The sequence below is a fragment of the Marmota monax genome, unplaced genomic scaffold (assembly GCF_021218885.2).
Source record: "Marmota monax isolate L192 unplaced genomic scaffold, Marmota_monax_Labrador192_F-V1.1 WCK01_AAM20220418_F8-fsc00205, whole genome shotgun sequence".
In the NCBI taxonomy this organism is placed as follows: Eukaryota; Metazoa; Chordata; class Mammalia; order Rodentia; family Sciuridae; genus Marmota; species Marmota monax.
Window position 1 is genome coordinate 1,281,272 of NW_026692417.1, and position 60,948 is coordinate 1,342,219.

Genomic DNA, 60,948 nt, shown 5'->3' on the forward strand with positions numbered 1-60,948 from the left:
TCCATGGAAGCCGCTAATCTCCATCTTCCCTCCGCCCTCCCCAGGGGACTGTACTGCCGCCCCCACTGAAAGCAATTTGTCATGCCCTGAATTAAGTGATTCCAACAAGGGTTTAATTTCAGTTTAATGGCTCTGTTTTTATGTGTAATTAAATACCATTGCATAGCAAAAATATGTTGTTTGCACTTTAGAGACCGTGTAAGGGCCCGGGGAGCCAGTCCCACGGAGTTTCTCCTCCCAGGCTCCACCGGCCCCTCCCCCAGTCTGGCTGGAATTGTCCAGGTCCAGGGGAAGGGGGTGGGGGACCTGAGGAAAGGACAGGGGAGGGGAGGAGAGAGGTGGTCTTGGTGGCGCCAGCTCACTCAATAGAGCATGTTTCTAATTATCTGCAGCACACACCCCCCCCTCTTGTTTCTGACCTCAGCCCTCCCCAACCCCTGGGGCCTCAGACACAGAGAGGACAGGTCACTCCAATAGTGAGGATCTAATGAGACCCTTGATTGGCCAGGGTGATATCTGTCCACCCCCAGGGGTATGACAAAGCCACCGGCTCCGCTGACCCTCCTCTGCTTACCTCCTTCTCCCTCTTGAATCCCTTCCTTCCTGTCGTCCTTCCCTCACAACCACAGACTGCCCCCTTTTCCCCCTCTTCCGTGAGGACCCAGAAGGCAGCTGCTGCAGCCTCCCAGCTCCATCCAGCCACTTCTGGGTCAGAGGTGACACTGCCACAGGGGCCTGGAATGCAGGGGGAGTTTCTGTGGCTGGAAATGTTTCAGGGTCATTAACCACATAGCCATATACCCTCCGGAAAGGGGGGGCTGAGCAGACACCCCAAATCCTACATGCCTCATGACATTCCTGGAGCAGCTTGGTGGCAAAATCTGGCTCTCAGAGCCAAGGGGTTGGGACAATGGGCTTTTCCTGCAAGGAGCCGAAGGGGTGGCAGCCGCTGAACCTCAGAACATTGATGGGGAACAGGCTGAAGGCTTGGCCATCCCTCCGGGGATTATGCTGCCCGAATCCAGGAGAGTCAGTTCAACGCTCCGTGTTTCCTCCCTTCCCCCACCTGCCTTCTTGCCAGCGGGGGGGAAAACCCAGCCCCCAGCCCATCAGGGCTTGATCTCCCCTAATGAGCTGGGAAATGGAAACCAAATGCTTGCTGTAGATCGGCACCAGTGGGCTGGGGGACCCGGGACGGCACAGCGTGCCCATCCCCCTGCTCCAAGGCAGGAGAAAGGGTCATTTCCTGGGGAGGCACGCAGGACCTCAGTTCTCAGGTTCTTCCAGGTGTAGTGGGGTGGCCCCCACCAGGACGTAAGAACTTGGTCCTTACCACCTCCCTCCAGTGCTGCCAGAGGTGTGGACACTCCCTGTGGAACTCAAGGGACCATTCAAGGTTATCCAAAAGCAGAAAGCAGGGTGGAAGGCCCTACATGCAAATATAGATCTGCTTTTATTGTTTTCTTTTTTTTTCTTTCTTTCTTTGTGGTACTGGGGGTGAGCCCACTCTGCCACCTTTTTATTTTTTGAGACAGGACTCACCAAATTGCTCAGGCTAGCCTCAAACTTGCAATCCTTCTGCCTCAGCCTCCCATGTTGCTGGGATCATAAGCGCCATCGCACCCAACTTTATTTTCTTTTGACACTAGCACCTAGCCCCAGGGTCATGGGACCAGCTCTCAGAGGGGAGTGGTGGAATGTGGAACCCCCTCAACAGTATACATGCTCTGTTCTCCAGTGTTAGACAAGTCCCTTAAAACCTTCAATGGGGGCACCCAATGAGTGAGGGTCCACTCACTCATAGCCTAGAAGGAAGTGACAGGCTCTGTAAATGTCTCGTTCTCTCTTCTCACCTCACACAGACTCGCTCAGATTCACACTGCCCACACAAACACCACACAAATGTGTCTCATCTACACCCACAGGTAAAAGCCCCTACTCCCAGGCCTCACCAGGCTACCTTCACACACGCACCCCCCACACAAATCCCATGACTATGTATCTGTCACACGGACACACCCCAGGCCACACACAGTGCTACCTCCACAGACTCTGCTTAAAAATCAGCTCTGTGTGTGTGTGTGTGTGTGTGTGTGTGGTACTGGGGACTGAAACCCAGGCCCAGTGTATGCTATGCTGGAGCCTGCTTTTCTTGGAGACCCGTGCAAGGAAAAAAAAAAAAAAAAAAACTCCCACAACCTGCCAAGGGTTCAAGCACTGGGAAGGGGGTTGGAAAGATACATTTCAGGGAAAGAGATCCTTCTACTCAGGACCTAAAACTTAATCTTAGGGCTGTACCACCTCCTAGCCCAACATGCCTTGGCCCAGGCCTCAGAAGGAGGGGGCTCTGGGAAGGGTGGCCAGAGGCCCGGGGAGCTACTCTCAACACCACTTTGTTCTTTATCTCCTTCTGCTGGCAGCAGCCTGGCGCCTGGGAGACCAGATGGCTGCAGGCGGCTGCAGGCTGCGCCGCTGAGGCAGAGCTAGACTTGCTAGAAAGCTGGAGACAGCAACCCTGGGCTCAGGATGCTGGTAGCACAGGTGCTAAGGAAGTCAGGGACCAGTGTAGTCACAAGCCTGGGAGCACCCCAGAATGGGGGAGGAGAGGGACAGGACACACTCTTTTCCCCAGCAGGCAGCACTCAGGACACAGGGTCTCCAGGCTCCCTGTGGCCTCCTGGGAAGGGGCCCCCATGTGAGAGATCAGCCTAACTCTACACAAAAAGAGGTGTGGGAGCAGGAGGGGTATTGCAAGATGGCCAGGAATCCACGTGGCCACAAGTTCTGAAGCAGGGGCTAGCACTGAGAGCCCACAGCCAGGTCAAGGATGTCTCCATTCCCAGCTCCTCAGAATCAATCTCAAAACAATCCCCCAGTAAAGAGCTGTGGAATGTGCTGCAGAGTTCTCGCCCCTTTCCCAAGGCAGGGAGTGCCCCCTGCCCCCGAGTAAATTAATAAATCAACTCCAGATGCAAACCCAATCTGCCCCATGCCCTAGGAAATGCCCCAGCTCCACATACCAGCTAATCCAGAAGGCAGCTCTGTCCCAATAGGGCTGTCTTTGGCCACACCCTCCCTTCAGAAGCCAGTCCGCCCACCAGGAATCTGAGAGCCCAGACAGGCCTCTTCAGGGAGGACTGTCCTCTCAAGTGTTCTGCCATGCAGGAAGGAATGGGGACCCCACAGTGCCCACCTCTCTCCACCCCTGGTCCATCCACGTCTCTGATAGTAAATAAATCAACCAAACACAATTATCTGGACATTTTTTTGGTTTTGTTAAAAAAAAAAAGTGGGGGTGGGGCAGGAGGGAGGAGAAAGACAGACACCCCAGCTGACCAGCGGGTCCCTAAGTCTCCAGTCAAGCTAGAAAATGCTCAGAGGGACTTGTGGGAGGTGTAGGGGAAAGAGATGTCAGGAGGAAGGCAGAGCCACTGGAAAGACAGGGTCACCCTGGTGATTTCATAGCTGTGACCACAAACAGGATAGGAAACAAGACCCCAGGCAAGCCCTTCATCCCCCAACAGGTACATTATCCATCAGGCACGCTCAACCCAACCTTGCAATCTTTTTTCCCACCTGACTGCTCAAAGGCATAGCCTGACCGGAACCCTCTGTCCTCCATGCCTTCCTCTGTCCCCTCTCCCTCCCTCAAAACAGGGTCTCAGGTGCCAAGCAATCAAGCAGATAGCACAACACCCAGGCCCAAAAGCAGGTTTGTCTCCCAGGTCCTTTCACCCACAATGGGGAGTGGGGGGTGGGGAAGAAGAGCAGGGGAGCCCGGCAAGCCTAAGCCTTGGGTGTGGATCTAGGTCTCATGGTCCTTGAGCTGGCTCCCACCCTGTGACTAGATAAGGGAAGAGACAATATGCACGTCTCTCTTTCTCTCTGACTCTAGGAAAGAGGTTTCTCTTCTCCCACAGGCCTACTGCTCACTTTACGGGAATGGCTCATATGCCGCAATTAGAGGAAGTCAGAACAAGGGCACCCAGGGCTGGAAACTACAGCTGGCACATAATATGTGGTCAATAAATGTTTTTAGATGACTGAATGAATGAATGAATCCAGGACTGATCTGGAAACACAACAGGGCTCCCCATTGCCACTCTCAGACCTCTTGGGCTATCTAAGCTCAAAGAGGACACTCCAGGCTCTGGCTTACCCCAAGGGCACACTCGTGCCCATAAACATACACACGCACACACACGCACACACGCCAAGGGAAACTTCTGGGTCAAAGGCAAAGCTTGGACCCAGACCCAGACTCCACTCCAGGTCAACTCTGCAGCCCCCAAGCATGGGGGTAGTAGGGGGCACCGAGCCCCCTGCCTGCTAGCAGGTGTCACTCTCGGAAGCTGTCAGCCAGTTGGTGGCAGTCCAGCTCCCCTTTGGGCTCCAGGCCTCCTGGAAGCTTCACGCCTGTCTTCCGGTCCACACACCAGCACTTGCCGCGCTGCCCATCCAGAGCTGGGTGACACTGCCAAGACAAGGGCATGAGGGGTCAGATGATTCCAGGCAGCCTGCCCCTATTCCAGTCCAGCCCCCAAGTCGGACAGTTGCCACTCCAAGATGGCATCAGAAGGTGAAAGCTCTTTCTAAGTACAGGTTCTGTGAGCTCACTGGGAGAACTTGGTCAAGAAGGAAGGGTCCAGCCAGGCACAGTGGCACATGCCCGTAATCCCGGTGGCTCAGCAGGAGGATCACAAGTCCAAGGCCAGCCTCAACAACTTATCGAGGCTCTAAGAGGCTCTAAGCAATTTAGTGAGACCCTGTCTCAAAATAAAAAACAAAAAGGACTGGGGATGTGGCTCAGTGGTTAAGCACCCCTGGGTTCAATCCCTAATACTACCAAAAAAAAAAAAAAAAGACACTGGTGGAGATAAACGTACAGTCCAGAGTCAGAATTAGAGTTCAAATGAAGGTTGATTCAGAATTGGCCTGGGATAAAGGGTCAAGAGTCACAACTTTCACTGCAATAAAAATTGGAGGAAGGAAAAAGACATAAAATTGTACAACACAAAAAGTGAAGGCTGATGTAAACTCTGAACTTCAGTTAACAATAATACATCAACATTGGCTCACCAACTGCATCAAATGGACCACACTAATGTAAGATGTTAATAATAGGCAAGACTGGGGTGAGGAGGAGGCAAGATATGGGAACTCTACTTTCTACTCAATTTTTTTGTAACCCTAAAACTGCTAAAAATAACAACAAAAAAATGACAAGGGAGTCCTCTTCCTAGGACTAGTTGTGCACTATGGTTGTGCACACCTATAGTTGCAGGGTATTGGGAGGCTGAGGCAGGAAGATTGCAAGTTCAAGGCCAGCCTCAATAACATAGCAAGGCCTTAAGTAACTTAGCAAGACCCTGTCTTAAAAATTTAAAAAGGGGAGTAGGCAGGGATGTAGTTTATTAGTTGTATTAGGTTTTTGTTTTTTAATTGTGGAGGAACTTACAGAACAAGGACAACGATAGAATTTGTGTTGGGGTGAAGGCTGGAGATGGGCCAGGCCCTGGTTCTGGGAAGCTCCCTCTAGTCCACCACTCACTACGTACTACGTAAGGCCCTTCTCATGCCATGCTGGGATTTACAGACCCAGAAGCAGCCTTTGCCCTCCTAGCAAGGCCTCTGCTGGTCACATTGCAACCCAGGTTGTAGACGTGTCCACAGCATGTGGGAGGGCATGTGTGCCCACAGCTCACACACACAAAGGCATGTGTGTCTATGTCCACGAATGCTGGAGGAGACCCAGGTCAGGGCTGCCTGGCCACCCCCAGCACAAGACCCCCCAGCGCTCTGTCCAGATGTGCTACCCTGTTGATGGGCTGGAGAAGGGCAACCCTGAGGGACATCCTAGCCTCCAGAGAGCCGTCAGAGACCCCACACTGCAAGGGTAGGAGGGAACATGGAGGCTGCTGCCTTTACAACTTCTCTCTTGCCCCTCCCTCCTCTGCCAACCAAAATGCCTGTAGGGGGTTGCTAACCTTGGCTCCACCTCCATCCTTGCTGCACCAGCTGGTTCTGCCACTCAGCTGGGTGGGCTGGGAGTCCTCCCTGACTCCTTATGACTTGGACCCTTCTGGGCCCAGGTGAAACATCAGACATTAGTGACAAGGGAGACCTCTTCCTAGGACTAGAGCAGGGTGAGGGCTGGAGCAGAGGTTGGCAGGACATCTACCCGATAGACAGATAATCCAGAGATGACAGAAGCATCCCCGGAAGTGGGGAGAATCTGTGCTGTGAACTCAGTGCAATGATTTCAGGCCAACCAGGACCCTTTTACACCTCTCTGGGTCTCGGTCTCTTCATCTGGGTTGGGAAGAGCGAACTGAGGCTCCAGGGTTGGGATAGGGCTTCAGGAAGGCTGAGGGATTGGGTTTGGGTTGAGGAGGACCCCCTTCGAAGATTTCCACCCAGGACCATCCTGCAGAGAGTCCAAGGACGCCCCTGGAACTCAGGCAGGGCTGAGCCAGGAAACCAAGACCCACCTGCTTGGGGTGGAAGTTGCCATTGCGGTCGCAGTTGGGGATGGGGATGATGAAGAGGTCCTCGTGGGTGCGACTCTGTGAGGCAGCCAGGCGCTCCAGGGCCCGGTGCAGCTCGCTCTGGCAGGAGCCCTGGGGCTGGGGAGGTGAGGAGAGAAGAGTGAGAGCTCTGGAACTCAGAACTAAACAGGGGGGGAAGGTCTGGAATGCCTGGAAGCTGGGAGGGACCTGAAGAGGTGGAGGCAAGGTCTCAGGCTCAGGGGACATTAGTGGGGGGAAGAGAGGGACACTGAGGAGAGGGTCTCAAGCCAGAGTTTCTGTAAAGGAGGAGTGTGAATTGAGGGAGGGACCTGGTGTGGAAAGGAGCTGTGGAGACCTATGGGGGTCAGAACAGGGGGATGTCTACGCAGGAAGGATAGACAAAAAATCACAGAATTAAAAACTTGTGGCCTGGTGCGGGGGCTAATCCCAGCGGTTCGGGAGGCGGAGGCAGGAGGATCCAGACCTCAAAGCCAGCCTCAGCAAAAGTGAGGTGCTAAGCAACTCAGTGAGACCCTGTCTCTAAATAAAATACAAAATAGGGCTCAGTGGTTGAGTGTCCCTGAGTTCAATACCCTGCACCCAAAAACTAAATAAATAAATAACTTGTAAGGCCTAGTTCAGGCCCATCAGTACCATGTATCATAAAGGACATTAGCCAGACCCTGGAGCAGGGTCCCAAGGACCCCTGCTTTGGCCGGCATTCCCCTTTAATTACTGAAGTCTGGGGTGGGGAATCCAAAAGAAGGTCCAAGAAGCACCAGGGGGGTTGGAACCCTGCTTCTTACCAATCAGAACAAGGAAGTATACCAGTATTGAACTATCACTTCAGCTTCAGCTACACCAATGTTTATAACTGAGGAGCAGGAAGGAAATGCAAAGAAAGGAATAAGGATTCTCTCTGGGTCCGGATGCACACTTGAAGTGCATCTTGCACACAGTAGATATCAATGCCTGCTGGGTGAACAGAGTCCAGATCTGGTGGTGATGGTGGTGGTGTCCATGCACATACGTATCTGTGGGGCAGAGGTCCTCACCACAGGCCGGACTTCCTCCCGAGGTGTCCCGATGACTTTCATCTTGCCCCCACTGGTGCTCCGGTCCCGCATTTTGGCGAAGTGCTTCTGCAGGCACCTGCGGTCATGAGCGCTGCAAGGGCTGAAGCTGTTGTTAGGATGGTCACCTTCATCTTTGTCTGCAGTCAAGGCAAGAAGGGCAGAAGTCAGCACCAGAACAGAACAGGGCTTGCCAGGTGCGGTGGCGCACACCTGTAATCCCAGCGGCTCAGAATGCTGAGACAAGAGGATCACAAGTTCAAAGCCAGCCTCAGCAACCCAGTGAGACACTTAGCAACTCAGGGAGACCCTGTCTCTAAATAAAATACAAAATAGGGCTGGGGATGTGGCTCAGTGGTTGAGTGCCCCCGAGTTCAATCTCCAGTACATCCCCCCGAAAAAAAGAAGAGAACAGGGCTTCACACCAGCCCCACCTCCCACCTGCTTTCTCCCCTCCACAGAGTTCATCAGCCTGGTGCTGGAGAAAAGCAGGGAGCCTGGGAGACAGGAAGAAATGAAAGCAGCCCCCCAGCCCACCCCACTCCCCCGGACCTCCTCAGGAGAATATTCCTCTTGAAGTCCTTGACTTGTCCCTCACCCCACCCAGTCCAGTCCATAGATGAGTCACCAGCTGCAGCTGCCCAGATGGCAGGAGGGTCCCCTGGGCCCTGCAGGGAGGTCTGAGGCAAGCAGGGGGCCCCCTACCGGATCTTGTCTCCCTCATTCAGCTCCTCCCAACATCCCCCTCTCAGTCAACTGGCTCTTCCTGTCTCCATTCTTGCTCTTTCCAAATGTCTGGCAGGGCCTATGAGGGATCCTGAGGGCCATAATCAGACTTTCCATGAGTGAGAAGAAATGTGACCCCAAAGGCTTTCCCCACTGTCTGCATGCGAAAGTGAGTGTGGGGGTGGGGGTGTGTATGAGTGACAACCTGTGTGGCCCCAGGGACAAGAGGACAGCTGCACATGTTCCTCCAGCCCTCCATCTCTAACTGTCCCATCCCTAGACCTTAGGTGTCATGTCACTCAGAGCCAAGGCAGTGGACATCTGGATCAGGAGATCCCTCCATTGGATCTCCTGAAGGCACCATCTGAGCTCCAGATAAACCCTATCCAGAAGTGCCCCCATGATAATGTGCTCCAGGCGACCAAAACTGGAATGCAGGGCAGAGCTGGAGAAGGAGGCTGGGACTGGAAGGCCTTTCTGCACATCAGATCCACCTCTGAAATGCTCGGGCTTGGCAGCTCGCTCAAGGCCTGAGTGCAGAGCCCCTGCCAGCATTCCAGATGTTGGCAGCCAGTCAGGAGGTTACATCTGGTTTGCGTCAGGATTTTTTTCCTGAGGAGTTAGCAGGTTCCTCCATGCATGGCAGCAGTCCCAGAGCTGCCTCAGGGTCAAATGGTATTTTTCTGCCTAGCCAACACTGGTGGGGTGGGGTGGGGGGGTGCTTCTCTTTTTCTTCTAGTTTGGGGGAAGAGGAGGGAAGCACATAGATAAAGGGAAACCTGAGGAGGAAGACTTTAGACCACCAGAAAGTCTTTGTGAAGGTTATTCATAAAATTGAGTCACCAAGAATGGAAGATTGTGTCACGAGTGGAGAGCTGGCTTAGAAAGAGGAGTCAAAAGGAAGGAGGGAATGGAGCAGATACATACAAGCCACCCTTCTGCCCGAGTGACATCCCCAGAAAGATGCGAAAGGGGGCTCCAGTTCCACATCCAGCTCCTGAGAGCCAGCCAAAGAGAAGACACTGCAGCAAGACCTGTCACAAGGTTTCAGGGGTACAGAATAGAGCTGGGGAGTGGAGAGAAAGAGGGAATAGAAGTCATAAAATTAGCACCCCATCTCAGAGGGACAGAAGCCGAGCTGAGGTGCCAGCAAAAACCTCATCATTCCACCTGTGAAAGGCTGGAGTGGATCGCTGGTACTTAGCCACAGCCCGGGACACTGACTCTAGGGACACCTTTCCAACCCAGAAGGCCTTCATTCTTCCTGAGTGTGGAGTGTGCCTTCTTTTTACAACCATGAAGGAAAGCATGACTTTGCACGGGGACTCTTGTCCCTCTTAGTAAGTGGACAGAATGTTCCTAGCCTCAGGGAGTTCAAGGAGTACGTTTTCTGAAGAAAGGGGCTGTCTCAGAAAACAGAGAGCTCCTCACCCTGGAGATGCCTCGCCTTGGTGTGGGGGAGCCTTAGGAAGCCGGAGGGAGAGGGAGCAGAGGCTTGATCCTCTGTGCTTTCCAGCACGGAGCTTCTGTGAGTGGAAGCTCACAAAGGATTACATCTCAAGGAATCATCCATGGATATTTGGAATGGTCACCTCTAAAGAGAACAATTGGGTAGCCCTCTGAAACTGAGGGCTGCATGGGGTAGAAGGTAAGCCTGGAAACATAGCTTATGCTCTTGTGTTGGAATGACCCCCAAGTAATACAGAGAGGATTTTCTCGGCAAGGCTGAGGCAGAGGGCTGCTGGCCTACCCACTGTTGGTCGCCCCTTGGCCCAGCCACTGATCCCTAGATCACATCTAAGTTTAGAGTAGAACCCACCAGATTGGGAGAATAGCGCCTTACTGACTGACCTGGGGACACAGGTCCACAGAGTAAGTCCATATCTGCCCCCACACTCAGACAGGCTAGACCTCAATAATCACAAACATACAAACAATCACGTGTCCAGACACACTCATCCACGCATGCACAAGCACAAGCACTCAGGCACTCTGACCCTGCCCTGGTCAGAGACATAGACCCAAGGCAGGGCATGATGACTTCCCAGTCTCTCTGTAACATAAATTTGTTGACTTTCCACTTAATCTGTAACTTTTCCTTGCCCAGTCTTGCTTAACTGGCAGACTGAGGAACCACCCCAGGAATCCACCCCTAGGCACGGGTTTAGGGGATAAGGGTTATAGCACTGGGTCTCTGAAAACATTAACCTTCCAGTGTTCACCCTGATAGTGCCCTCTGCAGAAGTCCCAAGGCCCCCAGGTTCTTCTCTGAACAGAAGCTGGAGTCAGACCCTTCCCGAAAGCTTGTTTGGGAGGTGGAACTTCCAAGGTCAGGGAGGTCTTCTCCTCCAGCCCCAGCTTGGAGGCAGCTGGAGGTAAACCAACTGCCTTGCGGTGCCAGGGAAGCCTTGGTCTGCGCTCCACAGCCCAGGGGCAGAAGAGGGGGCACAGCTTTGTTATCAATGGCTGCAAAGTTCCTGCTGCCTGAATTCACCCCCATGATTTCTCCCCAGTTCCAGTCCCATCCCCAAGCTGTGAACTGGATGGACCCCACCATCTAGACATAGAAGTTTCGGCCTTGCCCTTGAGGGTCACCCACCTGCCCTGCAAGAATTCTATTCCTTCTTCTCCTGGACTCTGGCTAGAGAAGGCAAGACTGCATGTGTGGGGTGCCAGGCCCTTTCTTTAAGGTCTGGCCCAAGAGTGTCCCCTCACCATTGTACCAAGCCACCAGCCTCAGTAAGGCATGTAGCCTGGTGTATCCCTATACAACAGGAAAAGGGCCTAAAGGCAACTGACCCCTCTCAGCTCCTCTGAATGTCCCCTACCTTGGTTCCTCTGCCCTAGAGGCCCCCACAGTCCCAGCACCAGCTGCTCTTCATCTCCATCTTCATCATTACTCCAATTTACTGAGCTCTTACTCCATGCCAGGCCCCCCGATGCTATTACCCACTACCATTCCCACTTTGCAGATGGGGACACTGAAGTCACATGGGTGGAGGGAAGGAGTAAAGCGTGTCTCTGCTGCCCCTATGTCTTTAAATGGAAAGATTTCTGATGGCCAAGGCACCAATAATTTGGGCTTTGCCAATACTAAAGAAAAAATGCTAAGCAGCCATGCTCCTCCTTTCCCCTCCCCCAAGGCACAGAATTTCTGGGAAGGCCCTGTTTCCATGACATGACTGGATTCCCAGTACTGAAGTAGGGAGGACAATATTTGCTGCGTTGACTAAAAATTAACCCAGTCTGCCTGTTCTCTAACCCTGTCCCAGAGAGACCCAGAGCCCAGTTTAGGAACTCCCTGTCCTAGGCCTGATCTCCCCACCAAACACTCCCCCAGCTTCTATGAGTGGAGGGATCAGTACCACGATGCTGACTTGTGGGCTTCTGAAGCACATGCCCACCCCCACCTCTGTTAATCCACAATCTGGCTATCTGAGAAAGGGGGGCAGGGATGGCTGGAGATGGAAGGAGAGGCTTGCCCCTGCGGCTAACAGGAGGCACCCAAACCATCACAGGCCAGGGACAGGAGCCTGCCAACTGACCACATTCCCTGACCACCTGCCGAAGAAGCTCAGCCCCAAGAGATGACCTGACATCTCTACCAAGCTATTCCAGTCCAGAGGGCTCAAGTCTGGGAGCCTAGGAGGAACAGTGGTCTGTTAATAGTGTAAAGCTAAAGAGGATAGTGGGTTTAGGGTCTAAGCCTTGCTCATTTTATCTCACCAGAACCCCTGCAGAGATGCTGCACAATCCTAGGGGGTACGCTTCCCATGGTGCAATGTGGCCAAGGCCAAGGCACAAGAAGGAGTACTTCTATGATGATGGGATGAGAGGGCATGGGCAGAGCTTCTTGTTATGTACCTAGTTTCCCCAGGGTCCTTCTGATTCTTTTTCCCTCTCTATGTATTTGCATGTACAACATGGTAGAGGACAAGGCCAGGAAAGAAGCGGGAATACATCAGAGACCTGGGCTCTGTTTTCCAAATGGGATCTAAAGCCACTCCATTCTTAGACATCTCTCGAGGCTGGTTTGCATTATGTTCACATGTCAATCACAAACTGTCCATGCCATGCCCTCCCCGATCCCCTGAAGAATCAGATTTTCCTCCTCTAGGATTCTCCTACCCAGTCAGAGAAGAAGACCCTCAGAGGGCTCTTCTGCTTTATGTTCAAGTTGATGAGAGAAAAGGAGCCACCAGCCATCCTTATCTGCTGCCAGATACCCACTGGCTGGTGGAGGATGGAAATTCAAAGGGAAGTGGCCCTGCTGTACTCAGGGAACCCAGGGGCTCAGCCCTCACTCCTACTCTCACTGCCACTGGCATCTCTGCCTCCAAATCAGTGACTTACTCCCCCAGGACTTCCCACCCCAGGAGTGCTGGGTGTCAGTCTGGCATTTCCCCTAGAAGGTTTTCTGCTGACCCATCTCTCCCTGCCCAGAGGCAGGAAGGGCAGAAAGGCTGGAGGCCCAGACCCCTGGGGTCCACCTCCTTCCTGTTTTCCCTGCATCCTGCTCTCCTCCAGCTAACAAGCTACAGAGGATTGAGGAAGTGAAGCGGTCTGGGACCCAGGGCAGGAAGCTTGGGGCCAGAGTCTCAGCATCCGGACTGCAACAATGGAAGCCTCAAGCACCAGGAAAAGGGACAGGCGCAGAGAGGCACAGGGAGAGCAAAACAATCAGAGAGGGAAGGAGAACCAGAGGCAGAGAGGCGGAAAAGCAGAGATCAGAAAGACAAGAGGCAGACATGGTAAGGGACACAGAGACAGAGAGGCAAAAGTCAGAGAAGCAGGAAAACTGAACAATATGGAGAAAGGGAAAGAAACTGATAATGCACAGAAGACATTGTGAAAAGAGAACTTAAGAAGGTTATGGTGAGGGGCTGGGGCTGTAGCTCAGTGGTAGAGCACTCGCCTGGCATGTGGGAGGCACTGGGTTCAATCCTCAGCACCACATGAAAATAAAATAAAGGTATTGTGTCCATCTACAAATAAAAATATATTTAAAAAATGAATGCTATAGTGAGGGGTGGGGGAGGAGTTCCTGGGGAGCAGTATTGGACAATTCTGTTATTATATTGTGTGCATGTACCAATATGTATCAACAAATCCCACCATTATGTACAACTATAATGCACCAATAAGAAATGAGGAAAGAGAAAAAAAAAAGATTGTAATGGCGAAACTAGAAGCTGAGAGGCACGGCAGGAAACAACAAAAGAACAAGAGAAGGAAGGAAAAAGACTGAGAAGGATTCTAAGGAGAAACTGGAAATGGCCAACCGAGAAATGGACAAAGAGAAAGTGTAAGAATGAGGTTGGGGCAGTGGGTCTTCTCAGAGTCTTCTGTCTTCTCTCTTTCTCTCTCACTCCCCCTTTCCTCTATTCCCTATCCCATGCCCCTAAGGTTTCTGCAATTCTGGGCTGGGAGCCAAAACTTCTCTTCTGCCACCTCAGATGGCACCTGCCAGGAGAAAAGAGTAGAGATCCTGCATACCAGGGCAGGGAGGGTTGCCAGGGTCTGGCAGAAAGACCCCTGTCTTTCCACTCAATAAGCAAGAGAAAGGAGATCAGGGTTTTGGAAAAGGGCAAGTCTGATGCCCCTCACCTTCAAAGTCCCTATGATTTGTACAACCCACCCCACTATTGGATGACGAAGTCCATGTCCTGGTTCCTCAGACTGAGGGAGGGGTGATGTTACCTGTGGCAAGAGTGAGGGGTGGCCTCTGGATCAGGAACAGAAAGCTGCCCCCAACCCCCATAGACACCCCATTCCATCCCCCAGTTTTCTGAACCTAGACGGCTGACTTGACTGGACGAGATCACTTGATTTTCCACTCTTGCATCAGCAGCCAGGCCTATCGTGGAGACCCTTGTTCCCAAATAGGCACTCCCTGCGGACTGGGGATATAACTCAGTGATAGAATGCATGCACAAAGCCCTGGGTTCAATCCCCAGCCCCCCACCACACACACACACACACACACACATTAAATTAAATTAAAGAAAAAAACAAATAGGCACCCCTGGGATGTTTGAGATGGAGGGATGAGACAAAGTTCCCCTTGATGGTGGCAACTGCAGCTAGGAATTCAGGAGCAGTTTCCTTGGCTGATCCTGTCCCATGCCAGTCGGGCCCGGCCACGTACCTGCTTGCGCCTCAATTCACAGGGGATTTTCAAGGGCCTTCCAAGCCAGCCATGAATTGGAAATAAGTTACTGAGAAAGAGTGCACTGGGAAGGGTGTGGGAGGGTAGGGATCTTACCAGAGGGCTGAAGGCTTTCCTGGATGGCCTCGATCTCCGCCAGCTCCATGCACACGCCTTGCCCGTGCATCAGCGTGTGCAGGGGCTTCTCTACCCCACGGGGTGGGTAGCAGCGCAGGCCCGAGCCGCAGCGGGGAGTATACACCCCACAGGGCATCCCTAAGCCCAGGGCGCAAGTGGCGCAACAGCCGCAGCCGGGCTCCCGCACCAGCTCCTCACAGCCCACGGGGGGGCGGCAGCGCGCCAGCTTCTCCTCGGAGCAGGGCGGGCAGTGGATGGCTTCGTCGCCCAGGCTCGGCCCGGGCCCTGGGGCCAGCAGCAGGGCGGCCACGAGGCAGAGGGGCAGCATGACCGCGCGAGGACCTGGAGCGGGCGCTGGGCGCAGGCGGGGAGCGCGGGCACGCTGGCGGGAAGCGTGGGTACCGGCGGCAGCGCCCGGCGCGCCTGGAGGACCCCACCCGGAGAGCGCGGAGAGCGCGGGGAAACGGGGCGGCCCGGCTGGCGGGCAATGACAGAGCCGAGGGAAGTTAGCAAGCGCGCCGGAGCGGAGCGAGCCTGGCAGCCGAGGCGCTGCGCCGCATCCTCGGCCGGCCCAGGCAGAAGGCGGGCGGCTGGGGGCAGGGGGCTGAGCGGCTGCCCGGGACCAGCTCCCCGGACTTTATACCGGCTCCTGGCCACACCCCCAGCGCCTTCCCCGAGGTGGGGGAGCCCGGCGGGCGAGGGGGGCAGGGAGAGGCGGCCGTCAGGGGGAGGGGGCGCTGTCCTGAGTCGCCGCCGCTGCAACATCTGAAAGTCCTTTGCACCGTAGAAGGAAGCAGCTCAGTTTGGAAGAGGTGGCAAGCGCCCAGTGCGCCTCTGAACTGGAGTTGGGGAGGGGAGGCAGGAAGAGGGGAAACGAAGGTGCTGCTGTTTGGCTCCCTTCCCGATTTCAGAGGATACCTCCCTAACCTTAAGAGAAACTGGCCTCCTAGCCGACTCCGGGGTCGGCTTATTCAGTCTCCCTGACCAGAGTCCTTTCCACCCTTCCCCAGTACTTCCAGTCTCCACCACTGGACTAGTGAGGTGAGGCAAGGCGCAAGGCATATGGGCAACAGGGGTCATGGAAAGGCCTGGTGACCTTAAGACGCTAATAGGCTCTCTTCCCACTTGCCCCCTGGGAACCTTCCCCCTTCAGTCTCCCCAGGGTTCACTTGGGCCCTGGTCCACCCTGCCTCCCCAGGATGGAATCAACCCAAATCACTGCAGAGAAGTGCCAAGCCTCTTCCTCCTTCCTGGATGTTTGCCTCTACTGCCCACATGGGCTCTGGAGAGAGATTGGCCTGGGAGATCACCACTTGCAAAGTACAAGCTGTGCATTGAACAACTCCAGAGGGCACCATTCCTTGTAGTCATTGTTTATTTGTATAGCTGTTGTGACGGTTTCCCAGCAGATGGCAGTCAAGGTTTTGAGGAAGAGGTGCCCTTTTATAATTCACTTAGTGCCACTCTTTGGGCTAGTGTCAGGGCTGGCTCACCCTTCCTTGAAATCTTATTGGTGCCAGTATTTCCCACCCTTGCCCCAATGCTAGGATTGGGAGGAGATCTAGAATAGCATTTGAAGCAGAAACTCACCTATTTCCTAGCTTCCTTCTCTGGTGCCCTAATACTCACCCTTCCTCCCTCACAAAGGCTCCTGCTAGCCTGGAGTTGACTTTAGGGGAAGGGGGCCTGTCCAGGCGTCATTAGTGGCCCACTGTCAATTATTTTTAGCTTGGCCTAGAAACCTGCAAGACTGCCAAGCTGAAGTACAAAGAACCCCCTTTCTGCTGCTTCTCCCAGAGCAAGGGTCTTTCCACCTCACAGGGGTTGGACCACCTACTTTCTGCAATTGCAGACAACTGGGGTGATTGGAGAAGAGAGGGCTTGGGAATGGACCTGTAGGACAAATCAAAAAGTTGCAAACTGACGGCACCTACTGGCAGCCATGGAGACTGCAGAAGGGCTGGGGAGTCACAGCCAGGAACAAGAGTCTAGGATTTTCTCTGTCCCATCACATAGAGAATGTGGGGTCCCTTCTACCTTGTCTGCCTTGGAGAAGGGCATATAGAGCCAGGTTCCTCAAGTTCCTGGGGGAAACCCAAACTGTACCTGATTCAGAAAACTTCCCCTCTGCCCCATCCCCCTCCATTATCACTGGACCCAGTTCTGCCACAATTTAATGGATGGATTTGGAGTTTGACTGTCCCTTTCTGTAAAAATTAGGTAAGTCATCTCCACCCCTCTCACCCCTTAAAACTCTTGTGAAAATAAAATGGACCAAGAAAGATTATTCTGATCCCAATGCTAGACTTGTCCCCTAGATGAACCCAGGAAGGGTAAAGGTCCTGAGACCGGAGGCAAGATGAGAAGAGGCTGGACGGAGCCAAGAGGCATGCCAAGGATAGAGCATGAGTGCCCACAAGGGTGAAAAACCTGGACAGGTATCCAGGTGAGACTGATGCCCACACCTCAGACGCAACACCTCCCCGGCCCCCAGTCCATCCTTCAGCATCTTCCTCACCTCACCCCACCATCACTGGGGTGGGGTCATTCGAAAGAGGCAGGAGAATAACAGGAGGAGGCCTTCCAAGCACTTCCCACCATTCATGCAACCCACAATTACTGAGTACCTATTATGAGTGACTTTGTGCTCTGTCTTGGCACAAGACTACTCTGTGCCTAAAGGAGCTCATTGCCTAGTGACAGAAGACAGGTGTGTAAATAAAATAAGTCTAAGAAGTGTACACATGTCTGGAGAGATGATTACATAGGGAACTGTGGGCACCCACAGGCATAAGTGGTCAATTTTACACTCAGAGTATGGAAAGCCTTTGCTGAGGAGGTGACCCTGGGGCCACAACTTTCATGCTAGAGGAAAAATTATGGGTGTCAGCATGGCCAGACTGCACTGGGTTCTAATCCCAGCTTTGTCACTAGGAACACGCTAGAGAGTTACTTAAGCTCCTGAGCTTCAGGCCTTGTCTAGAAAAATGGAACTTTGCAGCAAGAGAAAGAGAAAGAACTGTTCAAAGCACCCAGCACATAGTAGACCCCAAATGTTTTTTACCTCCATCTCTTCCTATTGGAAACTAACTTCCCTAGTGGCTGGAGATCCCTGGTGACAGGACTTTTATCTCCCCACACCCCCCAACAAAGGAAACTCTCAGAAAATCAGGTTTAGTGTCCCCATCTAAGCCTGTGGTATCTGAGAGAGGCAGTATATAAAGGGACTTGGCATCAGGGAACCTGGGTTCAGTTGCAGCATAGCCACTTGGCTGTGTGATCTTAGATCTCCCTCTTAATATCTTGAGGGGTTATTTTCTTTTTTCCCCAGTACTGGGGATCAAACCCATGCTTGGCAAATGCCCTCCAATTGAGTTAAATCCCTAGCCCTTTTTATTTTATTTTGAGACAGGGTTCTTGCTAAGTTACCCAGGCTGGCCTTGAACTTGCAAACCTCCTGCTTTAGCCTCCAGAGTCACTAGGATCACAGGTATTGTCCACATAAAGGGTTATTTTCCTCCTTTGTTAAAAGAAAAATGAGGGCTGGTGAGGGGGTGCGTTTAGCTCAGTGGTCTAGTGTGTATGAGGCTCTGGGTTTTCTTCCCAGCCACTCAGAAGGCTGAAGCAGGAGGCTCACAGGTTTGAGGCCCTCCTGGGCAACCTGGTGATAACCTGTTCCACATTAAATATTTTTATAAAGTAGGGCTAGGGCTGGGGATGAAGCTCATGGGTAGAGTGCTGATCTAGCATGTGCAAGAATTTGGGTACAATCCTTAGTACCATACACACACAGAAAAAGAAAATATTTAGGCTTACTCTCACAGGATGGTTGAGAGGGAAAATGAGGCAAGGGCTCTGGAACTCAAGGAGCTGGGTACAGGTACAGGTGCTGGTTATTGGTTTCTTCTACCCAACTGCTGCCTCCTTAGGGACTGGGAGCTCTGACTAGGACCTTCTGAAAGGTAAAACCCAGCCCTCCTTCCCAGCTCAGGGCTAATACAGAAAATCAAGCAGCACCACCACCAACACACCACTCACAGACACATAGACGGTGGTGGCAGCAGCCTTGCCTCTCCCTGGCTCCTGAGGGCCGGGAAGATGCTAGCTACTTCTAATTCACAGATGAAGGAATACCGCCCCCCCACCCCCGCAAGGGCTCCAGGCCTCTTCTACACCTCACACCCTCATTGGCTTGTTGCTCAGAGTGTTGGTACAACTTCAAAAACCTCTGAGAAGCATACATTGGGCTCTTAGAAAATAGGAAGAAAAAGAGCTTACCTATGGGGACATACAGTTCTGCCTTCCAGGAACCCCTAATCTGATGGGCTTGCCTTAGGGAGCATCCTATCTGATGGAGTGTACAAAATAAACACAATAATGATAGTTAGCAATCAACACGCACAGACCTTGTGTGCTTCCCAAACTCATGACAAAGGTGCTATCATCATCCTTTTTTTAAGATGGGGAAACTAAGGCACAGAGAGGTATATAACTTACTCAAAGTCACACAGAAAGTAAGGTGGAAGAACAGGGATGTGAACCCAGGAAGTCTTGCTCCAGAGACTGCACAATTAACCCCTAGGCTCACTGCCTTCCGAAACACCAATGAGGACAGAAGATTATGACATAGAGTGCATGTGGTGTGGGGATCAGGCACCGATGGCATTGGTATGGGACTAGGCCCCAGTCCTCTTGGTAACTTTGGCTTCCCAGCCCCCTCCTGACTACCTGGACTGTCTGTTATGTCTACACTGAGTAGGGGGTTCAGCTCCCCTCTATGTGATTTGACATTCAGGTCCCAGGTAGGGCATCTCCATGGTTACTCCAGGTGTAGATCTGAGCAATAGTCTATCAGTACACTCACCTTCCTGCCCTACTTCCTGCCAGTAGAGCCAGAATCTCCACAGAGACCTCAAGGCACAGAGGGAGGTCTGGCTCCAGAGCATGGCACCCGGTTCCTTCCCACAGGACTTGTGGCTTCAGCAGTGAATAGCAAGGGAGGGGAGAGCAGAGTCCACTTCAGTTGCGTTGGCCAGAATCTGGCTTCATATCTCCAGGCCAGCCGGCTCTGCTACTTGCCAGCTTTGTGACTACTTCCCCTTCCCCAGCTTCAGTTCCACCATCTGTACAAAAGAGGGAGGGGAATTTGCTGAATTGTGAAGCCCCTTCCAGCTCTGAAAGTCTAGGAAACTGAACCTCTGAGGTCCTTTTGCATGTTTCAAGGTCCCACTCTGGCAGGGCTCCCAACCCTCCAGAGTATGCAGTCTCTCCAGGCCTATTGGCACCAACAGCACCCCTTTCTCATTGTCTGAGGCCTGCATAAGAGACTAGCCAAATGAATGATGTTGGGCTTAATGAGAGCTCTGATACCACCCAGAGAGATGATGAGGGTCACTCAAGAGCACACAGCTAAGCTGGGCGCAGTAGTGCACGCCTGTAGTCCCAGTGGCTCCGGAGGCTGAGGCAGGAGGATCATGAGTTCAAACCCAACCTCAGCAAAAGTGAGGCACTCAGCAACTCAGTGAGACCCTGTCTCTAAATAAAATATAAAAAAGGGCTGGGGATGTGGCTCAGTGGTTGAGTGTCCCTGAGTTCAATCTCTGGTACCCCACCTCAAAAAAAGAGCACAGAGCCAACAACCCTAGCACCTCCTCTGGGCCATCCTGCCTCTGCTGCTAGAGCCATCACCAGTGAGCCACAGGCTCAGAACTTAAGCAAGAAGAAAGTACAACTTGGGTGAATCTATGCAGGACACCTGCAAAAGTGGAGACAGAAAATCTGGGCAGACAGAGCCAGATGTTAGGATAGGAAAAACTCTTGCCCTGCCTCTCCTGAGACCTGTCATGTCAAAGAGAAGTGTGCCTTCTTACCAATATACCTCTTTTCCCTACATTCGCTGAAGGGCTTTCTGGCCTGACTTGCTGCTCTCCCAGCTCTGGGGAACAAAGTGCCACCTAACTTTAATGAGACCTCTGAACCCATAGAGACCCTTGAAAAGTCTCTAGGCTTAAAAAAAAAAAGTCTCTAGGCTTAAAGAGATCCCACAGAGGGGTCTTCAGAATCATTAAATCCCAGAGAAAGGGCTTGGTTATACAGAGAGATCCCCAATACCTGGATATATACAGCTGCATGCCTCCCTGTCCCCACCAGCACTAGAGGTTTGCACATAGCCCAGTCATGCTTTCTAATTACTCCCAGACTCTCTTCTGGCCCCACCACTCCACACCCAGAGCCCCCTCACCAGCCTTTATGCTTCATCCTTCCCACTCCTACCCACTTCACCCTAACCTCCTCCTCTTTTCCCTACCCAAGAGAACATCATGGCCTGAGGGACCTCCCAGGGTGTGTGACCAGACATTCATCCTAACACCACCAGGAAAAGTAGAAAGGCCCCCCAAAAAGGTGAGGGGATGGGAGGAGAAGAAGGCAAGAAGGAGTAACTGTGTATCTCCATTTGCCCATCTGCAAAATACATACCTAGCTCATGGGATTATTATGAGAAGCTATGTAGTAGGTGTTATGGGTACTTGCTTTCAGTTCTGCTTTATTTAATAAATAGACATAGAAAACCATGAGGGATACCACTACATACCTGACAGATTGGTAAAAATTTTAAATACTGACAATACCAGGATGTGAAGTAAGGAGATTCTTACATAATGCTGCTAAAGAAAACAAATTTGTACAGCCTCTTGGAAGCAACCAACAATTCCACCTCTAGATATACACCCAATAGAAATATGTGTGTGTGCATTCCAAAACATATGTTCAAGAGTGTTCACAGAAGTGCTCTATACAATAGCCAAAAATGGAATCAATTGTAGAATAGTAAATCTATATTTGAATAAGTTATTGCTACATCCAACAATATAGATGACTCATATGTTGATCAAAAGATTACTATTCTAGGGCTGGGGTTGTGGCTCAGAGGTAGAGCGCTCGCCTAATATGAGTGAGGCACTGGGTTTGATCCTCAGCACCACATAAAAATAAAATAAAGATATTGTGTCCACCTAAAAAATAAATATATTTTAAAAATTGCTATTCTATGACTCTATATAAAATTCAAAACAGTTTTTAAAATCAGGATAAAGTTTACCTCTAAGAAGAAGGATGGAGACAGTCTCAGGGAATATGAGTAATATTTATTACTTAGTTAAATGGTATACTTACTATGTGAACATTCTGAGCTAAACACTAACTTTTCTATATGTATGTTATACTTCAACTTTTTAAAAAAAAATTTTTATTTATAGATGGACACAATGACTTCATTTTTTATTTATTTATTTTTATGTGGTGCTGAGGATCAAACCCAGTACCTCACATGTGCTGGCAAGCATGCTACCACTAAGCCACAACCCCAGCTCCTACTTCAATTTTTTTAATGAAAAAAAAATGACTTTTTAGCTAGGCACAGTGGTACGTGCCTGTAATCCCAGTGACTTGGGAGTCTGAGACAAAGGATGGCAAGTTTGGGGCTGGGGATGTGGCTCAAGTGGTAGCGCGCTCGCCTGGCATGCGTGTGGCCCGGGTTCAATCCTCAGCACCACATACAAACAAAGATGTTATATCCGCCGAAAACTAAAAAATAAATATTAAAAAAATAAAAAAGGATGGCAAGTTTAAGCGCAACCTCAGCAACTTAGTGAGGTGTCAGCAAATTAGTGAGACCCTGTCTCAAAATAAAAACTAAAAAGGGCTTGGGATGTAGCTCACTGGTAAAGCATCCCTAGATTCAATCCCCAACACACACACCAAAAAATTAAAAAATAAATAAAATAATTAATAATAATACTATTTTAGGGGCTGGGATTGTGGCTCAGCAGTAGAGCACTCGCCCAATACATGCAAGGTGCTGGGTTCAATCCTCAGCATCACATAAAAATAAATAAATAAGGGCTGGGGATGTATTTCAGTTGGTAGAGTACTTGCCTAGCAAGCTCCAGGTTCAATCCCAGCACCACAAAAAAAAAAAAATTAAAAATAAATAAATAAATAAATGAAATAAAGATATTGTGTCCAACTACAACTAAAAAATAAATAAATAATTTTTTACAGCACTCACTTTCAAGTCAGCCTGCCTGGACTAGATTCCTGGAATAGATTCAAGATGTTAGTCTTGTGCCTCAGTGGCCTCATCTTTCTTATTAAGTGACTATCATATAGGGTCGATAAGACAAAAGATGAATGAATCTCTGTAAAACACTTAAAATGGCACCTGTCACATTGTAGGTGCCCAGTCAGTGCAAGTCATTAGTCATGACCAGCCAAGTGAGTGAGACTAAGAGCCTGGAGCCAAAATGCCTGCACTGAACCCTGGATTTGCCATTAACTAGCTCTGTGACTTTGGCAAATGGCATCTTTCCTCTTATCCTCAAATGCCCTCAGTTGTAACAGAGATAATGCCAGCCCAGCCTCATAGGCCTAAGAGAAAACTTGCCGAGATGATGTGGGTAAAGCACTTAACGCTGCCTGGCACAGAGTAAATCTCAACACATGTTAGCCATGTGATCGTTGATTACCATGGTAACCATATAAACCCAATTTATAGATGAGTTTCTGGGCAGTAAAAAGACTGGCCTAGCTGGATGGATGCAGAGGTACACGCCAGTAATCCCAGAGGCTCAGAAGGTTGAGGCAGGAATTGGCCAGTTCAAAGCCAGCCTCAGTGACTTAGCGAGGTCCCAAAAGCAACTCAGAGAGACCCTGTCTCTAACAAAATATAAAAAAAGGCTGGAGATGTGACTCAATGGTTAAGTGCTCCTGGGTTAATTCCTGGTACCCCTTAACTTCCCCCAAAAAAGACTGGCCTAAGGCCACATGCAATTCAATGTGATTTATACCCAGCTGTGAAACAACAGAACCTGTGCTCCAGGCACACCCAGCCTTCAACTGACACCCTGCCACACACCTACCTCCAAAAGCACCAGGCCTCAAAGTTTTCTCCAAACCCAGACAGCACTTTCTCCCCTTGCCAGGTGGCCCTGCTGCCACTGAAACCCTTGCCCTTCCAGCTGCAGCTGGTCAGGCTCTATGTGCCCAAAGGCTATTCAGTTCTAGCACCAACCTGACAGTTTTTTGTTGCTGTTGTTGTTGTTGTTGTTTAATATTTTTAGTTGTAGATGGACATGATACCTTTATTTTGTTTATGTATTTTTTTATGTGGTGCTGAGAATTAAACCCAGTCCCTCACACATGCTAGGCAAGAGCTCTACCACTGAGCTACAACCCCAGCCCCCAACCTAACATTTCTTAAACCCTCAATCAGAGTACTGGGGATATAGTCTCAGACCCAAGATGTAACTCCAGCTGTGGAAAGAGGGGGATTCTTGGAGAAAAGCCCCAGTGCCCATCAGGCTTCCTATGCCAGGGGCTTTTCTGCTGCAATAGGAATTGTGCTTGATCTGAGAGAGAAAGGGGTGCTCCTAAAGATGACCAGAGAGGACTGAAGGGAACTTTAGGGCTGAAGAATAGGAATGGGTGGACCCAGAAACAGAGTGTCCAGAGTGCCCAATCGCAGCCCTCATCTTCTCTCCTGAAACCTAGATTTATTCCCTCAGCCCTCCCTATTTCCTAAGACTTGATGTTTGGAACCAGTAATCCAGCAATATAATCCTTACCCCACCTAGTTAGTCATGGTGATCTCCAGAGCTGCAGAAACTGGGCTGCAGAAACATCCCCCAAACCAGGGGGATGCCAGAAAACCCACAAGGGAGAAGCCTTCTGCCCCCAGATGGCGATGCACAAGCTGTGGGGCAGACAGCCCTGATCTGGCGTCAGAGCCAAGAGTTCCAACCCCAGCTCTGACCTTATTGGCAATGCACTATTATGGGCTTTTCACTCGACATGATGGACCTTAGCTTCTTTATCTGTAAAATGGGGTTGCCAATCCCTATTTCACTCTGCAGAGCTGTTTAGCTACATCAAATGAAGCTATCTACATAAGTGAAAGTCTAAATGTGCCAGAAAGCAGATTACAAATCGATGACATCACTATTATGACCCTCTTGGGTGTCTTGGTTCCAATATTCTGTCATGCTTTAGAACATAGAGAACAGGGTACAAAGTAATAGCAAAGAAAAAGCCAAGAGACGGAAGGACTGAAACATACAGTAGCACCAAGACCTGGAAAGGAAGAGAAGAATGAATAGATGTGATGAAAAGGAAAAGCCTGGAGAGTGGCTCTAGATTCCCCGAACTTGAGTCATCAGCCACGCGACCAGCACGCTGGCTTCATACTAGAGGTTCGAAGCATAGAAGTTAACTAGTGAGATCAAAATAAACACACATAAACTCAAATTACCTTTTTCTTTGACCAGGTCTGAGATGGCTCTCCTCTCTGGCTCCTGCCTTGAGCCACCTGGTGGGGCAGCGAGGTTTACACAGACTAGCAGGAGAGAGAGAGAGGCAGGGTACGCCAGAGAGTGGCCTTTTATTGGGGAACAAGAAATTCAGGGGAAAATTCCATCCAATGAAGGTTGAGGGGGACAGCATTCCAAGGTCAGGGTCAGTGATTGGTCTCAGGGTCAATGGTCAGTCACCCCCACACACACACAGATGGGCTCTCGCACCTAGAAAGGGTGGGGATTAGTTCCGACACAGTTTAGCCAGAACGCCTCATACCCAGAGAGGTGCCCAATCGCGTGCAAAAATGGCTTCCCACAGAGTCATTCATTTATTTTTCAGAGGGAGATAGTAGCTGTCAAGCTGCACCAGGTCTCAGAGCCACATCTACCCACTAACTCTGCTCCCAGCAGCCCCCAAGAATCCTCTGGGGTAAGTAGACTGGAAGATGGAATTCTACAGCGCCAGGCATCCTCCTCCTCAATTCAGACAACTTTATTCTGACTCCAAAGTCAGAGGTGGGGGAGCAGCTACCTGGAATGCTGGTCCTCTGCTCCTACTCCCACCCTGACTCCCACTAACAAATGGGAGTGTCTCCCCGACACTTTTTCAGACCAGATTAATATTTACCCCTGCTGAGCAAATGTGGCCTTGGAAAAGAGAAGGGTCTAGGGCCCCCAAAAGTGAGATGGCCAGAATTTAAGACAGCTTGACCCAGTGGCTCAGGAGGCTGAGGTAGGAGGATCACAAGTTCAAAGCCAGCCTTGCAAAAGCAAAGTGCTAAGCAATTCAACAAGACCTTGTCTCTTAAACACAAAATAGAGCTGGAGACGTGGCTCGGTGGTTTAGTGCCCCTGAGTTCAATCCCCAGTACAAAAAAAAAAAAAGATAGCTTGATTTCAAAGGTGTCTGTGGGCTTCCTCCTCTAATGAGAAGAAGACTAATGGCTTGCACCAACTGACAGTCATCACTGTTCTCTGAACAATCCCTACCTTTCTGTTCCCATAGCTTCTCTCCTTTCATTAGCAAGAAGATGAAGAGAGAGCTGGAGATGTAGCTCAGAGGTAGAACTCTGGCCAAGCATACATGAGGGCTTGCCCAATACTGCAAAAAAAGCAGGCCCTTGGGAACACCATGATTTTCTTTCATCCTAAACAAGAGATAGCTTTCTATTTTTCTTCAGATGAAAGATTTGCTCCTCACTCTACTCCGTCCCTTTCTAATCTGCCTGGTACCTCATATCATCTGCAAAGGGGCCCCTATAGACCTAAACGGGCCCTGATGGCTACAGCAGTATCAGCAGAAAGGAAGGCTGTCAGATTAGCATCAGAGAGGACACCTCAAGATGTTCCCCCTCTCCTTTTTTTTTTTTTTTTTTGTACCAGGGATTGACCTCAAGGACACTGAATCACTGAGCCACATTCCCAGCCCTAATTTGTATTTTATTTAGAGACAGGGCCTTACTGAGTTGCTTTGCACCATGCCATTGCTGAGGCTGGCTTTGAACTTGTGGTCCTCCTGTCTCAACCTCCCCAGCTGCTGAGATTAAGGCTTGCATCACCATGCCCAGAAAGATGTCCCTTTTTGTTGTTCTGTCTAGGTGGAGGACTTGGACAGAGTTCTTCAGTGATGATCTTCCATGTGCCACAGTGACCAGGTAAAATGTAATGGGGGTATGCATTCAAGTAGCCTGAGGGCCATCAAGATCACAATCCAATTCTGCCTCATCTTGGTGTGAGAAGTTGAGAGACTAGAGAAGTTCTTCCCTGGCCTTTGTTGTGAGAAGGAAGGACCACAGTCTCCTGACCCACCCCCTTTGCCACTTCCATTCTAGTGGGGTATAGAGGAAGAACGTTAAGGGCTAGAGAATCAGAATAAGGGAGCAGTGAGGGGCTTACTATTGTTTGCCCAGGTCTTACTGACCAAGCCTCCAGCAGGCATAGGTCAAGTTCCAGGAATTCCCAGAGGGCTCTAGCTTATCCATGTCCAAACCCCAAATCCAGAGCCACACTTTCAGTCCAGCCCCTTCTGCTCAGTCAGCCCACAGGAGAAAAGGGACAAGGCTTCATCTAGATCTCCCAGATTAATGGTGGAAACTCAGTTTCCTCAGTACTTCTCCCCCTGCCACTGAGCTGGGAGACCAGAAAAACACCATATTCAAGAGAAAACAACCAAAGAATAATTTTGAAAGAAACTCATGCACATAGGCAAATTTACTTCAGAAGACTTGAATGAGCTTCAACTAAAGAGATTGACTGAGAAGACTCCCTAGAGAGGAGAATTTTGGACTGGTTTTGGAGAAAGGGACTTATGAGACTGACTGAGAAAGAAAGTTCTGGAAAGCAGCAGAGGGAATAATTGCAAAAGTGTTTTTAGTACTTGCTATTTGCCAGGCAATGCACTAAGCACTTTACCTGTGTTGATTCACCCTCAGATGAGGAGTTTGTCCCAACTCACCCCATCCCCTGGTTCTGGGGATTAAACCCAGGGACTCCCTACCACTGATATACATCCCCAGGCCCCCCCCCTTTTTTTGAGGTAGTGTCTTGTTAAATTGCCCAAGCTGGCCTCCAATTTGTGATCCTCTTGCCTCAGCCTCCTAAACTGCTGGGATTACAAGCATGCATCATCACACCCAGCTATCCCTATTTTAGTGAAGAAATGGAGGCACAGCAAGGCTGAGTGACTTGCCCAAGATCATATACCCAACCTTCCCCACAGGTGAAGGCCAGATGGGGCTAAAGGCTGGGCCCCTGCTGAGTAGGGAGGGGAGATAGGAGATAATGAAGACAACAATTTCCCCCTCCCCCCACCATAGGCCCTAGAACTGAGTCCCAACCCCTTCTTTCCTTCCAGGACTAGAGTCAGCCACACACCTGGAATTCCAGGTGGGAATTCCCAGACCCACCTGTACAGGACCCCCCACCTACTTCGTCCTTCAGTAGTCTGACAGAGAAAGAACTAGTGCCCAGAAGAAAAGGAAACAAGAGGGCAGAATAGTCATCCTACGTGCTTCCGTATTTCATTCAGCCCTCTGTATCTTTGACAAAGGAAAATTACATGGGGAGAAAAACTGAGGCTCAGTATTATTCTTATTCAGGTGTGTTTAATTCCAAAGTCCTTTTCACTCCACAGTTCTACTTCTGGGATTTTGGAACAGACATGATACAATCAGGATCATGCTAAACTTAAGGGGAGATTTAAAACTGGGTCCCAGAAAATCCGAAGGGAGCAACTTCTTAAATTCCTGTTGTCTCATTTCCAGATGGGTCTTGCAGGGTATTGCAACCTGAATGAGCTACAGGTTACAGGCTCAATGCTGCAAAGGCTGGACTGCCATTCTTGGGGAAGCATGCCCACACACCCCTACCACCTTGGGGACTCTGTGCCCCAGGAGGGAGAAGGCAGTGTGACTGATTTCTGACTGTCAGGCTTATCCTAGGCAAATTACAGAAGAGTGATACACTGGCCTTAGAGCCCAGGACCTGGTCAGCCTTCTGACTGGGCAGAAGCAACTAGATAGACTTCCCTGCTGGGGAAGTCATAACTGCTCTGAGATTCTAGTGGTCATGTACACTGAGGTTGCCTTTTTTTTATTCAATACATGTAGTCAGCACAGTGGAGCTAAAAAAAAAAAAAAAAAACCTGCTTAGGGGCTGGAGTTGTGGCTCAGTGGTAGAGCGCTCCCCTTGCATGTGTGAAGCTCTGGGTTCAATCCTCAGCACCACATAAAAATAAATAAAGTATCATGTCCATCTACAACTAAAAAAATATTAGGAAAAAAACAACTCTTAGGGACTGCTGGGTAACAGGAACCAGAGGACAGGAACCAGACCGATGCCAAAGCTCTTTTCCTTTAGCTTTTCCAGTCATCCTATCTTTTTTTTTTTTTAATTAGTTACACATGGCAGTACAATGACCTTGACATATCATACATTTGAATCAGATAGGATATAATATTTCATTTTTCTGAGTATACAGGTTGCAGAATCACACTGGTCATATATATATATCACAATATATATATATATATATATATATATATATATATATATATATATACACATATATATATATATATATCACAGTAATAATAAAGTCTGCTTCATTCTACTATCCTTCCTATCTCCCCAACCCCTCCCCTCCCCTCCCATCACTTCTCTCTACCTAATCTAGGGTAGGTACTTTGAGCCACATCACACCCTATCCTTATTGGTCTTCCCTTGGGGTTGGCCAGCAGAGTGGACATTGGACATGCTGGGCTTACTTTAGAATGGTTGACTTCAGGTTTCTTTTAGAAATTAAAAAAAAAATAAAAATAAAATAAAAACCACCAAATTTCTGCTTCCTATTTCTGATAGCCTTTTTTTTTTTTTTTTTTTTAACCCAGGGGACTTCCAGCATGCTAAGCAAGCATGCTTCGGCTGAAGTACATCCTCAGCTTTAGCCTATTGTTTAAAAGTCTGTGAATCATTTTATATATATATATATATATATATATATATATATATATATTTTTTTTTTTTTTTTAAGCAGAGGAAACTCAAAGAAGCTTCCTTCACCAAAATGACACAACTAGCAAATTGACAAGCTGGATTTGAAACCCAGGCGGACTAAGGGAGTAAAGAACGGAAGTGGTTCTGATGGAATTAATAGACATTCATATCGTGCAGTTATTATTTTTTTCCCTAGTATTTTGTAAGGGCAATCTTTTTTTTTTCCTCCTGGTCGTCTTAACACGTGGACTGACAAAAGAACATATAAGTGCACTTGAACATTTATACACGGGGGCGGGGTTTGGGCAAACTTCAGTCCACTTTTGGCATTTCCTCCTCACACTGGCACGGTTGCTCTGGCCTGAAGAGTTCTCAGAGGAGAGCAAAAGTCACTAGAACTGTAGGGGTATCTCACTGGCTGTGTGAGGAAAAGGTTTCAGCCCCAAGAAGGCCCCTAACTCGCCCTCAGCTCGGGAAGCCACCGTCATAAATATTGTCTCAGTTCTTCCCCAACCTGCTCTGCTGGCGATTTGAATGCTGCCCTCTATTTTGCATCCTCTCTGTACATCCTTCCGTTATATGGAAGCCAAACCCACAACCGTAGAATTTCTTTTTCTTTGCAAATAAGTTATTGGGGGTTGGGCGGGTTTGAGGCAGAAACCGGAAACCTGTTTGCTTCACCAAATGGCCAGATCCCCTGCGAAGAAAGCCGGCGTTCAGTTTCCTCAGAAAAATGGAGGAGCACCTATTCTTGCTAAGGACCTCAGAACGCAGCATTTCAGGGATCGGAAGTAGATTCGTAGTGGCTGGGAAATACACACCCCTTTCTCCCCTTCTCTAATCTGCCAGGCACCTCAAGACAAGGCCCCTCTTGTAGAAGAGCTGTAGAAGCTCCCGCTCGCCTCCGTTTTCGGCAAGAAGAGAAAAAACGGCTCCTCCTCAGTGGCCAGATTGCCTGTCAGTCTCTGTGCTACGATTCCGAGTGGTGCATTTTGAAAAAAAAAAAAGCCCTAGTCCCGCCTCCCTCGCCTAATAGGTTCGTTCGAACCGACTGGCCTACTCAGACATTCATTGGTAGAGATGAAATACCAGCTGCGATTGGTTATTCTAGACAGAGCCGGTGAGAAAGAATCAGTGATTGGATTATCTGATTTGGGCGGGCTAGGCGAAGGCTTTAGAGACACTGGAGGCGCTCTCCTAACCGACGCGCGTCTGTGGAGGAGCGTCCGGGTGTTTGATCGTCTCGTGGATCCCGCCGGTTTAGTCGTTTTCGGGGTTCTCGAGCCCCTTCACGACCATCACCATGGAGGTGTCACCACTGCAGGTAGAGCTCGCGGAAGGGGCCGGGTGGCGGAGCCTCTGGCCGCCGGTGAGGGGTGAGGCTCCTGGACTGTGGACCCGCCTGCGAAGGTCTGGGAACCCATCTTCGGTGTCGACCCCCATCTCTGGGCCCTGGGCATCGCGAACAGGCTGAAGCCCCTAACCATGCGGGTAGTGAGGCTTTATTGGCTCAGCTCCCTTCTAGGATGTTACAGTTCGTAGGGGCGGGGTTCACTTCTGGGAGGCTGTAGCCTCTGCCCACCTGCCTCAGGCTGAAAAGGACATTGAATGCCTTCCATCTTGGAAGGTGCAGAGCAAGGGCAGTGAGCGGTTCCCATTGAAGAGCTGGCGGAACCCCTTGCTCCCCCCGCCCCCCCCCCCAAAGCGCCCTTTCTGTGTTCAAAATGTTCACGTGCCCTAGGGGTCGAGTCGATGGCATCCCCAAATGCCATCATTTGCCTGGGATAGCGGAGGCATTCAGTAAATGTGCAATAAGGGAAAGAAGCGGGTGCATTTTTTTTTTTTCTTGGACATCAAAAACTTTGTCCAAGGGCTGGGGCTGGGGCTCAGCGGCAGAGCACCTGCCTGGCATGTGTGAGGCACTGGGTTCGACCCTCAGCACCACGTTAAAAATAAATAAATAAATAAATAAATAAAAGGCATTCTGTCTATCTACAACTATTTAAATTCTTTTTATTTAATTTTTTTTTTTAAATAAAACTTTGTTCCGGAAGTTTCCATATCAGATGCACTTGGTGGGATAAGTGCCCCGGGGGCACTTTACCACTGAGCCAACAACTCCAGCCCTTTTATTTGGAAATGGGGGGGTTTGCTAAATTGCTGAGGCTGACCTTGGACTTGTGATCCTCGTGTCTCAGCTTCCCTAATCCCTGGGATTGTAGGCCTGCCACTACCCTGCTGGCTAGAATGTCTTTTTAAACCGACACCTGGAACCTTGGCTGCACCTAACTTAATTTGCCATTTTTGTTCCAAACTTTTGTCAAGTCCACCTATACACACTCACAGATACCAGTTTATGACATAGTGTGTTCAAGTGTATCGTGGTACATATTTTGTTCATTGTTTCCAATAAATTTGTGATGGAAAATTCTTTTTTTTTTTTTTTAAATTCTAGCCTATAAATGAAAATATGCAAGTGAACAAAATTAAGAAAAATGAAGATGCTAAGAAAAGACTGTCTATTGAAAGAATCTACCAAAAGAAAACACAGTTGGAACATATATTGCTCCGCCCAGATACTTACATTGGCTCTGTGGAATTAGTGACCCAGGTAAAAATCAAGCTAATTAAGTGCAATTAATTAGTTGAAATACATACATTTCCAGTTTAGTTTGCAGTTAATAGTATCACTGGCCTAACTATTATTGTTCATGTATGTGTTTATGTACAAGTATTTCATTTAGAAGGCTTTATAGTAATGATGACAACTAATATAGAATAAAAATACCTATTTCTTCGTCCTATTTCTAGCAAATGTGGGTTTACGATGAAGACATTGGCATGAACTATAGGGAAGTCACTTTTGTTCCTGGTTTGTACAAAATCTTTGATGAGATTCTAGGTGAGTAAATTTTTTCATACAAGTATACTGGTCAAGTCCTTCATAAGAAATATCATTTCTGTCAAATCCTCTGTAGCCAGACCTCCTGTGTTTTCACATAATTAGTTGGCAAAAGTGAGGCAGTCTACTGAAGTCCAAGAAGTTGAGTTTTTTCCTAGAAATAGTTCTATGAACAAAAATTGCTACAAATTAACACCTTATAAATACTACTTTTTTGTTACTTGGGATTTGTTTTTTCTACATCATTTTACCCTCTCCCCTTGGTTCTGAGGATTGAACCCAGGAGTGCTTTACCACTGAACTACATCCCCAGCCCTTTTGTTTTGAGACAGTCTCAGTAAGTTGTGCTAAAGCTAAAGCCTTCAACTTTCAGTCCTCCTGCCTCAGCCTCCAGAGTCACTGGAAATTATAGAAATGTGCCAACACATCCAGCTTTCTTCCCACATCTTAAAGATTTAATTTCTTATAGATGTATATTTTATTTTCTTTCAGTTAATGCTGCAGACAACAAACAAAGGGACCCAAAAATGTCTTGTATTAGAGTCACTATTGACCCGTAAGTTCTGTTAAATACCTCATTGTTGTTATTTGCATTTACTTTGGTTGCTAATGGAATTAGCTGTTTTTCAAATGAAGATCTGTAGAAGTACAGAAAAGCAGAATAATAAATAACATGAATACCTACCACCTAGATCCAATAGTTGTCAACTTTTTTTTTTTTTTTTTTGGCAGAGGGGATTGAAACTGAGGGCACTTCACCACTGAGCTACATCACCAGCCTATTTTTATTTTGAGACAGGGTCTCACCAAATTGATTAGGACCTTGAACTTGCAATCCTCCTGCCTCAGCCTCCTAAGTCACTGGGATTTCAGGTGTGCACCACCACACCCTGCTAGTTGTCCACATTTTTTCATGTTTACTTAATCTGTATTTTTTTTCCTGAATCATTTTAAAGTACAGACATTATGACACTTAATCTCTAAATATGTCTCAAACATCTCCAATAATTACTCCAAGCATTCATGACTGCAGAATTTAAATTTTTTTTCTCAAAATGCAACTCAAACAGCAAACCAGCAGGTGGCAATAGAGAAGAATTTGATCTAACATTTCAGGTTTTAAATGATGGTATTCCTTCATGGGTGGTTGGGTGCTTGTTTCACCTGTTTATTAGCCAGGTCAATCATCACATAAAATATATTTACAGTTTGGTTTTTTATGATTTATTTATTTATTTATGTGCTGGAGATAAGACCCAGGGGCATTTTACCACTGAGCTGCTTCCCCAGTTCTATTTTGAGAAAAGATCTCAGAGTTACAGGAGCTGGCCTCAAACTTGAGATTTTCCTGCCTCAGTCTCCTGAGTCACTGGGTCTATAGGTGTGATCTACTGCACCCAGGCTTAAGGTTATTTTTGGTAATGTGCTAATGATTATTTACTCAAAACTTTCTAAATGCTTAGTATCATAATCTTTCAAAAAATGTTGAGCTAGTTTTAGTCTTTCTTTTTTAAAGGTAATATTAAATACTACTTGGAATAAGAACCATAGTATGTGTTCCATTATAACTTAAATATTCTGAGAATTATCCTAAAATAAGAGAAATAAGTTCAAGTAAGCTTTCAGCATTTTATTGGCAAGCAGGAAAGTTTTTGATGGATAATGTTTTTCTCTTCTGTTTCACAGTGTGCTTTGTTGGTTGAGAAAGCTAAGGGAACTAAGTATATACAGATGATCCTCCTAAAAGCGGCATGAACTAGAGATATATTTGCCTAACATGTGTGAGCCAGAGTGTCACCCGCCCAGTACCACAAAAAAGAAGTGGTATAATATTGTTTCCAAATTTTGTTGTTTCCATTGGGCATAATTCATTTCCCTTTGTTATCCTAACCTTTTTAAATTTTATATTTTTTCAATATTATCAGTGTCTACACAGATGTTGGAAAGGTTTCTCCCTTTATCCCCCACTCCCGTTCCTATATCAGGTGTGTCAGTAACTAAGCATGGAAGAAAAGGTTTTCGTGCTCAATTTTAGAAGGCATATATGAAAAGAGTCATAATGAAATTAAGACTTATAAATTTATATATTTTAGAAATAATGGTTTTTAAATATTTTTAAATTATAAGTATTAGTTTAACATTTGTTTTTACAATAAAATTTTCAATCTTCTTTTCTTAGAGAAAACAATTTAATTAGCATATGGAATAATGGAAAAGGAATTCCTGTTGTTGAACACAAAGTTGAAAAGGTGTATGTCCCAGCTCTTATATTTGGACAACTCTTAACTTCTAGTAACTATGATGATGATGAAAAGAAAGTAACAGGTAAAGGATTGAAGGAAAATGAAGAACATATTTGTTGCTGGAAAAAAAAATCACTTTTTTAAATGACTGTAGCATGAAGGTTAAAAATACGAGAATAAATGTTTTTAATTAAAAAGCTTTGCCAGTAATTAAGAAATAAAGTTGTCGATGAGATAATAAAGTAGCATTTTTAATTTATTTGCCTAGGTGGTCGAAATGGCTATGGAGCCAAATTATGTAATATATTCAGTACCAAGTTTACTGTGGAAACAGCCAGTAGAGAATACAAGAAAATGTTCAAACAGGCAAGTAAATAGGTATCTTTGTTTTTTTAGATGTTGATGACCTTTGTTTTATTCATTTATTTATATGCGGTGCTGAGAATTGAACCCAGTGTCGCATACATGCTAGGCAAGTGCTCTACCACTGAGCCACAATCCCAACCCTGATTTGAGTTTTTTAAATTTCCTATTCTTTGTTTCCATAGACTTGGATGGATAACATGGGAAGAGCTGGTGAGATGGAGCTTAAGCCTTTTAATGGAGAAGATTATACCTGTATCACCTTCCAGCCTGATTTGTCTAAGTTTAAAATGCAAAGCCTTGACAAAGATATTGTTGCATTGATGGTTAGAAGAGCATATGATATTGCTGGATCCACTAAAGATGTCAAAGTCTTTCTTAATGGAATTAAGCTGCCAGTGAGTATTTTCTTGAGTGTTAATTAAGGACATAAGGGAATCTGTGATCATTGTTGAGAGCAAAATTGATTTTTTTACTCACATTTGTTTTTCTGATCACTTTATAATTGTTCCTGAGAAAACAATAATGAAATAATAAACTCATTTTTAAATTACTGAAGGAATTTCTTTCCCAAAGAAACACCTAAAATAAATACTTTTGTGCTCTTTAGTGACCATTCTCCCAGTTCTTCAGTGAACATTGGTTTTGGAAAATCTTCGTAATGTTATTGGCCCTACTTGTTATAACTTTTGTTAATACTATTACCTTTAATTTTGGTATAGGTAAAAGGATTCCGCAGTTATGTGGATATGTATTTGAAGGATAAGTTAGATGAAACTGGCAACCCATTGAAAGTAATACATGAACAAGTAAACCACAGGTGGGAGGTGTGCCTAACAATGAGTGAAAAAGGCTTTCAGCAAATTAGTTTCGTCAATAGCATTGCTACTTCCAAGGTAATGTTTTATGTTCTTGTTATTAATAAATGAAATAGACTTGAATATTTGACTGTCTTGGTATAAAGAATCCAAGCTCCATATTTTTAAGTGTTTGACTATTGTTGTAATTTGAGCATGCTGAGTTTTAACAGTTTGGGATTTTTCCTCATTAGGGTGGCAGACATGTTGATTATGTAGCTGATCAGATTGTGACTAAACTTGTTGATGTAGTGAAGAAGAAGAACAAGGGTGGTGTTGCAGTAAAAGCACATCAGGTATGGTATTTTGGCAGTTCTCTTTTTCTAAAGTCCAGGGAGAAGAAAATCTTTAAGTAAAGCATCAGGACATTTTAGTGACTTTATCAACTTTTATTGCAGGTGAAAAATCACATGTGGATTTTTGTGAATGCCTTAATTGAAAATCCAACCTTTGACTCTCAGACCAAAGAAAATATGACTTTGCAAGCCAAGAGCTTTGGATCAACATGCCAATTAAGTGAAAAATTCATCAAAGCTGTGAGTACTTAAAAAGAAATAAAAATCAAAAATTGCCTTTTCAACTCTGCCGAAATGATTCCTCCCATACTGTACTTCTTCAAGCCTTCCCAATCTGAAAAGGAAATTTTAAAAAAGCAACAGCAACTTCCTGTTTTAGTAAAAACCCACTGTAGTGCATGCCTATAATCCTAACCGCTGGGAAGATTGAGGCAGAAGGATTGCAAGTTCGAGTCCAGCCTGGGCAACTTAGCAAGACCTGTCTCAAATTTTGAAAAAAAAAAAAAAAAAAATGAAGGTATGGAGGGGCTGAGGATGTGGCCCAGTGGTTAAGCATCTCTGGATTCAATACTTCGTACCCCAAAAAAGGTGGTATCCTTGTCATTATCTACCTCTAAACAAGAATCGTCTCTTGAATATCTTAGTCTCCCACCATTATTTCTTATGGATTATTATAACAGGTTCTTAATTTTCTTATTGTTTCAGGCTTTTCTTTGCAATGCTCGCTCACTCTCTTTTTATTTCCATCTTTTTGTAGATGGACAGAATGCCTTTATTTTATTTGTTTTATTTTTATGTGGTGCTAAGGATCAAACCCAGTGCCTCACGCATGCTGGGCAAGTGCTCTACCACTCAGCCCAAGCCCCAGCCCTGCAATGCTCTTGAATGACCTTCTTGTGTCGAAGCACACATTTTTGTTTTTAGCCTCTTGAAATCTTTCAATAGCTTCCACTCAGGAAGTCCAAATTCCATTTCCTCAGAGCCTTTATTTTCTACTCTTCACCCCAAGTTGGTTCCAATGTAACACTGAACCTGTATTATTGTTTAGCAAACTTTTCATTTAATCATAACTCTTCTCACTTATTTCTATCATTAAACCCCATGAGAACAAGTACCATCTTAGCACCTAGCACAATATAAGTACACAGTAAATATTTATTAAATTAATCAGAAGAACCTGCTTCCCTCACTGGTGATAACCTAAAACAGAAAGATCACAAAATCAATGTACTAACCTCTAACCTCTGTTTGGAAATTATTCTCTTCACTTTTCAATCTTTAAATTATTGTTCATTTTCTTGGGGGCTCATTCGTATTCTAGATTTTTGTTTGTTTGTTTTTGTACTGATGATTAAACTCATGGGTGCTCTGCCAGTGAGCTATGTGTACCCCAGTCATTTTAATTTGGAAACAGTGTCTCAAGCTAAGTTGCTGAGGCTGGCCACAAATTTGTGATCCTCCTGCCTTAGTCTCCCAAGTCACTGAGATTACAGGTATGTACCAATAAGCCACTTGTATTTTTACAGTTTTTATTTAGAGACAGGGTCTCTCTAAGTTGTCTGGGGACTCACTAAGTTGCTGTCTTTGAACTCAAGATCCTCCTGCTTCAGCCTCCCAGGCTACTGGGATTACAGGCATGCACCATTGCACCTGGCTGTCTTCTAGAATTCAGAAAGAATTCTTTTTTCCTAATATGAATCTTCTTGTTTTTAGGCAATTGGCTGTGGTATTGTAGAAAGCGTACTAAACTGGGTGAAATTTAAGGCCCAAGTTCAGTTAAACAAGAAATGTTCAGCTGTAAAGCATAACAGAATCAAGGGAATTCCAAAACTTGATGATGCCAATGATGCAGGTACACATTAATAATGTTTCCAAACTTTAAATCTCATACTTCAGTTGTTTATTCATTACCAGAATACCATGGATATTTTCCCTTTGACATTTAATATTCAACAGATTACTTAATTAAAAAATCAACCAATCTTCTGTTATTTAGTTCATTTTCAGTTTGGGGCTGTTACAACGTTGAGATGATTTGGGGTAGTTATAAAGCAAGAATGGGTCAAATCTAACCCTAGTAAATATTTTCAGTATAATATCAAACTGATATTTAGCAGCAGTATAAGTATTATGAGAAATTTAAGAAACTAGATCTAGTAGTCCTTCCTTAACTTCAGGGCATATATTCTAAGACACACCCTCCCACCCCCACAGGATACCTGAAACCATTAATATTATCCAACCCTATATATATTATCTCCCCCCCACACACATATATGATAATACAGTCACAGTAAAAGATTAACAGTAGTAACTAATAATAAAATAGAACAATTATAACAATGTGCTGTAAGGGGCTGGGGATATAGCTCAGTTGGTAGAGTGCTTGTCTTGCATGTACAAGGGGATCAATCCCCAGCACCACTACCACACACACACACAAATGTACTTTTGAGTACTGGGGAGGAACTCATCAGGGGCACTTGACCACTGTGCCAAATCCCCAGCCTTATTTTGTATTTTATTTAGAGAGAGGGTCTCACTGAGTTGCTTAGTTCCTCACCATTGTTGAGGCTGGCTTTGAACTCTAGATCCTCCTACCTCAGCCTCCTGAGCTGCTGAGATAACAGGCAAGTACCACTGAGCCCAGCCTAAAAATATTTTTTTTAAAAAAGCTATTCCATTATTATTATATCTTGTATTTTCCCTTCTTGTGATGTAAGATATTAACGGTGTTTATATAGGCATTGTGAATGATATAGGCATTGTGGTATAGCATTTGGATTTGAATACAAGCAATGGGATACCAAGACCGATGACCTGATAACCAAGAGAGCTATTAAAAGACTAAAAAGTTAGCCGGGTATGGTGGTGCATGCCTGGGATCCCAGCAATTTGGGAGGCTGAGATAGGAGGATTTCGAGTTCAAAGCCAGCCTCAGCAATGGTGAGGTGCTTAGCAACTCAGTGAGACCCTGCCTCTAAATAAAATACAAAATAGGGGGGCTGGGGTTGTGGCTCAGTGGTAGAGTACTTGCCTAGCATGTTTGAGGCCCTAGGTTCGATCCTCAGCACCACATAAAAGTAAATGAATAAGGGTATTGTGTCCAACTAAAAAATAAATATTTTTTAAAAATATAAATAAATAAATAAAATACAAAATAGGGCTGGGGATGTGGCTCAACGGTTGAGTGCCCCCTAAGTTCAATCCTCAGTACCAAAAAAAAAAGACTAACAAGTAGATAGATTACAGACACATTGTGGATACACTGGACAAACTAATAATTCATGACCTAGGTGGAACTGTGAGGTTTCATCACACCACTCAGAACAGTATGTAATTTAAAACTTATGAATTGTTTATTGCTAAAATTTTCCATTTAATACTTTAGGACCATGGTTGATTATAGGTAACAGGGAGGGCTGGAGTTGGGGCTCAGTGGTAGAACGCTTGCCTAGCATGTGTGTAGCACTGGGTTCGATTCTCAGCGCCACATATAAATAAATGAATAAAATAAAGGTCCATCAACGACTTAAAAAAAAAAAGGAATTGCCCTTAGGACCTTTTTTTTTAAGACAGAGAAACCAGGGATAAGTTAGGGGCATGGTATTTTTTATTTACTATGAATTTTAACCAAAATATGTAAGTAATTATTGTCTCATTTTACTCCTAAGCCAGTTTCTTATTGAATTTCTAACTCATGTGTTTTGTTACAAGGCTATTAACATAATATTTGGGATTGAACTAAATGTGCTAAAATTTGTGTATTTTTACTTTAGGAAGTCGAAACTCCACTGAGTGTACACTTATCCTGACTGAGGGAGATTCAGCCAAAACTTTGGCTGTTTCAGGCCTTGGTGTTGTAGGGAGAGACAAGTACGGTGTTTTCCCTCTTAGAGGAAAAATGCTCAATGTCCGAGAAGCCTCTCATAAACAGGTAGAGTATAAAACTAACTTTAGTATTTAAATCTAGTTTATAATGTAGATTTCATGTTTCTACTCCATTTTCTCATTGGGTGTTTTGAAATGAATCTTAGGTTGTTATTTTGTGTGTTTAGCATTTATGAGGACCTGGGTTCTTAAAAAAAAGAAAAAGAAGAAATTATATATATTGTAGCATATCTTACAGATATTTCTGACTTACAGACTCAGATATTTCTGACTTAATACACTAACAATTCAAAATACAGGAGCTCACAAAAACTCAAGCATCTTATTTGTTATTTTCAAATTTATAAACAAAACTACTCTTTTGGTATGTGTCTTTCAGATCATGGAAAATGCTGAAATTAACAATATCATCAAAATTGTGGGTCTTCAGTATAAGAAAAACTATGAAGATGAAGATTCATTAAAGACTCTTCGTTATGGGAAGATAATGATTATGACAGATCAGGTCAGATTTGTTATCAAATATTTTAAACTGTTAAACTAAATTAAATTTTTTTTTGTCATTTATTTGCTTTTTTGAGATACAGTCTCACTATTTTGCTGTGGCTGGCGTCAAACTGGGTTCAAGTGATCCTTCTGCCTCAGCCTCCTGAGTAACTAGGATTACAGGTGTACACACCACACTGGCTAATGTCTTACTGTTACATTGCTTTCCCACCATAAAGACAAATTACTTTATAACTAGGAGCTTTATTCATTATCTCCAACCAATATCTAATCAGATATGTTCATATCATGTGTATATTACATACAGCATAAGTGAGTTTAGATTTAAACACTTTTTTAAAGTTTCTAAACAGTTCTTTTATGCTTTGGCTTTTTAAATATTTCTAGGACCAAGATGGTTCCCATATCAAAGGCTTGCTGATTAATTTTATCCATCACAACTGGCCCTCTCTTCTGCGACATCGTTTTCTGGAGGAGTTTATCACTCCCATTGTAAAGGTATACTAATTTTTAGGATACAAAAATAGACATTCTAAGACTCTATTCCTCAAACCTGAATCTCCAATGATATATGTTGGTATGCAGGTGAGCCCACAGTGTGTAAAGCCACTTTACAATATGTCCTTTCCATAGGTATCTAAAAACAAGCAAGAAATTGCATTCTACAGCCTTCCTGAATTTGAAGAATGGAAAAGTTCTACTCCAAACCATAAAAAATGGAAAGTCAAGTATTACAAAGGTTTGTAATGGAATTCATAGAAATTCTTTATTTTGTTTTATACCATTATGCATGATTATATGGGGTAACGTGGTATCCTTTGTTTGTAGGTTTGGGCACCAGTACATCAAAAGAAGCTAAGGAATACTTTGCAGATATGAAAAGACATCGTATTCAATTTAAATATACTGGGCCTGAAGATGATGCTGCAATCAGCCTGGTGAGTTTGAGTTGTATTTTATATATATATATATATATAAATAAATAATATATATATTTATATTTTTTTTTTCCCTAATTTTAGAAACTACTATGTTGGTCAATTGAAACATTTAGATCTTTATATGAGTGTTTTATAAAATAGAATATTTCTCATATCCCAGAGAAGGAACCAGATATTTTAGAAAATAGTATTTTTTGTTGTTTATTTCTTATAGAAGAGATATTTTGGAACCTATTATTAACAGTCCCATCCTTTTGTAGGCGTTTAGCAAAAAGCAGATAGATGATCGAAAGGAATGGTTAACTCATTTCATGGAGGATAGAAGACAGCGAAAGTTACTTGGCCTTCCTGAGGTAAAAATTTTAAATATATCCCACAAAATGTGCTATGTGGTAGACTTTTTAGAATTGATATTGTAGCAAATTAAACTTATTTAATATCATCAATAACTATAGTTATGTACCATATAACAATGATGGGTCACATATGCAACAGTGGTCCTATAAGATTATAAAGTCTCTTGATGACATCATTTTCTCTTTTGCTTCATTTAACATCATGGTTTCTATGTTCATATAACATTTAGCCTAGGCATGTGTATCTATATACACATACTGTATAGGTTTGTCTAAGTATAAGCGATGACATTCAAAGGACAAAATCAGCTAATGTGTTTCTCAGAATGTATCTCCATAATTAAAACTGTGCATGACTTTATAAATATTCTTATTTAGACTGTTGCATAAATGTACTGGTCCTGGAAAAATAATTAAAAAGACAATGCACCTTTTTTCTAACTGTATAGCAATTAAGTTTGCATTATCTTTAAAACATAAAATACTTGTGCATAATTATATTGGGGGGCTTCAGAATTATAGAAATGATGCTTATTATTTTTGTGTTAAGCATTGTTAAGACCAATGTTTTATTTTAAACCAGATAATGTAATATTCTCTTTGATCCTTCAGGATTATTTGTATGGGCAAGCTACCACTTATTTGACATATAATGACTTTATAAACAAGGAACTTATCCTGTTCTCAAATTCTGATAATGAGAGATCTATCCCATCTATGGTGGATGGTGAGTTCCAGTTTGTTAGTCTTTTTTGTAAGGAAGAAATCTTGTGCCCAGAAATGATTAAATTGAGAATGCTGATGTTTGCCCTTCTTTTATCTTAACAGGTTTGAAACCCGGTCAAAGAAAGGTTTTATTTACTTGTTTCAAAAGGAATGACAAACGAGAGGTGAAGGTTGCCCAATTAGCTGGATCAGTGGCAGAAATGTCCTCATACCATCATGGTGAGGTAAACATACAGCCCATAATATTTCCTGAAAGCATTATATCATAAACAATTTCAAGGTCATTCTTCAAATGTGTTTGGTGCAAGTATAAACTGTTATATCCATAATAGGGAATAATTTGGTACAGTCTATTAAATTATAGTGAAATGTGATCACCCTCTGACCAAACAATTTTATCTCTGGAAATAATATTCCTATAAGGATATTTATTATAACTTTGCAATGTCAAATTTTAGACATGCAAAATGACCATCAACTGGGAAATTGTTATAAGCTGTCACAAATGTACTCATTGACATAAGTAAAACTATGCAGTTACATAACATTGAATTACATTTTTTGCCTTACTCTGTAAAACAATTTTAAAGAATTAAGGGTGCTGACCAGACATGGTGGCACATATCTGTTATCCCAGTGGCTCATGAGGCTGAGGCAGGAGCATCAAAGCCAGCCTCATTAGAAGTGAGGTACTAACAAGCTTCTAGAAATTTCAATGTAATGGTTGACCTACTTACTATTTTAAATCAAAATATAGTGAGGACTTGATAAATATTCACTCAACAAACATTTGTTGAATGCCTACCTGTACCAGGTATATAAGAATAAATATAAAATACTTTATGTACTTTCAAGGTATAATCACAATTTATCCAGAAAGCCAACACACATTCTTTTTTCGAGTAAAGTGATCTATGCTAGAATAGAAATGACCAAAGTGTTAATGACACAAAGGTGAAAGTATTTCATTTTGCTGAGGGTTAGGGGAGAAACTATTTCTTCCAAGTTCATAGGATTTAATAGATAGAAATTGCTATTAGAGGGGCTGAGGTTGTGGCTCAGCAGTAGAGCTCTCGCCTAACACGTGTGAGACTCTGGCTTCTCTCCTCAGCACCACATAAAAATAAAATGAATAAAATAAAGGTATTGTGTCCCAACTACAACTAAAAAAATAAATATTTAAAAGAAAATTGCTCTTAAAAAAGACCCCTGAACTTGGAACTGGAAGTCTTGGGTTTAGGTACTAGGTCTGCCATCTATCTTTGAACAATCACTATAAACCTAAGATTTATAAGATTATAATGAGGCTTGGTCACAATAATCAATATGTATTATTAAAAGACTTTTGGTCAGATTAATCTTTTTCCTCCTCAGATGTCACTAATGATGACCATCATCAATTTGGCTCAGAATTTTGTGGGTAGCAATAATCTGAACCTCTTGCAACCCATTGGTCAGTTTGGTACCCGCCTACATGGTGGCAAGGATTCTGCTAGCCCTCGATACATCTTCACAATGCTCAGGTGAGTAGGTTTTTAATTTCTAGTGACTTGCCATGGCCAGTTTTGAAACGATGTGAGACAAAAATTCAATTAATTAGGAAATACTGGGCAGAAGCCAGGGATGCTACAATAATGTCAGCTCCTCACAACAAAGAATTATTCAGCCCAAAATGCCAGTAGTGCCAAGGTTGAAATCCCTGAGGTAGACTTTGGGTTCAAATAAAGAAAACTTAGATTCTTCCTAAATATTGCAATTGAAATTTCACTTTACAAATCTGTAGGATGTTATAAATAGTTGATTTTCAGCTTTTATCTTCATCCTTTCAGCAGCATTCAACACAGTTATCACTATCTTCCTTGAAACTCTTCTTTATTTGGCCTGTTCAACAATAGAAGTTCTTTTCCTTATTAGCCTTCTTTGCTGGTACTTCTCATCTTCCCTGGCTCTAAATACTGGTCTGCCTAAGGCTCCTTCATCAGATCTCTGTCTACTATCTAAACTCACTTCCCAAATGATCTCCCATCCATCCAGTCTCATAACTTTACATCTCTTTACATCTCCAGTTCTGACTTCTCCCCTGATTTCTAAACTTTTATGCCTGACTGCCCTCTCAACATTTCTCACTTGGATGTCTAATAAGTATTTCAAATATTAAACCCAAAACTGAATCCTTAGTTTTCCTGTTTTTGTAAATGAAAGACCTTACTTCTAATTGCTCAGGCAAAAAACCCCGGAGTGACCCTTTACTTCAGAAAGCAAATATTTTGTACAGTAACATTGTTTGATTGTTTCCTTTAGCCCTTTGGCTCGGTTGTTATTTCCACCAAAAGATGATCATACATTGAAGTTCTTATATGATGACAACCAACGAGTTGAGCCTGAATGGTACATTCCCATTATACCCATGGTCCTGATAAATGGTGCTGAAGGAATTGGTACTGGGTGGTCCTGCAAAATTCCCAACTTTGATGTTCGTGAAGTTGTAAATAACATCAGGCGTTTGATGGATGGAGAAGAACCTTTGCCAATGGTAACTATTCTGTGCATGGTAGCAACATTACCTTTCTTGGGTTTCAGTTTGGATTGTACAATTTAAAGAGGATACAAATGTAAAGTTTATTTCATACCTTATAATTAGATTTCTTGTTGAACACCTTTGTGACTTCTGTTTTTAGTATCACATTTAAAAGACATTCTTTTTTATAATGTCAATTTAGCTTCCAAGTTACAAAAACTTCAAAGGTACTATTGAAGAGCTGGCTCCAAATCAATATGTGATTAATGGCGAAATAGCTATTCTGAATTCCACAACCATTGAAATCTCAGAACTTCCCATCAGAACATGGACCCAAGTAAGTAACTGTGGTTTTTGTTTGTTTTGTTGGGATTTTTTGTTTTGTACTATTTCTGTTGACTGTTTAGAGATTCCTTACAAAAGAATTTCTTCTTTCTTCAGACATACAAAGAACAGGTCCTAGAACCCATGTTGAATGGCACTGAGAAGACACCCCCTCTCATAACAGACTACAGGGAATACCACACAGATACCACTGTGAAGTTTGTTGTAAAGATGACTGAGGGAAAATTGGCAGAGGCAGAGAGAGTTGGGCTACACAAAGTCTTCAAACTCCAAACTAGTCTCACCTGCAACTCTATGGTATGTCTTTTTTTTTTTTTTATGTATTTTTAAAATTTATTCTACATGACAGTAGAATATATTTTGACATTATACATACGTGGATGATATGTCTTATTTTGTGAGAGGTTTCAGATTATTTTAAGGATTAATAGCAATTTTATAAAGTTTACCAAATTTATTGATTCTTTGTTCTAATCTTGTTTTCCTTTTCCAGGTGCTTTTTGACCATGTAGGCTGTTTAAAGAAATATGACACAGTGTTGGATATTCTAAGAGACTTCTTCGAACTCAGGCTTAAATATTATGGATTAAGAAAAGAATGGCTTCTAGGAATGCTTGGTGCTGAATCTGCTAAATTGAACAATCAGGCTCGCTTTATCTTAGAGAAAATAGATGGCAAAATAATCATTGGTATGTTTTTTAAATAATTGCTTATACTAAAACTACAGTTATGCTAAACTTTCTTTAAATATTTTTGGTGAGAGCAATGGTGGGGAGGAGGGAGGACAAAAATCCATTTAGTTATATACATTTCATTTAAATATCTGATTAATTATTTGTAGTTTTCAAGAGATAGCTTTTCCTAGATTGAGGTTTTTTGTTGTACCCCCTCCCCCGCTCCATACACACACACTCCAGTGCTGGAGATTGAACCCAGGGCTTTGTGAATCTAAGCCTGCTACCTCTACAACTGAGTTACATTCTCTAGCCCACTAGATTAAGCATCTTAAAAAGATTAAGATTAGTTGACATTTAGACAGGGATAAATAGAGCTAGAATACCTTGTATCAACTGGTTGATCACAAAAAGAAATAATAAACCTGATAGAAAAGAAAAGAAAGAAAGGAAGATTATAAATGACTTCCAAGTAAATCAGACTAGTAAATTCTTGGACAAGTCTTAGGAATTTTCTTTTTTAAAGAAATTCTAGGGGCTGGGAGTATAGCTCAGTTGGTAGAGTACTTGTCTTGCAAGCACAAAGCCCTGGGTTCAATCCCCAGCACCAGGAAAAAAGAAAGAAAGAAAGAAATTCTATAAGCAACAAAATCAGGATTTAAGTGATGAGGAAGAAAATATTTTGACCAAAGTGGGGGTATGAAGACTAAAAGAAATAACTCTTAAGAACTAGCACTAGCCTATCATCCTCCTTATTTCACAGATATTTTTGCTTAAGGCAAGGCTAAGATGAGTGATACTGGACATGACTAGAGGGGGAAAAAAGAATGTTTTTAGCTGAATGGAATTAGGAAATATTAGGGACTATCCAGTCTTCTTGAGGAATATAGAAAGTTTAAATGTGTAGTCTGTCAAGTTAATTGATTAAAGGTGGTACTCCAAAACTGTTTAGCTAGTGACTCTTAGGTCAAAGTATAAAAATTAACTGCAGTAGACACAGAAAGAGAGGTATTACCAAAAAAAGGGAAGGAATGATTACAGTGTTGCCGTGATTAAGAGAAATCAATCTTTGAATGGGTAGTAGAAATGTAGAAATAAAAAAAATTAGGGAGCATAATTTAGGTAGAAGTGTATTCTAAATAAAGGTTTGAGTCTCTTCTGTTCTTGTAAGAGTTATAATTAGATCATAACCTCCATCATGATTTGACTGCCCCTCATAATTTACAATTGTTTAAGGAGAAGACTTAAGCGATATACCAGGTTGTACAAATATATGCACAACAGAGACCATCTGAATTCCAGTTTTATTCTTTTGACAGTGTGATAAAACTTTGTCATAAAATCTTGCTCAAAACCCTTATATCTGTTCACATTTTTTTCTTTTAATAGAAAATAAGCCTAAAAAAGAGTTAATTAAAGTTCTAATTCAGAGAGGATATGATTCGGATCCTGTGAAGGCCTGGAAGGAAGCCCAGCAAAAGGTAACTTCTTGGTTAGCAATTTTGTTTAAATACCTGGTATGGGCAGGTGTAGTGGTGCACGCCTGTAATTCCAGTGGCTGAGGAGGATCACAAGTTCAAAGCCATCCTCAGCAACAGTGAGGCACTAAGCAACTCAGTGAGAGCTCATTTCAAAATAAAATACAAAATAGGTTGGGGATGTGGCTCAATGGTTGAGTGCCCCTGAGTTCAATTCCTGGTACCAAAAAAATAAAAATACCTGATATGTTTGTGTTTCACATTTTCTATTAATTCTACATTTTAATTTGTCCTTTAGGTTCCAGATGAAGAAGAGAATGAAGAGAGTGACAATGAAAAGGAGACAGAAAAGAGTGACTCTGTAACAGATTCTGGGCCAACCTTCAACTACCTTCTTGACATGCCCCTTTGGTATTTAACCAAAGAAAAGAAAGATGAACTGTGCAAACAAAGAAATGAAAAGGTAAGTTATTGATAGGATGGTGCATATTACTTCACATTATTATAATGGTAAAAGTAAAAACTGGGCTACATAAAAATGCTATTAATACACATTTGTTGACTTAATTTTCTGTTAATTTTCTAAAGGAGCAAGAACTGGACTCATTAAAGAGAAAGAGTCCATCAGATTTGTGGAAAGAAGACTTAGCTGCTTTTATTGAGGAATTGGAGGTGTGTAGTTTAAAGTTTTTATTTATGAAATATTGTAGGGTCTAGGGATACAGCTTAGTGGTCAAGTGCTTCCCTAGCATGCACATGGCCCTGGGTTCAATAACTAGCACTTTGTTGTTTTTTAATGTGTTCCTACAATACTTCTTTTTGTCAAGAAACTTTACAGTTGACAATAGAAAGGATATAGGCAGCATAAGGATACATTCCAAAATAACACAAGAAAACAGATAATTAAATGCTACTTAGAATAAAGGATATGAGGCCAGGAACATATTACCCAGAAGTTTTTGAGGAAAGAACTGGAGTTGACTCTTTTATAAAATTAAATAGGAAAGACCTATTAGGACTAAGAAGATAGAGAGCCTAAATGTGGAAGAAGACCCACCCGGTCCCCTAAGTCAACTTAAAATTAAGCAAAGTCAGTTACTTTTGGGGCAAATCAATCAGATAGTTTCAGAAGATCCTTTTATTACTTAAGTCTTCCAAATAATACTTGTTTCTTAAAATTATTTTAACATAGCTGGCATGGTAGCACCTAGCTGGCATGGTAGCACCTGTAATCCCAGCTATTCAGGAGATTACAAATTCAAATTCAGCTTCAGCAATTTAGCAAGACACTGTCTTAAAATATAAAGGACTAGGGATGTAACTTAGTGGAAGAGTACCCCTGGGCTCAATTCCAGAACCAACAAAGGGGGAAAAAAGTTGGCATAGGGATGCTGGGGTTGTGGCTCAGCAGTAGAGCGCTCACCTAGCACATGTGAGGCCCTAGGTCCAATCCTCAGCACCACATAAAAATAAATAAATAAAATACAGATGTTGTAGCCAACTAAAATAAATAAATAAATATTTTGGGGACGAGTTGGCATAGGAAAAATAATTAAATTTCACTTCATAATTAAACTTACACAAATTTATATTATGATACTTTGGTATAAATATTTACCTTATTCTAATCAGTTGATTAGGTAAGTGTACATTAGTGGGTATGTACTTATCCTTTTTTACAAGTGAATTAATGTATATGTGTGTGTGTGTGTGTATATAGATGGACAGAGAGAGATTTATCCTTAACATAGTTTCCCCTTTTTATCCTCAGAAAGGTTAAGTGATAGAATTACATATAAAACCCAATCTTCAATTTCCACACTTATTTACCTTTATTATCAAATGTTAATTATACACAATAATGAGTTCTTACATTTGTTTTACAGGCTGTCGAAGCCAAGGAAAAGCAAGATGAACAAGTAGGACTACCAGGGAAAGGGGGAAAGGCAAAGGGGAAAAAAGCACAAATGACTGAAGTTTTGCCTTCTCCACGAGGAAAAAGAGTCATTCCCCGAGTTACTGAAGAGATGAAAGCAGAGGCAGAAAAGAAAATTAAAAAGAAAATTAAGGTAATACTCTTGAAATCATTACACATACTTTGTGGACTGGGGATGTAGCTCAGTGAAGAGCTCTTGCCTAGCAAGCACAGGCCCTGGGTTGAGTCCTTAGCACCGGGGAGAGGAGAGTGGATTTTTTTTTTTTTTTTTTTTTTTTCTTAAGCACCTAGTTTTTTAATATTTAAGTGTCTTGAAGAAATCTTACCTGTACCAAAGAGCTCTTAACCAAAACCCAAAGAAAAACATTCTTTGGCAATATACATATTCATATATTCGACTCTATATTATTTTCGATACAGTATATAGAACTGGATCATTCTTATTTATTATTATTATTTTTTTATTTATCTTATTTTATTTTTTAATATCTTGCTGTCTTTTAGAGTGAAAATCCTGAGGGAACCTCTAAGGAAGATGGTGTAGAACCAGATGGCCTAAAACAAAGACTGGAGAAGAAATTGAAAAAAGAACCAGGTATTACCACACTTTAAAGAAAACAGTATAAAGTTGAAATAAAAGTTAGATCTAAGAAAACATCCACCAGTTTATTAAATTTCACTTTCTAGCCAATTTTAATGTTGAAGTATAAAGTTTCATGAGGCTAATGATGACCACATCTTGGTCATCTCTAGAGTTCAACATCATCCCTGGATTCTAGGTAATGATACCACACAGAATCAAAGAGTTCTATTAACCAATCTTCACATACCAAATTTGCCTATCTTAAGTGTACTATTTAATGGTTTCAGTATAATCACAGAGGTTTTTGAACAGTTTATCACCCCAAAAGAAACTACCCATTATCAGTCACTCCCCATTTCCCACCAATCAATAAAAACTTAACTGTCTCTAGATTTACCTATGCTAGGCATTTCATATGATTAGTATCATATGTTCTTTTGTGACTGACATCTTTTACTTGGCATGTTTTCATGGGTCATGTATCTACATAGTAACATTTATCAGTAGTATATTCATTTTTATTGTGAAGTAGTATTTCATGCATGCTAGGCGAGCACGCTACCACTTGAGCCACATCCCCAGCCCCCTAAGTACCACATATTGAAAGATTGATTTCCCTAGTATCTTCACCTTTTTCAAAATCAATTGACTGTAAATGTTGATTTATTTATGGACTCTCAATGCTATCCTACTGATTGATCTTAATATAGAATCTATATCTATTCTTAAGAATCTACTTTAGATAGATATATGTGCTCAAATCTGTGGGGACACATATATATCAGTTTATACACAAAATTTTAAAAAAGCAAATGGAAATATCTTAGTTTTTTTTTTTTTAATATTTTATGTGTGCCATGCTTTGCAACATTACGTATTGACCTTATAATGCAACACATGTTTAACTAAAACCTAGCTAGAAATAATTTATACTGTACAACTAATAGGTCAGCTTAGTATTTTGAACATTCATGTTCCTACTGCTGTATCCAATATTCTGAAGGTACAAGAAGTGGGAAAGCATGGAATTAACCCTCAGATTTATAAAGAAAAAATTGAGTAGTATATACTAGTCATTTTAGGGATCTAGAGAAAAGCTGAGATTCATATAGGCTCCTAAAGATTATAAAGGTAAAAAACCAAATCAAACCTGTAAGGAAACTGCACTTATAATCTTAGTGGGACAAGATGAAGGACATAAACAAAGGATAGGTATGAGAGACACTTGGAAACTTACTATTAAGTACCCCTCAAGATAGTCGCAGCCACTTTAAACTGTCTCCCTTGCCTTGAGTTCAGCAGTATATTTCATTGTTTTACATCTATTCTTGCCCTTTTCCAGTCTCCATACTGCAACTTGAGAGAAGTTGTTTTTAAAAGTGCAAATATGGTCATGTTCCCCAACTTCTGCTTTCTAGTAATAGTGAACTTGCAGTTTTCTAAGTATGCTATTTCTTCCCAGAACTTTTATACATGCAACATCCTGAGTTAGAATGTTTCTTCACTTACCTTCAACTAATTAGCTTCTTAAACCTTCACATCTCAGCTCAAGCATCTCTTTCTTAAAGAAACCTGATATTTATGGATATATACCACATTCCTTACATAAACATATTGAGTTTATTTGTGCGATAAAATGATTGAGTTCTATGCTGCATCTATTTCTATTCACTATTGACATTCCCAGCACCATCACAGTGCTAGATAAATATTTAAAGGATGGGTGGATGATAGATGAAGAAAACTGAGCCTAAGAATATATGTATGGTTAATATCTTTTTTTTTCCTTTCTAGGCACCAAGGCAAAGAAACAGACTACATTGACATTTAAACCTGTCAAAAAAGGCAAAAAGAGAAACCCCTGGTCTGATTCTGAATCAGATATGAGCAGTACTGAAAGTAATTTTGATGTCCCTCCACGAGAAACAGAGCCACGGAGAGCTGCAGGTAAGGAGACCAAAGAACATGCTGGATATGCTATGGCCAATAACTTCAGGATACTTAATCCCATAAAAACTGAAGCATCTTTTTTAGGAGGTTAAAGTTAAGCTTATGTGCTGATGAAATGTGTCATCAGTCTATGAATTAAGTATTTCTCTTGCCCTCTTTCCTTGTTAAACAGCAAAAACCAAATTCACAATGGATTTGGATTCAGATGAAGATTTTTCAGACTTTGATGAAAAATCTGAAGATGAAGATTTTGTGCCATCAGATGCTAGCCCACCTAAGACCAAAACTTCACCAAAGTATGTATCTTATCTAATGTAGATTTTTTTTTGTACTGGGGATTGAACTCAGGGGCACTTGACCACTGAGCCACATCCCCAGCCCTATTTTGTATTTTATTTAGAGATAGGGTCTCACTGAGTTGCTTAGTGCCTTGCTATTGCTGAGGCTGGCTTTGAACTCTGGATCCGCCTGCCTCAGCCTATGAACCGCTGGGATTACAGGCGTGTGCCACTGTACCCAACTCTGATTGTTTTTAATAATTAGATAATCTTTGATATTTGACATACTTAGAATTGGTTGTCAGGATGTTATTTATTATATATATATATATATTTTATTTATTTATTTTTTTATTCTAGACATACTGAAAAAGAACTGAAGCCACAGAAAGATACCATGTCAGGTATGTATTTAGTAAAAATAATTAAGACATGTACTTTACTGGGACTCACAGGTCCAATTAGGTTCTAATCTTGACTACAATATCCAAGTACTTCATTTGAAAATAAACATGAGTTTGTATTAGCATTCTATTACCATCATTCATTTGGTTTAGTTTTTGCACATAAATACACTCCACGTTTAATATACTAAAACTAATTCAACCACTTGCCCCAGGTACTATGCTTCATGCTAGATACAAAAAAATAAAAACTTTTTGCTGATAAAGAATTCAGAAATTAGGGCTGGTAAATAAAATAATTGTTAAAGAGTTAGAGATGTTGTTGGTCAGTGGTTAAGTACCCCTAGGTTCAATCCCCAATATCAAAAATAAGTAAATAAAAACGAAGTAACATAATATAAATGTTCTAGAAAATGTCTAAATGGGAATTCATAGCAGGGACAAAGCAGTAAATGTATTTCATATGTTGCTCATATATATTGTTTTACTTTCCATTTGAAGTGATTGACCTCGATGATGACGATGATACTAAAGATAGCGTACCATCTTCTTCGAGCCCTCCTGTAGCTGATCTCCCAGTTGAAACTGAAATGAAGAAGCCATCTTCAAAAAAGAATGTGACTGTGAAGAAGACAACAACAAATAGTAAGCCTAAATCTTTGAAATAGATTAATACCAAACTAATTCGCTTTCCCAAGTCGGCATAACTTTTTTATACTGAAATTTTACTTTTTTATTATTATTATTTTGTATGGGATTTGAACTCAAGGGCACTGTCACTAAGTTACATCCCCAGTATTTTTATTTATTTTGAGGCAGGGTGTCACTACATTGCCCAGGCTGCTCTCAAACTACAGTCCTCCTGCCTTGCCTCAACCTCCTGAGACACTGAATTATAGGTGTTCACCACTGGCCCAGAAAAAATTTACTACTATTGATATTAAAATTAAACTTTTCCAAATGGAAGCAGTTTTAGATCTTTATAATCAAATGAGATAGTTAATAGGTTTACTCTCAGATATTTTCAACTGTATTAGATTATCTTTTCCTGTGTCACATATAGTCTTCAAGTTGTTAAAGTTCAAAATGAGCTGGGCACAGTGGTGTACACCTACAATCCCAGCTACTTGGGAGACCGAGGCAGATGGATCCCAAGTGACAGGCCAGCCTGGACAACTTAGTAAGACCCTGTCTCAAAATAAATAAAAAGGGATAGGGATGTGACTCAGTGGTAGAGCCCACTGGGTTCAATCCCCAGTACTGCCAAAAAAAAAAAAAGAGGAAGGAAAGGAAAAGAAAGCTCACAATGAGAATATTTCACCCCTAAGAGCAGCCATGATGATTTCCTGTATTGATTTGCAGGTCAGTCTTCCACCTCCACTACTGGTCCCAAAAAAAGGGCTGCACCAAAAGGAACCAAGAAGGATCCAAACTTGAACTCTGATGTCTCTCAAAAGCCTGAACCTGCCAAAACCAAGAATCGACGCAAAAGGAAGCCATCCACTTCTGATGATTCTGACAGTAATTTTGAGAAAGTCATTTCTAAAGCAGCCGCAAGCAAGGTATTATTCCTGTTTAGTCTTTTTACTCTAGATGTTTTGAAATACCTAACTACATTTTTCCTGTTAATTTGATATATTTTTAAGAATTTTAAATCTCAAATTCATTAGTTTTTGCTGTGGATAGTTTAGCTATGAGAAAAATTAAATATGGCTGGATATGGTAGAGCACACCTGTAATCCCAGCAAAAGTGGTAAAGCGCCCCTGAGTTCAATCCCTAGTGCCAAAAAAAATTAAGTAAGGCACTTATTTAAATATCAATGGGATAGTTTCCTTAGATCTATTTCTTACTACTTAGTAGAAGGTAGAAAACTCTTTGAATTATAGTCTGGAAATTATGCTATCATGTTTATATTATGCAAATTACTTGACATTCCTCTTTAGAAACCCAAGGGGGAGAGCGATGACTTTCATCTGGACTTGGACTCAGCTGTGGCTCCTCGGGCAAAATCTGGACGGGCAAAGAAACCTATAAAGTACCTCGAAGAGTCAGATGAAGATGATTTGTTTTAAAACATGAAGTGTTTATTTTAAGGAATGGTCTTACTGAGCCCAAGACTGCTTTTAAAGTCACCTAAAATTCTTAAATTCCTCTCCTGAATTAGTTTTGGGAAGGTATTTTAATATACAACTATCAGAGCAAAGTGAGTAGTGACTCTTTCCTGGGCATTGTTTTCTTCTCTGCTTTGTATGTTACATCTGTTTTCTTTGGTCTTTAAAGTCTGATTTTAAATTCTTCTGGACTCTAGTAATAGTGAGGTGGTCACTTCAGGAAATTGTTGACCATTCATTAAGCTAAAACTAGAGCACTTTGATTTAAAAGTATCACTCTGCCTTCTTTCCTATTTTCATTAAATATGGAAATAGAGCATGATAAATTCCATATTATCTTTGTTTTATTGATAATAGTCCATAAATAGAACTTGATAGTTCTAATCCAGTACTCTTCTGTTCAGCCTTTATGTACTGAATTTTTGTTCAAAGAATGAGAAATTGCTTATATCCTCCTGAAAATCATCAGAAGCTGAAGAAAATTACCTTGACTGTATCTGCATGACCTCAACCCAGTCAACAGGATGAGAATATCAGGCCAGTCATAGGACTGTCTCAACTCTTGACTTGTCCCCTCTGCTGCCTCTAAGTCAGAATCTCCCAAAGGATTAATATCTAGGGAGCTCTGTATTGCAGAGTGGGGGGTATCATTTGCTCAGAGATCTTACATATGACATTAAAACCATTCTCAGCAGTGAACCATTAGATCCCTTTTGGGAAATCGTCATAATTTCAACTTGTAAACCTTTTAAGACCTTTCTCTGCATTGTTTGTGTATTGTTACTTGAGTGATGTTATCAATGTTTTTGTAAATATTTACTATGTTTTTCTATTTAGCTTAACTCCAACACTTTTGTACTTTAATAAAATGTTCTAAACATTGCAAGCCATTCATTGCCCCCTTTTATGACCCACTACACCTTACTTTAAAAAACTGGGTAGAATGGCACGCCCCTATAAATCTCAGCTACTTGGGAGGCTGAGGCAGGATTGCAAGTTACATGAACAAAGGGCTGGGAGTGTGGCTTAGTGGTTAAGCGACCCTGAGTTCAATCCCTGGTACCAAAATATGTGTGAGATATATATATATCCTTTAGCCAGGTGCACTAGTGCACACCTGTAATCCCAACAAATCCAGAAACTGCAAGCAGGAAGATCACAAGTTCAAGGCCAGCCTTTGTGGTGGTGGGGATGGATTCAGGACCTTTATTTCTTTTAAAACTTAACATGAATCCACAATTATTTCCAAGCAGGAAGATAGTAATATATAGTTCTGTAACAATAAAACGGGAAATAAGTGTCCAACAATAGAGGACTTCTGATAAAACAATTGGGTTAAACAAATTGTAAAGGTGGAATATCAGGTACCTATTAAGTGTGATCATGTGTGTTTATTTACAAGAAAAACTGTTCTATGACATTGCTGAGTAAAAAAAAGCAGGTTACAAATCAAAGGTGAAATCCCTGTCTTGTTTACAAGATAAATAGAAAAATCAGAAATATTTCTTAAAAGAAGTTTGCTCCGGATTAGAAAAGAGCTTACTAACTATAAGAAAAGTTTGTTCCTTGACTCTCTACATGTTATCTCTAAGCTACTGGCATTCAAGGAGATAAAAATTGCAGTGCAGGCTGGGGATGTGGCTCAAGCGGTAGCGCGCTCGCCTGGCATGCGTGTGGCCCTGGTTCAATCCTCAGCACCACATACAAACAAAAGATATGTCTGCCGAAAACTAAAAAATATTTAAAAAAAAAATTCTCTCTCTCTAAAAAAAAAATTGCAGTGCTTAATAAACTTAGATCATTTAGACCTTTTCTAGAATGTATTTTTTTTCCTATGCATATGAGAAATGGCTTAGATAAATTAATACAAATTACAAAGGGAGAAATGAGATTTTAAAATTGCATTAGTGGATAAATGATTCAGTAATCAACTTAGTAAGCCTTTTTTTTTTTTTTTTTTTGGTACTGGGTATTGAACCCAGGAGCACTTCTTTACCACTAAGCCCCAGTCTTTTTAGTTTTTGTTTTTTGAGTCGGGGTCTTGCTAAATTACTGAGTGCTTCACCAAATTGTTGCAGCTGGCCTTGAACTCAATTCCCCCAAGTAGCTAGAATTCAGGCACAGGCCACTGTCCGACATCTCCCCCTGTTACTGCTACAGTGGATTTTTAAAAGTGGTTTTCAACCATTTTTCCTCAAAATGCAATCAAGTTTTGTTTTTTATTTTTTGGTGGCATTGGGGACTGAACTCAGGGCCCCACTCTTTTAGTACTCTACCATTGAACTACATTCCCAACCCTTTAAAACAGTTGTCCAGGCTGGGCTTGAATTCACAGTCCTCCTGCCTCAACTTCCCAGGTAGAGATTACAGATGCGTACCATGTGTTCAGCTAGAAAAATGTTTAGTTAACTTTTTCTAGAGTGATGTATAGGGCTGAGCTGTGGCTTGGTGATAGAGCCCTGGCCTAGCATGCACCAGATCCCAGCACCATCAAAAAGAAAAAAAGAATATGGGGGGCGGGCGGTGCTGGGGTTGTGGCTCAGCAGTAGAGTGCTCGCCTGGCGCGTGTGAGACCCTAGGTTCCATCCTCCGCACCACATAAAAATAAAACAAAGGAATTGTGTCCATCTACAACTAAAAAAAATTTTTAAATATATTTTAAAAAGAAGATAATCTGTTCTTGCTTATTCAGAATCCTTAGTAATTCTACTTTGGAAAATTCTATAAAAATTCGAATTTTGTTTAATGTCAGGCGTGGTGGTGCACGCCTGTAATCCCAGTTATTTGGGAGGCTGAGGCAGAAGGATTCTAGGCCATCCTGGGCAACTTGTTGAGACCCTAACTTAAAATAAAATTTAAAAGGGCTGGGAATGTAGCTCAGTGGTAAAGCACCATGGATTCCATCCCCAGTACTGCCATTTTTTTTTTTATTTAAAATAAAAGTAACATGGATTATAGTTCTAACATAATGAACTGGAATCACATCAGGAATTGATCACAGATGTTTTTCTTTCATTCATATGCAGTGAGATGCATTTGCAAATCCAAGCAGAATTTTTACAACATGGAAAAATGAACTGAACTGACACTTCTCCAAAGAAGAACAAATAATTATATGTGTATGAAAAAAATGTTCTACCATGTTAGCCATCAGGGAAATGCAAATCAAAACTACATTGAGGGGCTGGGGTTGTGGCTCAGTGGTGGGGTGCTTGCCTCACGTGTGTGAATCACTGGGTTCAATTCTCAGCACTGCATATAAATAAATGGATAAAATAAAGGTCCGTCAACATTAAAAAAATTAAAAAAAAAAACAAAAAACTACATTGAGATTCCATCTGACCCCAGACAGAATGTCTATTATCAAGAATACAAAAAAAAAAAACCAGCCAGGTGTGGTGGCTCATGCCTGTAATCCCAGCAGCTCAGGAGGCTGAGGCAGGAGGATCACAAATTCAAACCCAGCCTCAGCAAAAGTGAGGCACTAAGCAACTCAGTGAGACCCTGTCTCTAAATAAAATACAAAAAAGGGCCGGGAATGTGGCTCAGTGGTGAGTGCCCCTGAGTTCAATCTCCAGTACCAAAAAAAAAAAAAAAAAAAAGTACAAAAAACAAGCTGGGCACAGTGGTGCACATCTGTAATCCCAGTAGCTCGGCAGGAGGATTGCGAGTTCAAAGCCAGCCTAAGCAATTTAGCAAGACTCTAAGAAACTTTAGCAAGACCCTGTCTCTAAATAAAATATTTTAAAAAGGTTTGGGGGGCTGGGGATGTGGCTCAAGTGGTAATGTGCTCACCTGGCATGCGCGCGGCACTGGGTTCGATGCTCAGTACCACATAAAAATAAAATAAAGATGTTGTGTCCACCGAAAACTAAAAAATAAATATTAAAAAATTCTCTCTCTCTTAAAAAAAAAAAAAAAGGTCTGGGGATGTGGCTCAGGAATTAAACACCCCTGGGTTAGATCCCCAGCCCCTAAAACAATGCCAGGCATAGTGATACATGCCTGTAATCACAGTGACTGGGGAGGCTGAAGCAGAAGGATTTCAAGTTCAAAACTAGCCTCAGCAACTTAGCGAGGCCCTGTCTCAAATTTTTAAAAATTTTCAAAAAGTCTGGGATGTCTCTCAGTGGGGGATCACTCCTGTATTCAATCCTGGGTACAGGGGATCCAGATGCTGCAAGGATTTGGGGTGAGGGGCAAGGAACCTTTATACTTTATGTCACAGAATAATCATGCCATCTTTTTTTCAGATCAAAAGTTGGTTTCTAACCTTTCATTGCTTAACAGTCACATGGTATAATTCCACTCAACATGCCACTTAAAGGGTAAACAGCAGCCACGAACTCATCAGTGGCACAGAGTTGTACTTTTACATTCTTACACACTGGGAGCTGAGAGCCTAGAATTCTCCATGCACTTACATTGTCATATATCATTTATTTATTTTTTAAACAAAATTCTGCATTTTTAAAAAATATGGAACACTTCATGAATTAGCATGTCATCCTCTCTAAGGGGCTGTGCTAATCTTCTCTGTCTTGTTCCAATTTTAGCATATGTGCTGCCGAAGCGAGCACTTGTCATCATATTTTAAAAGCCAACTTGTGTAGTTTGTTTACAGCACAGCGGTACTAACGGTAAACACATCTCATAAGTGAATGGACAAAGAAAATGTGGAATATGTTCACAATATCCACTCATTTCAAGAGTGGAGTTGAGTGAACTTTACCACTGAGCTACATGCCCAGCCCTTTACTTTTTCTTTTCTTTTCTTTTTTTTTTTCTGGTGTGGTGCTGGGAATCCAACCCAAGCATTATACATGCTAGGCAAGCACTCTACCACTGATCCACATTCCCAATCCTTAATTCTTTTTTAATTTATTTTTTAGTTTTAGGTGGACACAATATCTTTATTTTACATTTATGTGGTGCTAAGGATTGAACCCAGTGCCTCGTGCATGCTAGGTGAGCACTCTACCAATGAGCCACCCCCCAGTCCCCAGTCCTTAATTTTTAATTTAGAATAGAGTCTTGATAAATTGCTAAACTTGAGATCCTCCTGCCTCAGCCTCCCAAGTAGCTGGGATTACAGGCAGGTATACTCCACCCAGTCCTGTCTCAATCTTGACTTTTTTTTTCTTTGTATTGGCATTGAACCCAGGGGAACTTAATGACTGAGCCACACCCCCTCACCTTTTTTATTTTTTATTTCAAGACAGGGTCTTTCTAAATTGCTTAGGGCCTGATGAAATTGCTGAGGCTGGCCTGGAACTTGCAATCCTCCTGCCTCAGCCTCCAAGTCGCTGGCATTACAGGCATGCATTACTATGCCTGGCCCATATTGTAAAATTTTAAAGACTTTGCAATTCCACAGTTGTAAAATTAGTTTATTAGGTTTGCAAGAGTTGTTTTAATATGTAGGAAGATATTACTTGTGATAGTGGTCAGTCACATCAGGCAATTTAGTAATTTTTTAGAAGTGTCTAAAAAATTCATCAATTAGGTTTATAATTATTATTTATAACTTAGGCAAGTTTAGATCATTAAAATTATAATTAGAAATTAAGAAATAAGTGAGCCGGATGTGGTGGCACATGCCTGTAATCCCAGTGGTTTAGGAGGCTGAGACAGGAGGATGGTGAGTTCAAAGCCAGCTTCAGCCAAAGTGAGGCGCTAAGCAACTCAGTGAGACCCTGTCTCTAAATAAAATACAAAATAGGGTTGGGGTATGGCGCAGTGGTCGACTGCCCCTGAATTCAATCCCCAGTACTCCCTTCAAAAAATAAAAGAATTAAAGAAGGAATAAGTGAAAAGTATTATTCTTATTTTATACCTTAATTACTAAGTGTATAACCAGAATGACACATTGTATAAATTGAACTTGAAGGCTGTGTTAGTCAACTTGCCATTGATGTGACCAAAAAAACCTGAGATAAACAACTTAAATCCCGCAACTTGGAAGGCTGAGGCAGGAAGATTGTAAGTTACAGGCCAGCCTCAGCAACTTAGTGAGACCCTATCTCAAAATACAAAGAGGAGGGGCTGGGATTGTGGCTCAGCGGTAGATAGCTCATGTAGCACGTGTGAGACCCTGGGTTCGATCCTCAGCACCACATAAATTAATAAAATAAATGCAATAAAGATATTG

The 60,948-nt window shown here is 43.1% G+C and overlaps 2 protein-coding genes and 1 non-coding gene across 3 annotated transcripts; 1 reads left to right on the top strand and 2 right to left on the bottom strand.

Annotated features, from left to right (window-relative positions):
- Positions 1-3,251: 3,251 nt before the first annotated feature.
- Positions 3,252-15,213, bottom strand: Igfbp4 (insulin like growth factor binding protein 4). Its single transcript, XM_046442698.2, has 4 exons — positions 14,574-15,213; positions 7,565-7,722; positions 6,492-6,626; positions 3,252-4,474 (listed from the first exon to the last, which is right to left on the bottom strand). Exons 1-4 carry the CDS (start codon positions 14,920-14,922, stop codon positions 4,340-4,342), a joined length of 777 nt encoding a protein of 258 aa, XP_046298654.1. The 5' UTR covers positions 14,923-15,213; the 3' UTR covers positions 3,252-4,339.
- A 15,397-nt stretch (positions 15,214-30,610) lies between these two features.
- Positions 30,611-55,687, top strand: Top2a (DNA topoisomerase II alpha). The gene is made up of 35 exons (XM_046442699.2): positions 30,611-30,761; positions 31,893-32,048; positions 32,249-32,339; positions 32,832-32,895; positions 34,519-34,664; positions 34,851-34,948; positions 35,131-35,343; positions 35,668-35,841; positions 35,997-36,098; positions 36,201-36,338; positions 37,812-37,950; positions 39,878-40,035; positions 40,369-40,494; positions 40,884-40,994; positions 41,130-41,235; positions 41,325-41,434; positions 41,698-41,790; positions 42,406-42,520; positions 42,622-42,743; positions 43,894-44,042; positions 44,821-45,052; positions 45,240-45,374; positions 45,479-45,679; positions 45,876-46,071; positions 47,446-47,537; positions 47,833-47,997; positions 48,123-48,206; positions 49,421-49,603; positions 49,975-50,065; positions 51,848-52,000; positions 52,176-52,299; positions 52,642-52,685; positions 53,187-53,330; positions 54,048-54,247; positions 54,630-55,687. Exons 1-35 carry the CDS (start codon positions 30,741-30,743, stop codon positions 54,756-54,758), a joined length of 4,605 nt encoding a protein of 1,534 aa, XP_046298655.1. The 5' UTR covers positions 30,611-30,740; the 3' UTR covers positions 54,759-55,687.
- A 3,583-nt stretch (positions 55,688-59,270) lies between these two features.
- LOC124091718 (U6 spliceosomal RNA) lies at positions 59,271-59,377 on the bottom strand. Its single transcript, XR_006851412.1, has one exon. It is a non-coding gene; the product is annotated as a U6 spliceosomal RNA (small nuclear RNA).
- Between the last annotated feature and the right edge of the window lie 1,571 nt (positions 59,378-60,948).

What these genes read in the sequence shown, in the direction of transcription:
- Igfbp4 (XM_046442698.2), bottom strand. Translation starts at nt 14,922, where the DNA reads ATGCTGCCCCTCTGCCTCGTGGCCGCCCTGCTGCTGGCCCCAGGGCCC. An exon ending in GGAAAGCCTTCAGCCCTCTG is followed by an intron (nt 7,723 to 14,573) that starts GTAAGATCCCTA and finishes CCTTGACTGCAG; the next exon opens with ACAAAGATGAAGGTGACCAT. An exon ending in GGGAGGAAGTCCGGCCTGTG is followed by an intron (nt 6,627 to 7,564) that starts GTGAGGACCTCT and finishes TCACCTCCCCAG; the next exon opens with CCCCAGGGCTCCTGCCAGAG.
- Top2a (XM_046442699.2), top strand. Translation starts at nt 30,741, where the DNA reads ATGGAGGTGTCACCACTGCAG. An exon ending in AAATTAAAAAGAAAATTAAG is followed by an intron (nt 49,604 to 49,974) that starts GTAATACTCTTG and finishes GCTGTCTTTTAG; the next exon opens with AGTGAAAATCCTGAGGGAAC. An exon ending in GAAATTGAAAAAAGAACCAG is followed by an intron (nt 50,066 to 51,847) that starts GTATTACCACAC and finishes TTTCCTTTCTAG; the next exon opens with GCACCAAGGCAAAGAAACAG.